The sequence below is a fragment of the Sinocyclocheilus grahami genome, unplaced genomic scaffold (genome assembly GCF_001515645.1).
Source record: "Sinocyclocheilus grahami isolate Dianchi unplaced genomic scaffold, SAMN03320097.WGS_v1.1 scaffold398.1, whole genome shotgun sequence".
NCBI lineage: Eukaryota > Metazoa > Chordata > Actinopteri > Cypriniformes > Cyprinidae > Sinocyclocheilus > Sinocyclocheilus grahami.
The window spans coordinates 837,910-889,896 of NW_015505577.1; the positions used below are offsets into that span (position 1 = coordinate 837,910).

Sequence of the window (51,987 nt, forward strand, 5' to 3'; positions counted from 1 at the left end):
GAGGAGGAGGAGCAACAAAGGCGATACCCTCATGTCCTGTAGTTTTGGGATAAAATCCATCCTTCATCATTGCGGGAGAAATGGCACTGAAGCAAGACTGTCTTTTTACAAGCAGTTGAAACATGGTTTAGATTATTTTACATTTTGAACATTGCATATCCCAAGCCTGTTTCAGCTGTAATTACATTGTCTGTACTAGCTTTGTTCTGTTTGTTTGTGAATTTATATTTATCTTGTAAACTGAAACAATTGCAAGCAACCTAATGTGATAAGGAAGTGATTAATAAGACAATTTCAACCAGTTATTTAATTTAATAGATGTTTTTGCAACTTTAAATGTAATAGAAATAGTGTTTTCAAAATATTGGTATGCTGTATATTATTATTGATTTACATAGCAATACTACTACTACTACTACTAATAATAATAATACCAGGATGGTTAAAGCAAAACATTTTTTGTCCAAATAACCCAACAAATTAGTTATTTTTTAACCCAATGCATTGGGTTACTAACTTACTACCCAATCCATTGGGTTAAAATAACCCAACATTAGGTAGGTGCTATAGTAACCCACCATTGGGTTATCTGTTGGGTCATTTTTTAACCCAACTATTTCAAGGCTCTCAAAGTTGTCAATTAAATACTTTTAATGCACTTTTTAACAAACTGAATTTGTTATGGATTTATTTTGCTTTGTAAAAATAGGTTGAGGGCCATGAGATTATGAATTTTATTGGCAACCATAAAAATCTGCCTGCATGTCTATCTCCCCTTTGTTGTAACATCAGTTTAAAAAGCTTAAGATAACATCTCTTGATAAATCTATAAATTACTATTTAAATAAATTTGAATGGAAACTTTTTCTCTTCCGGGTTTATACTAGTGAGTATTGAGCTTGAGACCAGAAGAGGGATAAATAAGAATCCAAGCCTCATGGTCTTGAGTTTTTTTTCATGGAATTTAGGAGATTGTGGATTTGGACTTGACCGCCTTCTGGTTTTGGTCTAAACTACAACACTGGCTTATACATCTATCATTAATTGTGAGAAGACAAAAATACACTATCAAATTAATACAAATGCCAGTTATTTAATTTAGCCAGAAAAACACAGTTTTATGTATTATCCCCCCTTACACAGTGAATGAATGAATGAAAGCTGTCTTTACATCTTGACAAGGGGATCATCATACTTTGAAAACCAAAAAAAAAAAAAATGTTAGCTAAAACTACATGGCCTTTATCACTTTGCCATTGTGGGGTCTTTCAAAAAGCTTCACCAGGCTGGGGAAACTCCATGTTTAAAAGGAAGAAAGAAAATATTATGACACTTCCATAGAAAAAAAATAATCATTTTAATAAAAAATACATTTATATATATTTATATATACTATAAATTGTGCATCATTATGCGTCTTACACATTTAGGATAACAAGGTTCTAATTTGCAAAGCTATCCAGAGCAAACCATTTGAGCACATGGGTAGACTAGACAGACAAAAGAATAGGAACACATTGTTATTGGGCAACTCAATTCAGTTTTCCTAAAATTACAACAGCATAAAAGGTAAGACTAGGACTAGCTTCCACTCTGGACTGAATCTTCAGATTGCTAGCATTGCAGGATGGTGTTTGCCATTGTAACAAATACTATAACTCCCATTCTCAGACTGCTAGGATGCAGGAGAAGGACAGTGGACAGTGTTCCATCATGAACACAGAAGCAGCATCTATGTGATATCCACACATACGACACTGAGCAAAGCAAGGGTGCTAAGTGTCAAAACACAGCACTGTTACACTGCTATTCAGTTGTACAGGGAACAAAATGTCTTTCTTTTAACATCGCTGTGGGTTCATTTGCATGAATTAGACTGACAGTCAGAATTGTGTTATTCGTTGGTCACTTTTCAAGCAGATCCATTTATATAGACAGGCAGGTTAAAAGAAAAAGAAAAAAACCTTACTGCGGAGCGTTTTGATGCCAACAATGCCACATGGTCACTGTACAACTTTATAGAAGCCTTTGATACTGGTGCTGTTCCAGAAAACCGTGAAACTAACATGTTAGAAGTTGCCCAATTTAAAATAAGATGAGGGCAAGAAGAAAAGGTTCACTTATTTGTGCTTTGAAGGTTTTCTCTTTACTTTCAGATTTGAAGCCGCATTGTGCAAATCATCATAAAACCTGTTTGTGACCACTGATGTCACCAGCAAAGTCAGTTGGCTTAAAAGGAGTGATTCATAGTGATTCATGAGCAAAGCACAAAAATAATAACAAGAAAAGGCAGAGAAAGGGTCTTAAGTATATGTCAACATGGGTGACAAAGAATGATAGTTCAACATGAAAGTTTTTAACATATACATAAATTCAACATATACAACATTTGAACTAGGTCAAGAGTTCAAGAATTCTTACTGTTACAGGTGACCCACACAAAACAGATTAAATTAAAAAAGCAAATGTAAAACTGACAAATATGTGATGAAGATCAACTCAAATCAGATGCATATGTATAACCAAAACATCTAGGGATATAAATCTAGGGATATAAATATGATCAAAGTCTGTGAAAATAAATCTGCATTGTTAATCATTTTGATCTTTTATTTAAAAAAAAAAATCACAAATATCTAACCTTTCATTGAACTAAAACAATTGAAAATGGCGGAAAATCTCATTATGAAATAAATGTTTTTCTCAAATACACATTGGACAATTATTGGCACCCCTAGAAATTCAGAGTAAAATTACAGAGTAAAATATCTGTGAAGTATATTCCCATTCATATTTACAATTTTGAGCATACCAGGGTGATTATGAACATGAAATTATCCAGCCATGGCTTCCTGTTTCACAGGAATATAAATAGGAGGGAAAACAAAGGCCAAATTCCCTTCATCATCCATCACAATGAGAAAAACCCAAGAATATATTTATGATGTGCAGCAAAAGATCATTGAGCTTCACAAATTAGACGGTGACATTAAGAAAAGAGCTAGAGCAGTGAAAATTCACATTTCCACCATCAGGGCAATAATTAAGAATTTCCAATCAACAGAAAATGTTACAAATCTGCCTGGAAGAGGACGTGTGTCTATATCGTCCTAATGCACGGTGAGGAGGAGAGTTTGAGTGGCTAAAGACTCTCCAAGGACCACATGCAGCTGGAGAATTGCAGAAAATAGTTCAGTCTCAGGGTCAGAAAACATGAAAAAAAATCAAACAGCACCTACACACCACATGTTGTTTGGGAGGGTTTCAAGAAAAAAAAAATCAAGAAAAGAAAATGCTCTCTTAAGGGGGTCTGAATACTTTCCGTACCCACTGTATATATATATATATATATATATATATACTTAGAGGCTTTCATAAGCCTGTTTATTCACCTCTTGTTTATAAAATTACAATGAAAAATGACAAGCAGCACCTTGGTTTCCATCTGTTGCGATCAACTGGAAAACAAAAAGCAGGTTGACCTGTGAACTCTGTATTGCACCCTAGAGAAAGATTTCAGGAAGAGCACAGTCACTGCCTCATGTATGCACACTCTCTCTCTCTCTCTCTCTCTCACACACACAAAAGTCAGATCTGGAGGTAAAATGTGCTGGGATAGAGTTCTGGTTGGCCCTCAGTGCCGTTGGTGCTCTCAAAATTATTTTAGGGCATGGGGCTTTTCCAATGCATTATTGTCTGCAAAAAAAAAAGAAAAAGATTTGATACATAAAATTCACACAGCACTTGACAATGGGTAGCAAAACTAATACATACTATATAAGTTTTCTTACAGAAGTGTCTACAACAGATGGCAATTGAGCACATAAACTAAAATGGATTAAAACTAGGACGAGCATGCCCTGATGCATAATCGCTATGTTTAAGGTTATTTAATTAATTTAGGGTTAATGCAACAACAACATTTCTTTTTCATAACAGTGTACACAGCACAAACCAAGTGGAACATGATTTTTCAATATACTGGAATTCATGTGACATACATCACATGATTCCATCACAATTCTGCGCTGTTGGAAGTATGGTGTCAATTTGATGCCAAATGTATTGCGATTACAGAATTAAAGATATAACATGAATCATAAAACTGAAGACGCATAAAGAAAAAAAAAAGAATCTCTGTACAGGTATCAAAACCTCAAAAAAAATCTCAAAAACTGAGGATTAGGAAAACTTCCCGCAATCTTAATTCCTCACTTATACTGGTTCAAGGGGTTGATTTCACCTTAGTTAGATTACAATACATTTAAACTAATGGCACATTAATTCAATTAAAATTTTAAAGCAGCATGTGACAAAGTTGGAAAGCATCACAAACTGAATCATAGTATTGGAAGATTTGGGAACTGTGTACTAAGAACATAAGTTTTCTGGAAAATGATAGGCTCATTCTACAGATCAGCCATTTATAAGGAATACTACATAAAAATATCAAAATAATTGAGAGAGGTTAAATTACCAGTAGGGGGAAGCATAGAACAACAAGAGAGGCTATTTTCAGACTGGAGGCAATAGTGGCCCATCCAATTGTTTTGCTAATACATGACTTAGATCTGTTTTTTCTTTTTCATAACAGTGTACACAGCACAAACCAAGTGGAACATGATTTTTCAATATACTGGAATTCATGTGACATACATCACATGATTCCATCACAATTCTGCGCTGTTGGAAGTATGGTGTCAATTTGATGCCAAATGTATTGCGATTACAGAATTAAAGATATAACATGAATCATAAAACTGAAGACGCATAAAGAAAAAAAAAAGAAAAGCAAAATTGTCAGAATTACGAGCAAAACGACGTTTTATTTTTCTCCAGTAATCTGCTTTTGATCTCAGTTCTTTGCTTGTAATTCCAAATGTTGCGCTTTGAGTTTCATGCAGAATAGGGTGGGTTTAACGTCTCTATTGGTCCCCTAGACTGATTTCTAGACTGACGGTTCTTCCTAGCCAATAAATCAGTGTCGGGGAGTGATGTCAGTCCTAGGCGACTTTGACTTCCCTAATATGTGCATTTGTCTACACAGATTAATTTGAGCTGAAACTTTCACCTTTTCTGATTTGTATAACTGGCATCCGTGAAGCTGAAGAGCCTCAAATTGCATGTACAAGCTCAAAGACATAGTTTGCCTTTATCACCTAAATTCATCTACAAATATTCAGTCATACTTCAGTGCTAACGTATGTTAGTGTAACACAATTTTTTTCTAAAGCAATCTATGATATCTTTCCACTGAATACAAATATAATAATATATAACAGACTGTCGTTTGATATATAACAGACTGTCATTTCTGTCCCCAGGCAACTTTTTTTAGTCCTATGTTTGAGATTGTACTGAAAATGTAAGACAATTAATTTCATAGGAGATCATTTAATCTATTGCTGCTTTCAATTTTGGTGCAAGTAGGATCCAACATTATAAAATAATCATAATAATAATAATATACTTATCATGAAATTGTCATTGGTTATATGTTGTTCTAGTTCTAGTAAAATCTGGGATTCCCAAATATGCCACAATGATGAAAGTCAACCACAAGAATTAATTTATGGCTCTTTGCTTAATCTGCTACTAAGAAATTATTCTAATTAATTTTAAAGGGGTCATATGATGCGATTTAAATTTTTTAAGTCTTTTGAGTGTTACAAGCTCTTGGTGCATAAACAAGCTCTTTAAAGTTGCAAAGACTAAAGTCTCAAATCCAAAGAGATATTCTTTATAAAAGTTAAGAGTCAGCCACGCCTACCTAAAACGGCTCGTTCTAACACGCCCCCACATGTCTACGTCACGATGTGGGAAGATTTGCATAACGCGCCGGGACACAGGGCATCACAGTATGGTAGGGGCGTAACATTTCCATCACACGCTTGAGGTATTTGGCCAATCACAACGCACTGGATAGCTGGATAATCAGAGCACACCTCACTTTTCAGAACGATGAGCTTTGTAAAAACTGACGTGTTTCAGAAAGGCGGGGCATAGAGGAGCAACAATAATGTACATTATGTGGAAAATAATGTGTTTTTAACCTTAAACCGCATAAACACATTGCATTACACCAAATACACAACATAATGTTCTTTTTAGCAACGTCATATGACCCGTTTAATAATCATCTCATTACGTCATGCTATGTTTTCCACTAATATTATAAGTTATTCAGGAACAGTCTTATATTATGTCTGAGAAAATATAAAATGACATTTTCTAGATATGTTGATTACCTATAATTACACGGCGATCCAAAGTCTGCCAGCTAGCCACATTCATCTATTCAGTTCATGTGATCACAAGGAAGTCCAAGTCATGCAGTAGTGATGTCACTCCCCACACCAATTTACTGGCTAGGAAGAACTGTCAATTAGGGATGTGCGATTCATCAAAATCATGATGTGAGCATGCACAATTTTTGACCACCGAAAGCACGATTTCACCACCACCAATGTCCACTGATGCAGTGAGTGAATGGAGCAGAGCGAGCATTTGCAATTCTTTCCTATGGTAGTTGAGCTTCATGCCTGCACGGCAAAAGAGTTGAGAGTGGCCAAAAGGTCGGAGATGCTCGACTTGTAAACATCAAGCAAAAAACACCATGCAGCAGCCAATCTTTGTGAGAAGCAGGTAGTGACATCTGTCACCAGGGTTTAAAATATGCTGATTGTAGTCACTTCTGTGCTGAATTAAGTGCTTAAATCATTGTTCACACATTGGATGCATTAAAGTTGTTGTATGTTTACAATTGCAGTTTGGATGTGTATTTCATTGTGAATTGGCTGGCTTTGTTTAAATGTTTTTTAAAAGGACACTCTGTTTTTACTGTGCATTCAAAAAAAAAGTTTGCATCTTTGTAACTGCATTTTCATGTATGTACACTGCAAAAAATGACTTTTCTTAGTATTTTTGTCTTGTTTCTAGTCAAAATATCTAAAAAAAATTATTAAATCAAGATGAATGAATGATGCCTTTATATAGTGCTTTATTGTGTATTGTTGTAATCATGTGGGGGGGGGTGCTGCATCCACTTTGATGATGCAACGGCAGCCACAGTACAACGGCGCCAGTGCACTCGCCACACACCAGCTACAGGTGGAGAGGAGAGAGAGTCATAGAGCCAATCAAGTGGTTGGGGATTATTAGGAGGCCATGATTGACAAGGGCCAGGGGGGCAATCTTGGCCAGGACACCGGGGTTACACCCCTACTCTTTACGAGAAGTGCCATGGGAGAGTCAGGACCTCGGTTTAACGTCTCATCCGAAAGACGGTGCTTTTTGACAGTATAGTGTCCCCATCACTATGCTGGGGCGTTAGGACCAACACAGACTACAGGGTGAGCACCCCCTGCTGGCCTCACTAACACCTCTTCCAACAGCAACCTAGTTTTCCCAGGAGGTCTCCCATCCAGGTAATGACCAGGCTCAGCCCTGCTTAGCTTCAGTGGGCAACCAGTCTTGGGCTGCAGGGTGATAGATATTAGATACTAGATAAGTAGATATTAGATAACATGGGCATCGCTAGGCCATTTTTAGGGGGGCTATAGCCCTATTTTGCAATTAGTTCTATAAACTACACAAATTCGTTATCGCCTCAGTCCCCTTTAAATTTCGTATGAAAACGGAGGCAGACTTCGATCGACTCCTCCCCGTCTTTCAGCGGCGCGCTGCAGAGCGAGAAACAGAGGACAAGGTGTGTGTTTATCGATAGATTGTTATATCTGCATCTGTGCAGTTCTTTGTCATAAATCCAGTTTACAAAATATCACGGGGGAGCAATAATCGGTTCCCCATCTGAAGTTTTCACTGCGTTCACCCCTCATCACACCACAGCTGTTTCCTCCAGCGAAAATGAAGCACATATGAACGCATACTTTATAAAACGATCCTATTGTCATTTTCATTTGAAAATTTTACTTTCAATATAATACATATTCCAGTGCATGTGGCAAAGAGGTTTGCATACTTGAGCTAAGGAAAGAGGGTTGTACTAGAAATGCAAACAGTAAAATTATGTGTTTGTACAGTAAACAGGTGTGCGTGTGAGATCATGAAGACTTGAATTTGGCTTAATCAGTACTCAAATGTCATACCTATCTATGCAATACAGTGGAATACTGCAATAAGTTTGGTATACGACCAAACTATTAATCGAAAAAAAAGTATTTTATATATATATATATATATATATTTTTTTATTAGGCTAGTATTATTATTATACCCTCACTGGGGGCTGAGCCTCCCTAAAATGAAAATCCTAGAATCACCCGTTAGGTAAGTAGATATTAGATACCAGATAAGCAAAATAACTTAAGATATTTAGTCTTGTTTCCAGGGGGAAAAACTAAATTAAGTGCATTTTGCTTAAAACAAGCAAAATTATCTGCCAGTGGGGTAAGTAAAATATTCTTAAAACAAGAGTATTTTACTTACCCCACTGGCAGATAATGTTACTTGTTTTAAGCAAAATGCACTTAATTTAGTCCCCCCCCCCCCCCCCCCCACCCCTAACAACAATCATATTGCCTCTAGACTGCTGCCTTGCACCTTCCATTACCATTTTTACCCCCCAACAAGACTAAATAAGTTATTTTGCTTATCTAGTAAAGTTTCTTGATTTAAGAATTTTTTTATATTTTGACTAGAAACAAGACAAAAATACTAAGTAAGATAAGCCATTTTTTTCAATTAAAAAGATAAGCCTTACGACAGAAAAAAAGTACAGAAACCTTCCTGTCACTGTTCTAGTTTCTGTTATTTGAGAGACTTCGGTCTATGTTGTTTTGATGTTTACTCATATTTGTATTGTTTTGTCTGTTTTGATAAAGCTCTAATAGGTTTCCTTTTGAAATGTTTCAAAATCTAATTCATAAACACAGAAATTCATTTCTGAATGTAAATTGTATAAGGAAATGTTACTGAAATTTAAGTATTTATAAAAAAATCATGAAATTATTTTTTGTCCAAATCGCACAGCACTACTATCAAGCTAGCAATAGGGGACCAAAGTAGATCTTAAACTCACTCTGTTCTGCAAGAAACTAGAATTGTAACATTTGGGATCAAAAGCGAAGAATAGAGAAATGAGAGCAAAGAAAAACAAAGCTTGAGTAGGGAGAAAATCAAAGTGCAAACAACAATTCTAATAATTTTGCATTTATTTATTTTGACTTTTACAAAAAAAAATAAAAATTCTCTTCAGTTTTATCATTCACAGCTTAAACGAAAGCATAAACGCTGTTTTTAGTTCCCTCCATGTTTTCAGAATTGAACACAAGGCCTGCAGTGTAAACCTAGCCAAAGACCGTCCTACCTCAGATTCACTGGGCCATAAGAGTCCAACAGTTGTGTGCTGGCTAACTCCAGATTCCAGTCACACAATTCTAGAATCTTATGACACTCCACCCTTGTCTTCAGGCCCAGACAGAAGAGCTGCTCCACCTGGGCACCAAAAGATGTGAAAAAATGGATAAAAGTAACTTAACTCATTAGGTCCTACATGAACATTATGGATATACTTCCAGTGCCAAAGGAAGAGGAGGAAGGAGATTTCCTTCCTGTGTCTGATTACTTATAGATTTAATTACAATTAGATTACCACTAACCAGCCAGTGAATCATGATAGCTGTGATGACTGTTACCTTCAAGTAGTGTACAGCCTTCTGTACATTCCAGCTGTGATTCTGTAAAGCCGTCTGACATTCTTCAATTGTTACTCCATGGACAGCCTCCTGCACCTAAACAGGGCAAATTCAATAACTATAAATCCATAGACGGTCTGTAAAGGAGTGGCTTTGGAATAATCACAGATAGTAAAGTGAGCCTAATTCTACATAGTATAGTTGTTTAAAAGACAGATCCTTTTCAAACCCTAGTGAGCTGCATTTCTGCACTACAGCCTACTGTGCTGCACTACAGCACTCACTGAGGCCATTATGGAACTGAATCAGTGACTGATGTGGAACACCATTAAAACAAACTCTGACTCCCTTGCACAGGAGACTCTAGGTCAGTGTTTCCCAACCGGGGTGCCGTCTGTTGAGAGCAGGGGTGCAGTGTAAAAAATTTTTTTTATATATTTTTAAATTGCTAAAATATTCAAAAAAGCATCTATTATATAATATCCATTTCTGATGTCGCCAATAAATAGAAATGTACCGAAATTTCAGCTGCCGAAAATTTGTTCACCGCTCCGGTTTCAGTTTTACGTGGTGCATATTATCTGCTCTATGCGTGTGCGCTCCGCTCAGTCGCTCCACTCGTATACAGTTCATGCGAATCGGAACCGCAAAGTCCACTCAAAAATTGAGCCGACAGGAAACATCGATGTAGTACAGTATTGTTTCTGTTTGCAATAGCCTTATTGTGCTGTAACATGGTGTGGTATATGGGCAACTCTGGTAACGCTGCCCTCTCATTCATTGATCTGCTAACCCAGGGGTGCCCAAACTCGGTCCTGGAGGGCTGGTGTCCTGCAGAGTTTAGCTCCAACTTGCCTCAACACACCTGCTGGTAAGTTTCTAGTATGCCTATAAGAGCTTGATTAGCTGGTTCAGGTGTGTTTAATTGGGGTTGGAGCTAAAACTCTACAGGACACCGGCCCTCCAGGACCATGTTTGGGCACCCCTGTGCTAACCGTTATGTTATGCTCACGTGTTCTGATAATAACAGCTTTCTAGGACTAAACATTATTTGGATAATTGGTAAAAAAAAAAAAAAAAAAGATAAATATCTTAACCCTACTGTTAGACCTACCTGAAAAACTGAAAAGCTATTTATTTAATTCGAAGGCCTGTCGTTATTTTTTATTGGTGATATCATTATTAATTTCTTTATTTGTTCTTATTTTATTACTGACTGCTTACTTGTCATTTTTTATTCAATTCAAAGTTTGAAATCAAGCGTCAATCTCGTGCTACTGCACCAAAATTACCCCACTGTAAAATGAAAAAAACACTATTAGTTATAGAGATAGCTATAATGGTAATTAAATAATGTTTACATATGTATAAAAGCCTACATTAAAATCTGTCATATAAATTGGTCTCTTCATTAGAAATTAGCCTACTGATTGCCACCATTGATGGACAACATTTTAAAATTTCCAAAGGGTGCCGCGACTAAAAAAAGGTTGGGAAACACTGCTCTAGATAACTGACCAGAAAAAAAAGTGTGACATTAGCATGCATGGCTAAGCTAATGATGCAAAACAATGCATAGCTTCCTGAGAAAATAATAGACTATATGCTATATATGCAGATCTGAACTCGATTTGGTTGCATTAAAAGCTAAATACACTGTCTTTACTTTCCACTCCACTCTACCGGTGGTCAAATTGATTCCTGTTGTTATTTTGTCTGTCCCAATCAGCGGTTGCATTAAAAGCTAAATACACTCTTTACTTTCCACTCCACTCTACCGGTGGTCAAATTGATTCCTGTTGTTATTTTGTCTGTCCCAATCAGACAATGGTGGGTGGAGTTAGTGTAAATAGCCTTTGCCAACAAGGCGGGCTATACTGCACTTAGTGTAAACACTGTGCAGTCTGCAGTGCAAAACGACAGTGTATTTAGCTTTTAATGTGACTGAATCAAGTTCAAATCTGTATATGTCTGCAAATGCAATAACATTATTTTCACTGAGTGCATATAGCCTCTTCCTAAATATAATTGCCATTTTTTTCTACCATATTTTTTATTGGATGCATTTTCTCATGGAGCTCACTGCTCTACATTCTGGGATCATCTTTACCCAAATTGCTAATTTAGGTTTTGGCCTAATCAAGCAATGAAGGCTTCATGATGGACAGTTTTTGCCTTAATGGAGTTATCCAAGCAGAAAATGTAGGTTTTGGAAAAATATGATCAGAACTATGGTCTGTCTGCTTGCCACAATATAAATAAATGATCATTACTCTGGTCAAAAACAAAGTTCCTACAATTAAGACACCACACAGCCAGCCCAAGTCACTCAAGAATCATTCTGCCATAAAAAGAACACGACAGCTTATATTGGATGCATACAAAAGTTTCAAGAAAACAAAAAATAATAACATGAATCTGTTTAATATAAATCTTCAAATCTCTCACCAGTTTGACTTTGTCATTGTTGCTGGTGCTGTCAGACCGGTTAAATGAGTCATCAGAACTTACTCGGCACAGGCTGAGAGAGTTCTTCAGCCCCCCTCTATATCCAGAGCCCGTCAGACTGCTGGTGTTATTGGAGGAGAAATTGGACTTGAGCTCCCCTTGTTGATGAATCATGGGCTTGACAGTGGCTGTGTTTACCTGCTTCTTTTCCTCACCACTCTCCGCCTCTTTGAAGAACTTATTGTAGCGGTCCAGATACGGAGGCCTCTCAGGCAGGAGGTAGTAGTGCGTGTTGCTGACCTTCTTGCCATCACGTACGATAGGCAGAATGCAGGGCCCTTTGGCTGGCTCCTTATCTTTGCCCTGTGCCTGGATGACCTTGGGAGCAGCATATTTGGGATCGGAGGCGAAGCTCTGAGTGGTTTGCATTAGTTTAGCAGGTGAGGTGGAGAGGTAGGATGGGCCATAGTTGGAGGAAGCTGAGCAGAGGCTGCTGCAAGTCTGAGGGGAGCCCACATGTGGACTTGGCGTGCGAGAGCCCGGCTGAGAGAGAGGATCTCTTGGGGGAATCTGGGGTGGACACTCCTTATGATCCTCATTTCCAGAGATTGGAGACAGCTCACCAGACCAGCGAGCATAATCGCCACCTGCACGTTTAACTGGACGGGGTGGTATGGGGATACGTGGTGGTATCTGGGGTTTGTCCTCAGAAAAAGTAAGGACTATCTGGCGGTGTGGCTCCAGACCAGGGCTGGTAGAGGTCACAGGTACATTGAGGTGCCTCATACACTCCTGCTGCAGCTCTTGGAAGATCTCAGCAGACTGTGAAAAGGTGCTAGCATTGCTCTGCCAGCAGGGCAAAAATAAATTGTCTTGTACATGAGATTTACACTCTCCAGTGGGAGTGCAGGATGTACGTGGAGAGCATGGTTCATCAGCTCCACATTCTGCACTGTTGATGGAGCTTACTTCAAAGTCATCCTCATCTTGTGCTACATCGTCATAGGCTGGGGGTGGAGGGAGGGGCCGGGCATCCCAGTCCACCACTGGGGTAGGGTGAAGGGGGCGGGGTAGAGAGCGTGAGGGGCTCTGAGGAGGAGTTCTGTCTAAAATGTTCTCTGCTTCAAGTGCCAGTTTAGCCAGGGTTGGGATCTGAAGCTCCACCACAGGAGAGGGTGAAGGTGTGGCCGATGGAAACTCTTCTCCAAAGTCAATGAGAGAGAATTCTGTGGGAGTGCTGCCCCCTGGAGTCCGCACACTGTATGTGGAACGATCACCTAATTTGGTAGCACAGACCCAGGCAGCTGGTTTGAGCTTAAGTCCCTTCTTCTTCAAAGAGAGCCGCTGAAGGCCTGCTGAAGTTTGGTCCTCGTCCACAGAAACAGCATCGTAGGAGGGTTCTAGTCACATGACAAAAACAAATGTAAAAAATGTTGTTGAGCTTGAAATGTAATTTAATGACAGGAACTGTAAAACAGAAGAAATATTTTTCAGGGTTAAAATATGAGCACATATTAGAACAGTCATGAAGGTACAGTATATCTAACATTCCTCCAGAGAAACTAATGTACACTAACATACTGTCTCATACTGTGTCTTCACGAATACTTGGATGGGTGCCAGCACTAAGCGATTCTACCAAAGGTCTAGGTTATGCAGATTAACATGGTCTCATCATGCCAGGTAAGCAACTGCCACTGACATGAACGGAAATGCTAACAGATAGAAATCTTTGGTTTCTACATACAAAAATGGTGGTTCAGTCTTCAACTACAAGGGTTTGTGACAATATTGCCGGTATCTACAAATTATTGTTTGATCTCAAACTAATTTTTTGGTGAAAAAATTTTATAAATAAAAAAGGAAAAACATGTTAAATGAAAATACAATTTTAACTTAACTAATCCTAAAGTTAAAAAAATACAAATAAGTTTCATTGACCCACCCACATTCAAAGTAAAATGAAAATGTAACATACACAAGTCTATGTCTCTACTAATAAAGAATGTAACAGCATTGTAATATGAGCAAAATATGTAAATACATTAATATGGTACTATTTGTATGTTAGTATAGGCCACCATGTTTGACAGAGTACAACATGTTATGTCATAGTTATTAACATAACATAGTTATGTCATCATTCAACTTTCAAGTCAGTGAAATGCAGGCCAGTTCTTAGAGAGATTTGCAGATCCCTTGCCATACCAGCTCTGTAACCAGCATCATTGGGGTGAAAAATTGGCACTATGGGATCAACTGTTTACCAAACATCATGTCAATGCATGAGACCACAGTAAACACACGACAAACAGATAACTTCAAAACTAGAGCAACTGAAGAGAGAAATAGAGGGAGTGAAAGAGCAAACACAAATGCATACAATACAGATGTGCTGTACCTTTGAGTAGGGGTGCTAGCAGTGAACAGAGGGGGCATGAGCAGTGCTTAAACTGAACTGAGGGTCCACACTTACTCTTAACCAGCAAAGATGGCTGAGGGAGCCGAGGGGGAGGCTCCTCTGCAGAGCAAGCAAGCAAGTTAAAGATAGCATATGCAAAAAAGCAGGTCGGAAAAGGAAAAACAACAACATAACAATAAGAACAAAAAGCACAAAGCATGAGGACCTGTATTAAAGAAGTAGTGAACTGGAAATGGCAAAAATATTTTTTTTTTAATTTGAGAGGTTGGAGTTATTTTTGGAGTCAATAAACTGCGTTTACACTTGGCATTAACATGTGACCTGTATCCGGATGTTGTGCACATACACATTGAAAAGACCAGTGTAAACGTGCTTCTGATCGGAATGTTATCCGATCAGCGTGTCCTGGACCAGAGGTAGTCGAGGACGCATTGTGATCGGATCTCAGTGTAATGTAAATGCAATCCAGCCATTGTGTCTGCATTCGCAGGTGGACGTCACGCAAAACCCTGCCCCCTCTCTCGCGAACTGTCAGAAGGAATATGTTTCTTTTTACCGTTTCCACAACGGAATCTATCCACCTTATTAATAACTGCAGCCTCCTCATTCTCCTAATTTTTCGGGATTTGTAAAATGTCCCGCGACTGAAAATGGTTTTCAAAAGAAAACCCACCACGTCGACTTTGCACCGGGGCCATCCTCTGCAGACTTATTTAAATATTGCGCGGGAAAGACAGATCCGATCGGTTATCTAGATAGAGAAGTCAGTTGATGTTGCCAAGTGTAAACGCGCCATGTCCTGATTGACTGATAATCCGATCTGCTTGATCTGTAGTTTATTTGCTTTGTTCTAAACAGGGAAAAAATCGTTCAAGTATTTCTTCTCTTTGGTGAACTGCCTCCTCATTGGTCACAATGTCTATTAAAACAGGAAAATCAAAGTTGGCACACCACAGCTCCAAAAGTAGAAAAATATTTAATTATGTTCTCACCACAGGTGATGTTTCGAGTCTAAAAGCTCTTCATCAGACGTCATCACAATATCTATTAACCATTTCTGTTCTAGGTTTTAGCTCATAGCGGCATTTACAAATTTGAGTGAGAAAAAATATTTCTTATCAGTAAAACAGTTGTGCTGCCTAGTATTTTTGTTTAAACCGTGATAAAAAAAGTTTTACATTACATGATTTATTCAGGCCTGAAAACAATTTTAAAATGCCTTGACATTTCTAGTTTTTCTATGGCCATGGAAAGCCTGTTTATTAATGTTTGCACATTACTAACTGAAAGGCATTTGCTCACTCTTAGTGTGTCCAGGGAGTTGAGTTGGTCTGGCAGAGTTCAGCTCCAGCCGCAGCACATCTGGAGGATCCATAGGATTCCCAAGATAAAGACTGCAATAGAAACAGAATGACAGAAGCATTTAGCAGTCCATCAGTGTATATAGGAGATAATTTCTTAGACCTAAGTTTACAAGAAAAACAGGCTCTGGAACTCTGCCAAACAAATTTTTAATGACACTGTATAACCAAAGTAGTAAAAAGACATTTCAGATTTTAACAGCAGCCCTTTTATTTCACTGGATGTTTTATGGAGGTATTTACAGCTGTGATATCAGTTGATGCAGCCAAGTTTATAGTAAACACAGAGTGTACTGTGTTCTACTGCCACCTTGTGCTGATGAAGCAAAGTGCTTATATGCTGTCCTCGTGTGCAAATACTTCCATGATAATGAAAGTGGCACTTTACTTACTGGCCACGACAGAAGTATCAGTCAATTCAGTGTGTGACCCGCAAGGTTTCATCTCACTCAGTGAAGACATTATACAACTGCTGCTGCAGGCCCTCTAGTCTATATAGTTACACTTTGCAGGCTAGTGCTCACTACAAATGAACAAGTTAGGTATTATTTCCTCTTTCATCTCAGGGAGCCCTACTCTGATCTATATTAATGTGGCATTTATTAAAATGTGCTGTAGTTTTGTGAACAGCTTATTAAAAGAGAGGTGTGGTTCTGTGGGAGGTTAGCAGAACATGATTTGTGAGAACACTGGTTACATAACACACAAAACCAATAATGTCACTGTGATACAGACATATGTTTAAACCAGCGATAGAATGATACATTGGTCAGCCAGTGATGCAATTAATCAGCCAAAGTTAAGCCGATAACCGTGACTGTGTGGCCAATTAATACGTAAGCTCTCAAAAAAGAACATACACAAGAATAGAGCCACTCTATTCCTTAAAAACTGCCACTAGCAATTGAAAAAACACTGGATAATCACCAATTAAAACTAATTATTTCAGAGAATGCAATAACAACTACAGAAAATACAGAATGTACATGTGAGATTACGTTTAAGAGACTCACTCATCAATCCTGTCAGGAAAGCCCCAGCAGCGGTGAGGGTTAGTGTCTCCATGGCCCGTGTGAATGAAACTGTTCTTCAGTGGACGGCTTATGTCATGGGCAGAAAGACCTGCCACTGACGTGACTGTGTTCCTGGGAAACTGACCAACCTTTAGGGTACGCTTGTTCTGACCTCTCCACCAGTAGTTCTCTGCCCTGCAGGACACACAAAGACAGTTTGAAGACAAAAACTTAGCATCTCATTTGGCTGCTTCATTAAAGAGGGCTGGGAACTAAGAACCAATTCTTATTTAAGTTTTTTTTTTTTATTATTATAATTTTGACAGTTCTTGAACTGTTTATGCAATCAGTATTGTGTGATTCCCGAAAGAGTGAATCATATGAGCAGATTCTTCAGTCAGAGCAATTATTGAATAAGAATTCAATTGATTACAATTCCCATCTCTAGGTCTAGACAAGACTTCCAAGAGGGCCTCAAGATTACTTTTATTTAATTCTATTTTTGTCTTATTTTAAATAATATTAAGACTAGATTTTTAAGCAGTTAAATAAAACATTTAAAAATCAAGATATTTCTTATTTTAATTCACCCCCTCAACAACTGTTTCCTTTGAAGATCCAGGATTCTCACAATCTTGGAACACCTGATTATATGAGAAAACTATTTTAGAAGTGTTATTTCTAGACCTGGAAAAGGCATGCAAATGAATCACATGTTTAAAGGGATAGTTCACCCAAAAATTTTAATTCTGTCATTATTTACTCACCCTCATGTTGTTGCAAACCTGAATTCTTTTGAGCACAAAAGAATATATTTTGAAGAATGTTGGTAAACAAACAGTTGATGGTAGCCACTGAGTTAAATTGTTTTTTTGTTTTTTTTTCATATTATGTCGATGGCTACCGTGAGCTGTTTGGAAAGAAACTAATACAGGTTTGGATACTTGAGGGTGAGTAAATGACGACAGATTTTATTTTATTTTTTTGGGTGTACTATCCTTTAATTTCCATGGGCATTTTTATAATGAACATACATTTTTCTAGTTATGCCAAACTAAATATTTTTCGGATAATCGTAAAAATTTAAAAATTCTTATTCATTATTATTATCTAGTAAATCATGAATGTCTGGAAAAATTATGTAAACGCCAGGAACCACTGGGGTAGACTTGTTTTCATATTTTTCTGCCCTAAAATCATTCACTATAATATGAATGTCATAATCATAAATCCATAAGCCCCATCACATTCTATGGTATAAGAGCTCACCTGCCCTCTATGATGGTAATGACATCATTCATCTGGATTTGAAGCTTGTCAGGTTCATTAAAGTCTTGCAGGGCCCTCATGTCTGTAGGCATGGTCTCCACTAGAAATTCCCTTAGAGCCACAAAGGTGGGCCTGTCATCTGGTTTCTGGGCCCAACACTGCATCATGACATTATAGATGTCCTGAGGACAGTCCTCAGGCTTATGCAGTCTTTCACCCACCTTATCTATTTTGTGGAGGATCTGTCACAAACACATATTTTATTTTTTCTCATGATTGTCTAACTCAGTAAATAAATGCAATAATGATCACTATTGAGAAGCAAATCCAATATTAGGCTCTAAGTGTCTGATTTATGGGATTACTGTCAAATATCAAAGCTGGTCTTTTATTAGGCAGATGTTTATAATTGGAAAATTCAGAGTGTATGAGGAGGGGTACCTGACTACCATTTAGACCCAGCCACGGCTCCTGACCATAGGTAAACATTTCCCAAAGTGTCACACCAAACATCCATGTGTCTGTGGCGTGAGAAAACGTGCGTGTCTTCAAGCTTTCTGGAGCACACCTATGTAAGGAAAAAAAACACCATTTAGAAATTAGGTCAGTAGAATAAAATGCCCGTAAATAAACAACTCAACAAGGGGGAAAATGACATGAGGATCATGCACAGTTCATTTAATCAAATCAAGGGCCACAAACAATGACCTAATTCAAACTCAATCTCAATCCTGAGCTCTGGCCTGTCACTGCGTACAAACAAAATCACCAAATCATTTAAAGCTCTTCATATCCCTTCTCGAAAGATTCAAACCACATGCAAACAAACACTTAAATTGTAAATATATATCCATTCTCTCCAACCCTCTCCCTTACCAGGCAAATGGGACTTTGCGATGCTCTTGCATGACGTAATGGTCATCATTCTTAGGCAGTGCCCTCATCAGTCCGAAGTCACCAATTTTGACATGCTCATTGGAAGCCAGGAGGATGTTTCTGGCGGCCAGGTCTCGGTGGATGAAGCGTTTGGACTCTAGGTAGGCCATGCCATTGGATATCTGGATGGTGTAATTACTCAAAGTGGAAATGAGGAAATGGCCCAGGGTCTTTCGCAAGCGATCCAGCATGGAGCCGAGAGGCGCAAGCTCAGTCACCTTAGATAAAGTAGGGTAATAAAGAGGGTCATTCATGGAAGAGAAGCAGGGGGAGAAGAGGGTCACAATATTAAGTTTCATTTCATAACAACTGAAAAAGTGCTCTGACAAGAAGCATCTTGCCATTGGAGACAATGAACACTGCCAATCAGGAATAACTCCAGAAGTCAGTGTCAGCAAATAATGAGTCTAAGAGAGCATGCAAATGTCAGGCCTTATTTTAGCTCACCCCTCCCTTCTCAAGACCTTGATACTTTAGCACCCTGTCTTTGCCACCAATTTGATTTAGATGTGAACACGCACACTCACTCACCATCTTCATGGGGTGTGTGAGGACGACTCCGTAGAGACGGATGAGGTTCTGGTGGTCAAGAGAGTGCATGGCATTGACCTCACAGATGAAGTCGTCCAGAGCATCTGGTTGGTTGAGCACGTCTGTCTTCAGACACTTCACTGCCACATTGAGCTGAGGAGGACATGTTGAAAGAACAACTCACAACACAAATCAACAGAAATTCATCATAAGTCCCCGTGTGTGACTTTGAGGGCCAACTCATCAGCCTTTGCTGGAGAGAGCTCCCAGCAGCTGGACTAACCTGTATACATCACAATCCCAGACACACTAATGACCTCCTCTGAGACCTGTGTCTACACTGTTGCTGGTTATCACTGAAGTTCAGAGCATAATCACAGAGCAACATTATTCCCTGTGCGCCAGCTTGGACTGTGGCTGAAGTTCCACCTTTTGGAAAGTAATCATGTAACGTCTGGCATTATTCTGCCTAAATTATGGCCAGACCCATCTGCATTACTTCATGAGTTTAAATAGATTTTAACTGTTAAATAGATTTTTACATATTTAGAAAGAACTGTAAATAGCGCAAATAAATTGCATCTTTCTGTATGCCATTCTTCTGTAAGTTCAAAGTAGGTGTCAATCAAAAACAGCAAATCTAATCACCGCACAGGCAAGTTAGATACAAAAGATTTTGAACTTCAAGAACGAACAAAGTTCTTTTGTAGAGTTTACGTGTTTGTGAGGAAAAAAGTGATATGACTGCATAAAAAAAGTCTCATTTCAGTTTGTGCAGCAATTTCCTTTATAGGATAGAGACTTGCATCAAACCACAAAATGACAAATGAACACTTGAAAACTGCCTATAGACAACGTATCTTCTAGTCAATGCTAAGTGTGTCCCTGAATAATGATTTTTGAAGGTTTGGTTTTGGGAAACTATGCATTTAAGGGCAGTGCAAAAGAATTTTGATCAGCCCCCAACACTGTATCTGGTAGAGTGTCGGTACTGTGCATACATTGTTAGAATGAATTTGACACTTTATGTTGTCCACCTGTTGCTTCAGTTGTGTAGGACATTTTCTTCATCTGCTTAATTGCCTTGCATATGAAAACTGTTTGATTAAGTCCAATCAAGTCAGAAAAGTAATAGCATAATAAGCATGTACAGAGTAGAACATAAACAATGCAGGACAAGTATCGCACAGAGTCAGGGGTTTGTTCAAATTTAATCTCCATGTTTGAAAAACAGTAATAGTGATGCTTGCCTAAAAGGCTATAATCATTAAGTTGGATGAGGGTGTCTGAATGTTACATGTATGAAAAGAGCAGTTGACAAATCTCAGCTCGGTCCTGACATTTTTCTCTATAGCGCAATGAAGCAGTGTTTGATCTGCACAGATGGCCACAGGAAAGATGTTCCCACTCAAGTCCCATGTGGAAAGAGCCCTTTGGTGTGCAACACACACTATCACTACAGCCTCCGGCTCAGTTCACACGACATCTGACCCCTCATCAGGTCATTAGAGGCCCGTCTCTCCCACAAACCTCCTCTGGAGAGCACAGCTGCTACAATGACACATAGAGATCAGCCCTGAAACAGGATGTTCACATGGAGCCATGGAACACTTTAAGGGAAAGGTGGGACCACAGATACAAAGTGTCTGAGAGCCATTCTTTGTTGATCTGAGTTTCTGAATGCAAAAAACAACTTTCCAGCCAAAAAATGTGCAATAGTCATACATTTCTGATGGTGTCACTTGATAGATTTCAAGTGATGGAGATTAAAAAAAAAAGAGATAAACATATCACTCAAATATAAATGGTACAATCTGAATCCTCATCTTGAGTACATCGCAATGAATGACTGAGTCCGCATCTGCAAAGCTGATGTTTTTAAACAAAGCTCCCTCTGTATTTCCAAACACTTTCATCCTTTCACCTCTCCCCAAAATCACCACTAGAACTCTAAATGATTCTGAATAAATTCACGAATGCAGATTCGTGCTGCAACGCATTCTTTGCAGCACGAACGCAGATTTGAATGTTTCACAGTGCACAAGCATCAGCGTAGCCTGAGCAGCGCGTTATGTTGCTGCCCATATTAATGAATGATGGTGCGTGTTTTTTTCTTTCCAATGCGAGTAGACATTGCTGAATCGTTGTAATTTAGGAATAAGATCGTGTGAGTGTGTAAATCGAGATTGTAAACTTTTACCAATTAATCGTGCAGCTCTACTCACCCCTTTTCCATTTGGTGTGAACCACTCTCCGCGCTTGACCACACCGAAGGAGCCATCGCCCAGTTTCTCAAAAAGGGCCAGGTCTTTCTCACTTATGAGACAGGTGAGGACCTGCTGCTGGCCATCCACTGGAGGTGGTGTGGCAGTGAGTTTTCGGAATGTACTGGCCGGCTGGGGATTGAAGTCTCCTTCTGGTCTCTTGCCACTGAACACCTGAGGGATAAACAACAACAAAGTCAACATTTATAAGTGACAAATAAAAGCCCTTAGCAACCTATGTGCACAAACCATGTTTTAATTGTGTGCAGCCAGAACTGCATCAAATGTGTACCAGAAACTTGAGGACTCCCTGGCCAGTCTCTATCCCATTGCTGTAATATGTACTAACAGGGAACATTCCAAAACCAAAAATAAGGACAGCAGCAGAAATCACGATAAAAGAGAGCGCATTATGTGAAAAAGAGAGATTCCACGAAGGACTGCTCTTTCTAACTGATTATCGGCTCTTGAGGCACTTTGTATTAGGAGCCTGTGGGTTGGCCAAGGAGAGCTGAGCTATCAAAACCAAAGTGTGGGCTGAGGGAAGCCAGGGGCTACAAACTCAAGGGACAAGGAGGATGGACAGGAATGGAAGGTGGAGGAGTGAGAGGTGACTCTGACTTTAACCCATTAAAAAAAAGACAGAAAGATCAGAATAGAGGGAGAGGTGACCCTACAAAAAAGGAGAAAACATAAATAGAGAAGGTCAGAAAGCAATGTCTGTAGCCCTGAGAGTGAGAGCCTGGATTTGACAGACAGGCTGAAAATAGAAGAACTGAACTGGGAGCAGAGTGAATATAGAGGATCTAGACAGAGCCTTGAACCCTAGACTACTGTCTGATAACCATACACATAGCAAACATATATTACACACTGACAAATGCCTCAATGAGTAATAAATCCAAATGCATCTTTCCATCACGGTTCATCACTGTCCATTGACTTTTGTATACTGAGCCAATGATATTTTCGTTTCCTGACCCTTTTTTGTATTTTTACATCTTTATTAAGATATTAATTAGTATGTTTGTTATGCTGTTTAAAAGTGGGAATTGTTGGCTATTCTCCACTATATTGATGATTCAGGTTTTACTGTCCATGTAGTAATTGCCACCAAAACTGTCACAAAACACAAACATATATAGGCATCCACACATATTTGCACGAGAGCAACATTTGAATCAGGAGAACACTTACTAAGGGTAAGTGTCAGCTAAAGCATGCCCACACACACTAACAGTGGAGTGAGGAGGCAGATTACTCAGTCTGTTCTTGGTGCCAGGAACGGAAACAAACAGGTGTAATTTTAGAAAGCTCTCATCCTCTCAGGCCACTTCCTGTATACCCAGGCCACTGTTGCAACTAAAGCCATCACACAAGGGAGAAAATAAGTCTGTGTATGTGTGTTTGTTTGTTTCATTATTTGACATGTATGAAAGAGCTGAGTGGAGGCTAAGTGGACGTATTGAACATCCATATCAACCTGTGTGCATGTACTACTTTATATCCGACTTTGTAAAAGTAGTAAACAATCATGTACACTTTCAGATGTTCAATGTTGTACCTTTAGGGGTACAAAAGCTTGATGCTGGGGCAGTACCATCAAAGGGACAACTCTATACGTTATCTACACCTAAAAGGTTCAGAGTAGTACCTTAAGGTAATAGTACTACTAACATGTGCCTTTTAGGGTTAAATAAGGTACACAGCTGTCCCTTTAAGGGTACTGCACCAATGGCAAGCTACTGTACCCAAAAAGGTAAAATCTTTGCAAATTGTTCCTGACAATGTATGGGAGTAGAGTATATCTCTGTGTATGTGTGTCTGTGTGTGTGTGCACGCTTCATTTAACACAAGTGTGCCGTTTCTGGTGCCAAAGGTCAAGATGTCCTCTCATCCCACAGACAGAAGAATTTGCCCTACAAGCTGATGGTTTAGACAAGAGCAATAATTTGTCAATCCTGTGTGCATTTCACTCCCACATACACACTTCCTCTCAACACACACTGTAAATGAGCACACACAGTCTATAACATAAATACATGTGACAGTAGGAGATTAATGACATGGCAAATCAGATGGAGCTGGAAGAGACTGATTCATTGTGTGGTCTCTCTAATTCTAGCCTTGGGTCTTTGTACACTGTTAGAAATTGAGATACCAGTGAGGCACAAACATACACTTAACACACATTTAAGAGACAAACACAGACACAAAACACTGCAGTGGTATTTTAAATATTAAAAACCGAGCAGGGCACATCAACATAAATACACAGAAATTAATAAATGTGTCTGTCATAACTGCAAATGCACTAACTGCTGTTGCTGTTTACTCCAGTTAAAACTGACTCTGGCTCTAGTGAGGCCTTTAGTCAGCACCACCCAGACATCCAGCCCTATAAAAACAACTCTCATACCGAGGACAAACTATAACCAGCCATACAGAAACAGCTCAAAGCAAAGTATGCATTTATTCAGGTCAGTTTATTGTATGTAATAAAAAATATTCTGGGCAAAACAAGCTGCTCCTTTTACACAGTCTGATATAGCTCCTAGCTTATTTTTACTCCAAACCAACAGTCATGACAAAAATGACAATTTTCTTTATGTGAAATGACTTTAGAAAGATGCCAGCCTCATCATGTTATTTTTTTCACAGAGACCGGTGGGTCTATTAGTAAAATCTATTGAATTTAGTGATCTTTGTTGCAGTATATGCCAGTGTTGAAAGTCCAAAAATGGGACAAAAAGCAATTCTTGTGTTAACTATTAAGGATGGATATCTTAATATCCTTTTAGATTTTCGTTTTTAACACACTTTATGGTATTTTACCTATTTTTAAGGCCCTATAAGGTTGGGATTTATTTTAATATGGCTCCATGAGATAATTTGATAAAAGGTTAAATTGTAAAAAAAAAATTATAATAATGAGACACTTTGCATACAGCTGATACTGCATTTAAAGAAGAATGTATGATGAACAAATAATTTTACAACAAAAATTGTAGCTTGTTTCCAAATTGCATACAACAAAGGGATTTTAATGTGGCTCCATAAGATAAATTGATAAACGGTTATGTGTACAAAAATCAAATGTGAAACACTTTGCATACAGCTGATACTTATTGAATTTAAAGAATAGTGTATGAAGAACAAATAATTTTACAACAAAAAAATGTTTCCCTTTATCAAAGCAATTGCATACAACATACCTCTCTGGGTGCCAAACATTTTGTTTTAGAAAGTTTTCATGCCTGAAACTCAAAGTATTAAATATATCTTAATATAATTTTAGGTTCTGGTTCCTAAGAAAGTTTTCTTTTGGAATCTTCATATTTCATGCCCTATATGGTTTAATTCCAGAGTTACTGTGTTCTCAATGCAGTTGCATGTAGTTACAATATTTGAACTCTTGTTAGGTTCAGAAGCTGTTAAAATGAGCAAAATCCCTTCTTCCAAATATCCCAGAAACTGACTCAAATATAGAATCTTAAGAACAGACTACTGTGAGCTTGTTATAGTGAATTATATGAACAATTTCAGAGTATTTTTAGCACTCAGACAGCTATGTTCAATGCAGCTGTTTTGATAGAGGGGAAAAAGCTACATTTCTAGTTTCAACATTATTTATTCTTCAGACAATTCAATTTAAATACGTATCAGCTGTATACAGCATTGAAAATTACATGAAATTTTACATTTTACTAGACATGAAGTCAAACTATATTAATAATTTCAATAAAATCAATATATCTAATACTTTTTGAGTTACAGACATGCAAACATTGAGGGAAAAAAATTAAAAGTGCTTTTTCCCATTTTTGAACTGTCATGATTTACATATAATGCAACAAAGATTGCTAAAGTCAACAGACTTTACTAATAGACCTAAAAGTAAGATTAATTTGTTTTGTTTTTTACAAACTTTCTTTTTTTTTGTAATTTGGCTCCAAATTTCCAGGTGAAAATTGGCATTTTTGACCCCCCTCTACAAAATAGTGGAATACTGAGTAAATATTCATCAGTGACACTTAATATTTTGGCTTTCATTACCATTTATGTTTGTCTTTTCATCAAAAATATTTTTTTTAAAAATCACAAATTTGAGCAGGGGACGTTTCTGAAATTTGGTTGATTTGACACGGAATTACCTATCTGGTAACATGGAGAGTACATGATGATAGAAGGATACAACAAGAAAGAAAAGAAAGTAAAATGACTAAATTTTACTACAAATTATAATTTTTTAATTGATGAAACAAAGAAGTGATTCCCCAAATCAAACTTTTTCATGTTTATCAGACCAAATACAAATTCTTATATCAGTGCAATATGTATGATATTGGTACACTTTATATCATCACCAAATACTGTAAAAAGTCAATGTATCATCCAATATGCTGTAAATTTTATTTTGGTAGAATGCTGTAAACTGATCTACAGAATCAACTATAAATTTAAAGGTGCAGTAGGAGATCTTGGAAAATGCTAACTTTAGCCTGATAGCACTGAAAACGTACGTCCCACCCTCCCTGTAATCGCCGTCCAAAGCTACGCCCCCTGAATGCATATACGCTCACAGACCAGAATACCAGAGACAACATTACTACAGGCTACATCAGCGGTTCCCAATTCCAGTCCTCGCACCCCCCCTGCACGTTTCATATGTATCTCTTATTCATATGTTTTTTTTATTCGACCGTAAGTGCCCTGCGAAGTGGACATCACCGGATATTCCGTCATGACTCCAGTTCGAAGCGAGGGTATATGTTCCATACGAAGGGCATTAAAGTGTGCAAGATGTAAATTTAAATAGTATTTATTAACAGAGGTATATTTTGTCACACTTCTCTAGTAAGTTTTGTCTGTGTGTGAAGACGCTGCGCAGCTCGGACCGAGCGTTTTGATTGGACGAACATTTCTTGGTCCTACGCCTTCTACAGAATATATAAATACAGATAAATACATTTAGACCACCTAACTTAATGATTGCTATCGGGATGTGAAGAGACTTTCAACCAGCATAACAAAAAATGTTTCTGAAGACAATCACCTATTGCACATTTAATTTCCTCTGCATTCCAAATCTATCGTCAAACACATGCACACACAAACCCTAGAGAATGGCCCACATTGTGCCGATTTATTGCTTGTGACTGAGGCCAATTTGAGGCTCTTCCTGCAGCATTTGATGGACCATTAACCTGGTTAATGCTTTAGGGAGTGAGCAGCAGGCCTGGGTCGACACTTTCTGCTTCAGCACTCAGAGTAGACATTTCAGCATTATGTATAAAAGAGAGAAAATAAGTTTAAGTACATTTCAGAGGTGTGAAGCAACAGGCCTCTCTGAAATTTACTGTCAATGACAAAATATGTTTCCTTACTCTAACTTTAAAGAAACTCAATTCCTGAACTTCTCAGCTCCATGAACAGCGAGTTTCAACCTCAGCTTGAAAAAAGCGATCATTTAGGCTGTTGTCCAAAAGATGAAAGGCTGTGAAAATCATCTAGGTCAAGTGCTTTAAATGTTACTTCTTGATTTATTCTTTTTAGGTTCAATAAGACACTTTGTAAGTTAGAGACTCTAAAGTGCTTGAGGGAACATGTGAGTTGAATGACCAATGAATAAAGCGAAGCCCTTATCCAGCTGCATGTGTGTAGATGTGTGTGGGACCTGACCCTGGACTGGAAGCCTGTCACTGTGTTTAAGGAAGGCTGATGACATACCTTGCTCATCCAAGACTTGCGCTTGCACATGGTTTTTCTCCTCTTCACTGCCTCCCACAGCCGTCTTTGCCCTGTCAAAAAAAGCAAATGAGAGAATTATTATTATTTAATGAATTTTGCTGGTTAAAAACAAGCTCAGCTTTATCAAAAGTGGCATCTGGAGCAAATTAATGTACCTGAATAAAAATAAAAATTAACACTGTTAAGTACTTTAAGCAATAAAATGCTTACTACCTGTGTAAAAAAAAAAAAAGTTGCTAAGTTGTTCAACCTTGTAATTGTCACTTGATATGTGCAAGGACACCAGAAAAGTATTCTCTTTTCATAGAGAAAAATCCACCCTTAGGAAGTAAATCATAAATATTTTTTTGATTTAGACATTTTTAAATTACAGTCATCTAACCAATATGTTTCATCACTCAATGCATTTGTGTTTTACAATTTATAATTATGTGTTGATTCATATTTATATTGTTAGAAAGATACATGGAAAAATGTAAAAGCGCGCACAACTATAGATAGTGATATGGGGTGATTTTGTTGTTCAATTTCAAATTCTGAATTGAATTTATTTTAAATGAAAAAAAGACAAGTAAACAGTCAGTAAGAAAATAAGAACAAATAAATAAATAAATGACAAGCAATAGCGCAAATAAATACAATAACAAGACACAAATTAAATTAACAGTGCTTTAAGTTTTTCAGGAAGGTCTAACAGTAATATTCAGGTATAGAAATACTACAGCCATTGAATAATCTATTCAACTGTAAAATGACACTAGATAGTCTTCACTGTATAAACAGTAATGACACAGACAGCAGCAGCATCCATATAGAACAGTAGTATTAAGAATAATTTAGACAACTTTACAGTTCAAATAACACATGTACCACAAGCGTGATTTTGCTTGTTTTTAAAAATTTAAGGATGAGTCAAATTATCCTCTGTAATCAATAGTATGCCACAGATGCTGTCAATACAGCTTAACCCTGAACACCCAATTAAACACTTCTGTCTTGTAAATTATCCATTTCTGCAAACAGAGTTCCTGTTTATATAAAAAGACCAATCAGGAAGAAACAAATGGAGAGAATGAAAACTACTGAGGGAAAGAGAGAAGAGAGGATAAAATAGGACACATATGCCAAAAAAGAGAGAAAAGTGAGAGTGATAGGAGAGCCATAAGGAGCTTGAGTTTGGCAATAATCAGGCCGGCTTAAGGGAAATTACATTAGCACAACTTACACTTCAGGCATCACACAAAGGCTTAATACTGAGCATGGAATGACACACTGATTAGATTTGGAAGACAATCAAAGCTTGTGCTGGGTTTACAAGTGGGAAAAAAAATCCCCGCTTTTTAAATAGTAGTTTCAGCAGTCTATACTGATTGCCTTCTGTTGTATTAAAAAGACGCAAATGTTACTTTATCAGATGCATCTTTGTCACCTTTCTCCATTTCTTGGTGAGAAAAGAAAAAGACTGATTATATATAAGAATTATATTATAAGAAAATACCGTATTGACCCGAATATAAGACAATGTTTTTTTCTTGGAAATACATCTGAAAAAACGCGGTCGTCTTATATTCAGGGTCTAGACCAGGGATGGCGAACGTCAGTCCTGGAGAGCCGCAGCCCTGCAGAGTTTTGCTTCAACCCTAATCAAACACACCTGAACAAGCTAATCAAGGTCTGAACGGTTACTAGGACGCTACAGGCAGGTGAGTTTTAATTAGGGTTAGAGCTGCGGCTCTCCAGGACTCGAGTTCGCCACCCCTGGTCTAGACTTTGACATGTCAATAATACACCCACAACAATAGGTGGCGCCAAATACGCATAAAACGAGTGTGCCATGAAATACGTAATGTAATGCGTGTTGTAAAGATTGTGAGTAAAAACAAAAGAAGCAGAAAACCTTACAGCTGCATGAGTCGTGACTGTCACGTTAGCCTGATGGGACCAAACTCCCTTGAGACAGTACCCAGATTTGAAGACTACAGTAAGATTTAACTTCCACTGTTAATAAGATTTTGGTAGGCTACTATTAGATGGATAGCCTAAATGTCCTAATTCAGATGGGCTACCCGTTTTTTTTTTTTTTTAATGGTATATCAAAAAGTGTATATTTTTGTGATTGTTGGTACATTTTACCAGTTTTTACCATACTTTCAAAACAAAAATTAAACTAGGAGAAATATGCAATATGAAAATAATTGAAGACAAAATGTGTTTTACTGAGAAAAAAAGTACATCTGGAAAAAGGGGGGGGGGTCTTCTTATATTCGGGCCAATACGGTATTCAGTCTTTGGTTGAACCAATTTAGATCTGGTGACCTTTGGATTAAGAAGGTGACATTGATAGACACAAACAGAAATGCTATGTCATTCCTTCATGAATCTTCACAAACCTGCCTTTTGAAGAACAATGACCTGTCACTTGTGTTAACAGCAACATCGACAAACAATCATCGACAAAGCACTGACTGGAGTGGGCAATGACTTTCTCTCTATGCTCAAGAATTGAAGAATGCACTGCAACAAGCTCTGTGAAAATCTATGAGTCATGAGATATATATATATACTAATGTAACTAATGCATATTTTATACGTAATTAGTGTTGTCATGCTTACAAAATCTCAGTAGACAGTATCAATACCAGTCAAATTAAAAACAAATTCTCGGTAGTAATTTTGATACTATTGCAAAAACTATTGGAAGTTATCTATTTAACTATTTTAGGTATTTGCAAATAAAAAATATAAAATAAATATGGCTCTCAAGCTATTAAAGTTTTTACAGATTAGAGATGATATTAATTAGAACTGAATAAATAATGGTATGAGATTAATACTGTAGGTTTTAAATTGGCATTAATGGAAAATTTTAAATATCAATTTGTATTTATTTATTTTTTAATTAAATGATACTCTAAATATGAAACTAAAACCAGCCGTAGGTGAGTCCTACCAGTCACTGCCTTATTAAAGCTACTAAACATATTCAGACATCACTGATTTGTTTTCTTTGTCTTCTCAATGTTGCTGTGGCAGATAACACTTTGCATTTACACTGACTTAATGCCTAGAGTTAATACAAAATATGTTTTATTTTGTAAAAAAAAATTTTTTTTTTTTGTCTTGATCATTGCTATGGTTATCACTAAATAAATCACCACAATTTAAATCAGGAACATTTGTTTTGTATCTCTGCATAAGTGTCAATGCTATTCTTTGAGTACACTGCCTTTTGGAAAGCATTATTTGTAATGAACCTACAAGCAAAACACCTTGGTTGGACTCACCGGGCCGGCCCATACCGATCTTCTCCAGGTCCTCATTCTTCACATAGTCAAAGTGTGAGAGACGTGTAACGTTGAGCTCATCACGGATGCGCAGGAAGTACTGCTGCAGTTGCACTTCCATCAGCAGCTCCAGCAGCCACTCAGTGCCCTCTTCACACTGCATACTGCTGCCCAACTTCTGCACAGACAGAGACACACCAATGAACTCCACAGAGCTACTCCCATAATGACTCTCCCAAAACCCCAGAAGCAAGCATGTTCATGCTATTCCCAGCAAAATAAACTAACAACAAATAGTAGTGTCCAACTAGACAACAACAAGTGACCAAGTCCTAAAGTGTGATTGAACTGAATCACGTTTGATAGCATGCTAAATGTTTAGAGTGTGCGGCAAAGAAAAAAAGAAGAACAACAACAACAAAAAACTATAGTTGGCTTTCACTGTTTAACTCTGGCACATCTGGCGAGCACACACACAAACCCAAAAACAAACATGCACACCTGAAATTCATAAAACACAGATGGCATTGGCCCTGCCAGGCCACATGTGTTAAGCTGCTCTCTAAAGCTATTTGATTACTCCCAAAAGGAGCATCTCCAAACCTAACCAGATAACACAGACCTTACCTTTTCACAGAAACTGCTGCATCTCTAATTCCATTTCGGACCCGATTAAAAACAACGTCTTCACATCTCCATAAAAATCTAAATCCTCAAGTCCCAAAGTCCTTATCACGTTTCAAATGAACATTGACGGTCCCTTTAAGCTTCTGTTTTGCAACAAGGGGAACAGATTAGTGGTGCAGCAAATGGATGGAAGAGCACTGACATCGGTGCTTGGAAGCTCTGGGACAAATAAAAGTGTGCTACTGTTTTCCATGGTCTGCATTTGTGCTTGTTCGTTTTTCTGTTGGAACAAATTGGACATCAGCTGCTTTCAATTTTCAATCTCTCCCTCCCCCTGCACTCCTTCACACTGGTGATCTTTCTCTGACACTTCTTAACAACATTAGGGCAAAACCCGGGAGGGTGGGGGGTGGAAGGGGGAGAGCATATCTTGCGATCAGAGAGATTGAGTGTCAACTCACCCTTTTGAATGGCATTGTGTGCATGTACGCATCTGTGTGACTGTGTAACTTTTAAGCTTTTGTTCTTTTGTTCTTGACACTTCCTTACACAATGCATATGATGTGTGCCACTATAACAGGCTGCTAAGTGTGCAAACAGCAATACAACTGCTGATATATGTTTGCGCTTTGAGTGTAATGCTAAATTCCATGGGGGAAAACTGTGCTTCAAACTCAGTCAGTTCACTCAGACTCAATTAGTCAGTCTGCACATCACTCAAAGTGATGAACAAGCAGCTGTGAGGGATTATAGGGTAAAAATGTATCTTGATGTGTTGAAATTATGGCTGTCAATCAATTACAGACAGTACACAAATTATTATTTTAATAATTTAACAGTATTCAAATTACGATTTGAAGCGTATCAGTCACAGGATTAGTTTTTAATATGTGAATTTAAATAAATTTTTACTTCAAATGTTATCTGCAATGGGTTTTTTTTTTTTTAGCAGGATAAGCAATATATTGATATCAGAAATGGTATTAGTAACAGAAACTGATTAAAATATACAACAAATAATATAATACAAGCTTGTTACTATATTGCTTTAAGTCAGAGATGCCCAAACTAGTGGTGACCTTTAATTTGGCCCGCCATGCTATATATGAAAAGAGGGGAAAAAATGCCATTACCCAGGTTGACACGTTGATTGTCGACTGAGCCTTATAAAGTGGCGCTCAAAGTTAAATTAATTTCAACACCTTGTTTCATTCATGAATGAATCATCTTTTTAACATGAACATTGAATGAACAGACTGGTTTAATGATGACTAGTCTATATCTTTGCAGAAAAGATGCATGAACTACAACTACTTATACCTATCTTGTACAAACTTGTCTTATAGCCTACATGTTATATGTTCAGAAATAATAGGCTATAATGAAAATGCTTCAAAAAATTCATAACAGTCAATGTAATTCAAATTCAAAATGACTGCTTTTATACATAGAATCTGAAAATTGTACATTTCTGAACTGCGCACTTGTAAATACATCTGTACATTAATTTAAACAGTTAAATTTCTATATATTTCTACTTCTGTATATAGTGCATTATTTAATTTTCAGTTTTTCTTATATTAGTGTTATACTCCATCTCTACTGTGTAATTCCTATGTCTGCTGCACTAGTTTGCACTATGTCCATACTTTCTTCTGCACTGGAAGCTCCTGTCACTAAGTCAAATTCCTTGTCTGTGTAAACATACTTGGTAATAAAGCTCTTTCTGACTTCTGAAGGAATAATATCAGTAGACTATTAACAATAAATGTTCTGTGAAAACAATGAACAGCAGCTTTCAGCCTGTCACCATGATGCAAACATGAAATATTAGACATACAGTAGTAGTTCTTTACAGGTTTTTTTATTCGATTGCGCTGCTTTTCCATTGATTTTTCTATGTAAACATGGACACGTTTGACTGTTGCACTAGCGTCTCTTGCAGCATCTCACGAATGAAATTACATTATAAAAATGCAGTGCTCAAATTAAAAGAAGTTCACTCACATCTTCTTGCATGTTTTTTCTATTCCACTGTCCATGTTGCATCTTTGTCAACACAAAAGCGCATTCTGTGTGAATGGTGCCTCACGATATGAGCATGTCACACGTGAGCGGTTAATCACATTATAGCTCATATCGCATTATAGTTCTTCACGTCCGCTACAATCTCAAAACTCTGGCCATTTGATAATACCTAGAATATCAAAATCAACTGCGGGCGGTAGATCCTTTTCCTATTTAGCGCCCAAACTCTGGAACAATCAACCTAGCGTTGTTTGGGAGGCAGACATACTCTGTCACTTTAAATCTAGGTTAAAGATCCATCTCTTTAACTTGGCATACACATAATACACTATCGCATTTCTATAATTCAAATCCATTAAAGGATTGTTAGGCTGCATTAATTAGGTCAACCGGAACCGGGAACACTTCCCATAACACCCGATGTACTCGCTAATATTGGTCTCTTTCATTCTTATTTCGAGGTCACCGTAGCCACCCAGATCCAGTCCATATCCAGACCAGATGGTGGATGAGCACCTAAAGACAACCTCTACAGCCCTGAATGTCAGCAGAGACCATGTCAACGAGATGCGCCCCAGAGACAGATCCCCTGCGAAGACCTCATCACCTCAACGACCATTGGAACAAGACCACAGGAACCAGACAAGACCTCTGCACCTGTGTTGCAGCCTGGAATTAAACCACGCCATGCTGGTTTCATCCATTCCAGCTGCAGTGTTGAACTGATTCCCCATTAGGAGTCTCTGCATTATCCTGTCTTATCGTGCATTTGTCTTACATGGACAACCAGCCTTTTGGGGGACTTAGTGTCAGTGTAAAGCTGCAATATTCAAGAAATTACAGATTTGGAATGACCAACTTCTCTTGCATTGGCTGAAAGGGTCAACCCTTTGGCCTTCATCTGGGCAACCGCCTGTCGCAGAGTTTCAGTCACCTTAGAGCGGCTCAGCATCTTGCAAACTCAGTGAAAATTGGAGGAATGCGGCCAGTTAAATAGGGGTTGTCATATAATTAAGGAAATTAGCACCAGGTGCCAGATTAACACCAATTATTACTCAGCATCTTTGTTTGTGATTGAAATGCAGTGGTTGCCTCTAATTTTGAATGGAAAGAGCACAGGTAGCCTTTGTTTATATGAAGAGATTTTTTTTCTTATTTATTTGATTAGATTTAGGGTTTGTTTTAAAGGGGTCATATGATGTTGCTAAAAAGAACATTATTTTGTGCATTTGGTGTTTAAGGTTAAAAAACACATTATTTTCGACATACTGTACATTATTGTTTCTCCTCTATGCCCCGCCTTTCTGAAACGCGTCGATTTTTACAAAGCTCATCGGTCTGAAAAGCGAGGTATGTTCTGATTGGCCAGCTATCCAGTGCGTTGTGATTTGCCGAATACCTCAACCGTGTGATGGAAATGTTACGCCCCTTGCCACATGCGACGAGACAAAAACATTAAAACTCATTATAAACGAGGCATTTGTTGCATCCAGTGGGGACATAATTAAGGATCATAATGACTTGTACTGTCTTTTTACGCGTAAACATAAAACCATGTCTGCATTTGTGATCGGAGAAATTACAAACAACAAGCGCTACTCTACACTGCTCAAAAGTTGCGTTTGAATCGTCGATTGCAAATTCTTTAAATATGAAAACGTACTTACAGTCTGTGAGTCAGAACAGATGGCATTGTAGTCTACTCTCCCAGGAAACAGTCCTCCATAAAATGCGCTGTACACATCTGAATATTTGGGTTGAACTGTTGTGGAACAGTGTTGTAAATACAACATTTGGGCGGCGTTATGCAAATCTTCCCACACAGTGACGTAGACATGTGGGGGCGTGTTTGAACGAGGCGTTTTAGGAGGGCGTGGATCAGTCTTAACTTTTATAAAGAATATCTCTTTGGGTTTGAGACTTTAGTCTTTGCAACTTTAGGGATCTTATCTATTCACGAGCTGCTTGTAACACTCCAAAGAGAAAGGAAAACTTAAAAATCGCATCATATGACCCCTTTAAAATTTCTATTTAGTTTTGTTATTTGACATATTTCTGTTTCACAAAGAAATGTGCAGCATTTTGTCCAAGCAATAATAAAAGGACACCTTTTCCTTTATAATTTGTCTTAAATCTAATTTTTTTTTTAGAAAAAATCATGAGAAAATCGAATCGTGATATCAGTATTGTGAATCGAATCATGAGTTGAGTGAATTATTACATCCCTACTAAGCAGTGACCTTGAAATTTAGGAAATTATAGGTTGTTCTCAAATTTTGATCTCTACTGTACATACAAATTCCTGCTTCTAGCTGCCTTTTCAGGGCATCCCGTAAAGGGAATCAGCACGCAATCTATATGGCTGGCCCATGATAATTATGATGTGCTGGTTACTGATCTTTCATAAAAGTGCTTGAATATTATATTTATTTTTGCAATAAGTTTAGCAAATAATGTGTAGACAATAATATTTTTAATTTTATAATTTTTTGTATGCAATATTCAAAGCAGATGTAACCTCACCCACCACCTTCCCGCCCTGTCCACACCACTTTTTAAGACAAACTTACGTCACTGCAAATACCTGCTAAAGCTGATATATCGGTCGACCACTACAGATAATCATATATCAACATTTGCTGAAACTAAGATAATTAATATAAAGGCATTACATTACTGTGGAAGAAACACCCATCCAAGAAACAAAAATTTTTTTGAAGTGAATATATTGTGTTCTGTCAGAGCTCTTTTTTTAAACAGTTAGTCTCTGTGCAGACAGACATCTTCAGATGCTGCGGTATTGTAAAAGTGGCGGAAACTTGCCGAGATATTCATGTAAAACAAGGGGTTACAAAGTCAACAGGTTTCTTGAATAAGTGTCAGAAAAGAGAGAGAGCACAAGCAGCCTTTTGTGCCCAAAGTGCTTCCTCTGTTGACACATGAAAAGTCATGGGTCGTAAGGATCAGTGCCTTTTTGACTTTAATTTAAATATCAATATCATTAAGAGCATAGTCACACACTGCAATTTCTGTGTTCTCTCTCTCTTTGTTTTGTTAACTTCAAGTATGAGCAATAGTAATAGTAGTGCTCTATGACTTCCATGATGCGGAAATTGCAAAATCTGTCATAAAAAAAAATTCCTGTTCATCGCTGAATGCCACAAAATTTTGAATGAATGTATTCAAGTATTTATTTATATTTATTTAAATGTAAAACCTACATATATCAGACTGAATGAGTCGTGCAGGTGATAATTGATCATATTTGATTTGTATTCAATCATAAAATACAGACCTGTATTATAGAATTATTTCAATGACATTCAATTGTTAAAGTTTTATAAATTCAATTGATTAGATGCTTTTTGATTATTAAAATTTAATTACACCATTCAAATAGAATCCAAAAAAATTAACTAAAAACACAATTTAGAAAAAATAAAATTCCATGAAGCCCTATACCAGCAATGCTTGCATTAGCAAGTGTCACTGAAAAACTGCTTTTATATCGTTTTATATTTAAAATTTCAGTTTATATTGACAAAATAGTCATCTACATCTTCAAACAGCCATATCCCTCCCCCACATTGAACTTCCCAGCAACCTTTCACACTTAAACTGGGAACAGATCCAAATGCCCAAATATATCTCAATATTTCCTGTCTACCCTGCTGGCTTGCAAACTTAGGAGGCAAAGTTTAAATATACCTCTCAACATACAGGAAACATCTCTCCTGTGCAAAAGAGTAAGGGGAATGTGTGAAAGAGAGAAAGAGGAATCCAGGCCTCTGCAGAGGAGGAAAAACACTTGTCCTGTGGGTGAAGATGGTCTAAAGCAAAACAGCTGTGAAAAATCTAAAACTCTTTTAGAGCTCCTTGTATTTAAGTTTTCATAATCCATTTGAAAAAATTTATTACATATTAATGAATAAATCTGTATGTGTCAAAAGTGTCATGTTTGTGATTTTTAATCATGTAAGCTATAGCTTCTGACCTCTAAATCAGAACAGACTTTTATGACATCAATTACTGCTTTATTTATTCAGAAACACAAGTATCTTAATGTTATTTGTGTATTTTACTTTCATTTTATTACAAGTAGGCCTACAGCAGCCTAAGTAAATAAAACGCCATAGACAATGGGCATTAGGACCCGGGGGAGGCTGTTGTTGCTGTTGCCACTGATGCTCGTGTTAGTGACTGTTGAATCTATTGAACACAGGACCCATCATTCTGTACTTGCATTCTCAAATTGAATGTGGCGATCCAAAACAGTGAATCTAATCCTCATCAAGGCAAAAGGTTTGCTTGAAGAATGGCCACACTGCTGACGTGATCTTATCACTATCACACCCTGAGCACATATGAGTTATTTGTCTTATCAGCAAGGTATATCGGCATTTTTTTTTTTTTTTTAAATCGGCCAATGTGATGTTTACATTTTAGGCTTAAAGATTCTGATAACGTTCCAGTAATATCGTGCATCCCTACGAAAATTTGTTTGTAATTGTTGCTATATTGTAAAATGGTTTGGTTAAATCTGTTAATTTCGGGTCATTTTCACAGCCAACTGAAGGAAGCACCACCAAAACTTTGATATTTTGGCATTATGTTGGCAGTTATGTCTGCAATAAAAGAAATAATACAATATAGGACAGCATCTTTCAAATGAAAGATTATCCTGGTACAAGTATGTTAGTGTGCTTATTTTCCTTGCAAAACTCGACTTGCAGCAAGTCAAGAAGTTATATTTGGTTTCTATCATGAGTTTAAGAGCAGTTCACTAGTATTTGTAAGCATTCCAAACGAACCAAGACCCCTCTATAATATCTAATCAAATTTGGTACTCTGCATTATGGTATTATCATTTGGAAAATATGGTGGTAACACTAACATTTCGAAACTTGGATATTCCAGTATTACCAAAATGCAGGTATACTGAGCAATGCTAGTGGCAACGAGTGAAGCTTGTGCAATTTGAAGTAATGAATATGGTTTTAGAGGGCTGTAGCCTTTAAGCCCAAAGGAACCATTGCCATGACCCTTGGACAGAGGCCATGAGTTACAACCAAGAGTTGTTACACCCTTCACACAAATTTAAGAAAGAACATTACAAATAAATTGCCATGTTGAGGCACAATAAATCGGCTACAAAGACTGGCAAAATTACGATGATGCAATTAAAGTCAACAAGAACGGATTAATGGACGCACACTTAATACTAAATAAATGGCAAACAAATAAAAAAAAACCACCTGATTTCTGACAGTGTGTGAGAAAAACTGTTAGACATAATGCTCGTAAGTAATGCATTGTGAAGGTTTCATGTAATGTTAGGGTCAGGCTCTGATATGGTCTGATGATATCCATGAACAAAGCTAAGCTCTGACACATGTAAAAGCATGATTCGGTTTCACACCAACATAGATGCTGACATGAACCAGCACACACATGTATGCTCAAGCACGGGTCAGTCTTGAAATTCCCAGCTCTATTCCTCACACTGAAACCTAGCATATGCTGCACAAGAAAATGAAAAACAGACTTACTCTGTACACATGAAAATGAGCAAGAAACGGAAATGATTTTTTGAGCTTGTCAAAACGACGCATATTGAGTTCTAAGAGAAAATCCACAAAACGTCAAGTTCAGCCTAATCGTCTGAGACTCTTTTGCTGGAGAACAGGGTTCGAAATAGAGAGACAGCTCCAAAACTCGGAAGGTCTCCTCAGTTGGAAAGTCTCCTGAACTTGTACAGCCGTCATACTATATTCCATCGTGGGGCAATCCACATTAAGCTCCTTTAACCGAAGCTCAGCGCTAGCATGGAGAACTTGTAAGTGGGGGACTTTGTGGGGCAAGGCAAGAAAACACTAGAGAGAGAGGTCTACCAAAGGGAAATGTTCACTTGGCAGCCTAGTTAGAACATCCCAAAATAAAGCGTGCTCTGAAGCAAGTCACAAGAAGTGTGAGGTGATGTCCTCCTTGTTGTATGTCTGAAAAAGATTTTGCAGAATGTATTCGAGTCATTTTCCTCAGTTGTCCATTCCTCTATCCATCCGCTCAGTCCACCAGCCAGCTATTAATAGAACAGTTTCTTCTATTCCCGATTCCCTCACTCAGATGACAGCCACAGTGGAAGTGATAAGAGAATCAGAAGAGCTGCAATGCCCAGACAAAGTTGTCCCTTAGTACTTCTGCTGAGTACTAAGTTACTGCTGAGTTAGAAAAGGTACCGTTTTTTTTTTTGTTTTGTTGTGTTTTGGTCAGTGCGTGCATGTTTGTGTCAGAGGGAACGTGTTGTTCTGGAGCAGGAGGGGCGTCTAGGACTCTCTCTCCCCCTATTGCGTGACTGTGTAATTCCTGAAACTCACAAACAGACACTGGGGAAGTGCCCCTTTTCTTTCTTTCCCTCCCTCCCTCTGTCAGCCTGTGCCCGGGACAGAGACTCTATGGTATTCGGATGGAGGAGCATTTGATCATGAGCCAAAAGGTCAGATTTAACTGCAGGATGGAGAGCTCATTTCCTGTGTTCCTCCCCTATGTTGGGCTCTTAACAAATCCCCCTCCAGAACACCACCATATCCCCTCCTATCTCTGGCTCTCTCCACATCTTTATTTTATATTCACTCTCTCTCTCCCACTCTGCTCTAAACTCCCACATAACCTGACTTTTCTTCTTTATTTGGTTTGCAGCATTCTCCTTCCTCAATCCCTCTAAAAATGTTATCTCAACCCATTGTAAACAAACGCATTCAAAATGGGTCCCCTCCCTTATCCTCTTTCTCTTCTGAACGAAAAGGAGACATTTTGGCTTCATCACCCCTAGCAGAATAAATCATGTTTTATTTATGTCCCTTCACCCTCCCTCATTCCCCACTGATTCATAAAGCCTACAGACTAAACCAGACCCAGACGTGCAGCATTTTAGAGCGATAAACAAAATGTACAATATTGGGTGAGCCATTTTTTTCCCCAGAGTAAGAGGGAAGATGAGGTGAGCACGGACAGAGGCAGTAAAGCAGGGCCCTGCATCCCTTACCAAAAAGTAGTGTACTTCAAGTTTATTTTAGTAAGTATACTTAAGTAAAGTTCAAGTATATTTTTAAGTATACTTTATGTAGTAAGTATACAAATATCAGTGTACTAGTAGTATACTTGTAAGTGTAGTGACATTTTTTCTGTCAATATGGGGTGCTGTGTGTACATTAATGAGGAAAAAAAATTAACTTAAATGATTTAAGCAAATGGCTGCAATATAACAAAGAGTGAAAAATTTAAGGGGGTCTGAATACTTTCCGTACCCACTGTAGGTGTTAATCTGTATATATTTTGTTACATGAATATCTGAACATACAAAACATCAAAAGAACAGGGTATCTGCTTGTAAACAAAAACATTTTATTCTAGTTTCATGCATTCTTTTTTTAAACACTTGAATGTGGATAAGTTTCATAAATAAAAAATAAAGAAATAAACAACATTTTGAACAAAAAGATGAAAAAAGCCTATGAATTGGATTCAGAATGATAATTCTGTAAGGGGTGTCATGAACAGTCTGCCTTCAAGTACTGCCCTGATACAAAGAATTTCCAATGTTGCTTCAGATCAAGCAGTCAATGCAGCAGGAATGTTCCTGTGACTTATCGAAAAAGCTTTATTTAAGAGAATTTAAAAAATCTGGTAATGCTAGCACAGCTGTGAATAAGGGGAGAATATGAGTCCCTGTGACCAAGCTCAGATATTTGTCTGAACACTTAAACCAGGTGTGCAGTGTAGACACTTTTAGGTGTTGTAAGTGTCTGGTTAACTCATCTTAGGAGTTCTTTCCTTAGCACAGTTACCTTTGGCTTGCTCATCTGTTTTATGTAAAACAGATATGAAATGGCATGGATTGTGAACAGTGCCTTACAAACTGACATGACCTGAATTTATCATATACTGCACACGGATAAAAAAGGACCGGATTTAAAGGGATAGTTCATCCAAAATGAAAAATTCTGTTATGAAATATGTTAAACAGATGCTCAAAAGTGCTTGCTTGACACAAGAACAAACCTTATTGGGTCTCAAGCATCAAGCAATAACATTTCAGCTTTCATTTGCTGAATTTGATATGCATTGTGTATTGATCGAAGTTTATTTTTGAATAAAAGAATATAATTAAATCTGTTCACTATGATTCTATTAGTCTCTTTAATATGAGTCTATTAAAGAGACTTGGATTAAACTGCTTCATTCATATGGATTACTTTTACAATGTTTTTTATGAAATTATGAAAGCTTGAAATGAATGAATGGACAAAAAAGGTGACACATTATTACAAATATCTTAATTTGTGTTCTGAATATAAACAATGTCTTATGGGTTTGGAACAACATGAGGGTGAGTTAATGATTTAATGATTAAATGATTTTAACTGTAAGAAAGTGATGGTTGTGTCATCAAGGAACACTTCTTTCTATGCGTGTTTGTGCAGTGACCTGCAGTTACCACTAACAGCTTTGCACATTCAGACCAGATAAGCCAAGCTCACACTACACCTCCATATGTAGCACCTCACGGAGAAGACAAATCCACCCTCACTCTCATGTCTGCCTGCAGGATTCAATGATGGTGCATGTCAAAAAGCACAAGTAGTCAAACCTGATTAATGCTATCGGAGACAGCCCCACTCTGTTAAACCCATAAGACATTAGAACTCTATTGCTAGTTCTTCTTAAATATACGTTTTACAATTTTTTTTTTGTAGGGGTCAGATGGATCCATTTTCTTTCCAGGCTGCAGTGCTCTAACAAACCACCAGAGGGAAGCAGTCACACAAAAGTGCTTGAATGACCAGTGGCATTTAAATGACACTCAGTATGGTCCTCACTTCAAACCTAGAAGATTCTTCACATTTACTCATGAAACAAAAAAAAAATTCAACATGACAAATATAATAACAACATCAGGACAAGGAAGTGTAAAGCCCTGCAGATGAAAAAGCCATAATCAAGTCTTCTATCAAGCTCAGTAAGGGATTCACAACACCTTTACTGAAGGACAACAGCAGTAACAGTAACTGGCTCTAGTGTTAAAGCTCATCTGGAAATGTCATACAGACAAAAGACATGCTTGAACATGGCTTAAAAGACAACACATGCTTCTTTTTAATAACAAATCACATGGTCCTATACAATTCAGCTTTGTAAGTGATACTGAATATGCAGCTCAATTCTCCAGCACTCAGCTTTAAAGATGTGAAAAGACATTCGTGAAACACATTTGTCTCATAACTTCCGTCCAGTATTCAGTATTTCAAAGAAAAACTGAATATTCTGAGGGAAATAATATAGAGCACTAGGCCTACTTGATTTTATCCACTAGGCTTTGTTCGGACTGAGCAAGACAGTACTAAAAGTACTGAATCTATAGTGGCATGGTAAAAGAAATGAGTTTGCTTTCAAAGTATTTTGGCATTCCATAATTTTGTTCAATCAAACTGTGAGTGCTTCATGGTGTTTTGTGCTTTCATTCACGATCCTGGACAGTCCCATACAAACTGACATCTAATGTACTCATCAAGAAGCCCTGCTCTTTCGTTTTTGTGTTATCCTCCCATAAACAACTACACTGCATGCAGTACTACTACTATATTTGGCTGGTTCATTTCATCATCCGAATGGATGGTTAGTAATTCCCAGGTCGTATTTGTTCCTTTTGCGTCTTTCTCCTTCTTTCCTCTTTTAAGTCATCACATATAACTAAGATTATCACTACGAAACGCATCTTACATAGAATAAAGCTCCTTTTCTGTTTACACAGATTTTTTCAGAATTTCAACTTGCATTCACACAGAATATATTCAATACTCCGATAATCCAGGGTGATAACTTAAAGAGAAATAGCCACAGACCGGTAAGCGAGTTAAAAAGGAAAGACAGAGAAAAAGGGAAACTGACAGAACTGTGAAGTCAGTTTCGTTTCTGCAGGACTGAATCATTATCTTGATTTCTCAAGGGGTGATTGAGGTTGTGCTAAATGTGAGAAAGTGAAATGCCACCAAACAAAGAGAAATAGTGTTCACACACACACACACACACACACACACACAAACACACACATTTACCTAGCCTAAACAAGTATTAACATATACCCTAAATGCAGAGCTGAGATGATTCACAGAACCCCAGGCTGTCATGAAATGATCTACAGACAGCTCTAAAAACATTCATTAAGTATATTTACATTCAATTTAACAAAGATAGATTGCAATCAAACTAAAATAATAATTTGTCTTTTTAAAATGTTGTGTAAACACTTTAGTCTAACTGAAATCATACCAGTGTGTGATAAAACGATCTTTTTATTGTTGACTATTTTTGTGGAGTTGTTAAGACAAGGTTCCTACATAAGAGTTGTTTGGGAACGACTGTGACATGATCCTTCAGAAATCATTCTAAGATGCTGATTTTGGTGCTCAAGATAAATTCCTTATTATTTTAAAGGGTTAGTTCACCCCAAAATGAAAATTCTGTTATGAATTACTCAACCTCATGTCGTTCAAAACCCGTAAGACCTTTGTTCATCTTCGGAACACAAATTAAGATATTTTTGATGGAATCTGAGAGCTCTCTGACCATCCATAGACAGCAACGCAACTGAAATGTTCCCAGACAGAAACGTAGCAAGGACATCGGTAAAACAGTCCATGTTTTTTTTTTGCGAAGCTAAGAGAATACTTTTTGTGCGCAAATAAAACAAAAATAACAATTTATTTAACAATTCGTCTCCCCCGAGTTACGTCTTCTGCCATTCTGGAGAGTACCCAAGAACGTAATCAGCGTTGTTTACGTTAGGGGGAAAGCGCGCGTAAGAACGTAATCGCGTAATCAGCATTGTTTACACTTAGGAGAAAGCGTGAGTATGCGTTGTGATACTCTCCAAAAGGCGGAAGACAGTAACTCAGGGAAGAAGAATTGTTGAATAAAGTTTTTTCTTTGCGCACAAAACGTATTCTCGTAACTTCGCAAAATTGAAGTTGACCCACATGGACTGTTTTACCAATGTCCTTGCTACTTTTCTGTCTGGGAACATTTCAGTTGCGTTGCTGTCTATGGAGGGTCAGAGAGCTCTCAGACTCCATAAAAAATATCTTAATTTGTGTTCCGAAGATGAACGGAGGTCTTACGGGTTTGTTACGACATGAGGGCGAGAAATTAATGACATAATTTTCATTTTGGGGTGAACTAACCCTTTAAGTTGTGTGGCCTAATATATTATTGGAAACCATGATACATTTTTTCAAGATACTTTGATTAACAAAAAATAGCTCAATTCATTTGAAATCTGCTTGTGATCTTGTGAAAAAGTCATACATTTGTGTCATTTCTGAACAAAAGTAATTAAAAAATAAAAAATAACTAAATAAATAAAAACCCACTGACCGCAAATTTCTGAACAGTAGTTTACACACATCACATGTCATAGCAAACATAGTTGAGCACGACCCAGAGCAAACAGTACCATGTAAACACATATGCTGCCAATCAGACTAATGAATGACAATAACAGTGGAGTACAGCCTGGTTAATGTGTGCAAAGTGAGGAAATTTAGTGCACCCACCACCATGCTAATCAGAGTACCGCACATCACGTGATGATTCATCCACATGTAGGTTATTATACCATCTTACAGACACACTGACACACTTACAGACTCACATTTCTGGTGCGGTTACCCACCTCTGAACATGTCGTTCTTATGGTTCTGACTGAATAAGCTGAGACGTGTAATGGACATTAAAATAAATGTCCACAATACTCATGATAAACATTTAAAATAAGTAACACTACAACAAAACTGCTATAATTGACCTGTATAGCCTGTAATACCTCATCATCATCGCAATCACTGGGCAGACGCTGGTATTCTGCTGTGTCCCCCATGTTAAGGTCAAACGAAGTGTCCAGCTCCGTTGCTCGTCCGCTATCCAGTTCAAACAGACATGGATGTGGCCTGTTCTTCTGCACACAGGTGACACCACTGATGTTTGCTCCTCATAACAGGCTGCTGCTTCTGGTTCTCTGATGGCTGGTCAGTGTGTATTTTTGTGTGATGCCACACCATCAGTTAGACAAGTTCATCACATCTATACGCATTTCCTAATTCTATTGTGCACCAAGCAGATCGCAAATCCTCTCTCGCTGAGCTATTTTTCAATCGGGCTCCTTCATCTGAGACGCTCCATCCCTCCCTCTCTCCCTTTCACAAACATCTGTGTGCAGTGGGTTTTGTTTTGTTTATATATATATGGAGTCCTGATGGCTTGGCCGATGCCATAGGCTAATCCCTTGTTATTGTTGTCATGTTTTCCCTTCTAATTTCTCCCTCTTTTATTTTCTCTTGTTTTTTTAAGCCCAGGCTGCTGGTCTCTGCTGCTGCGGTGAGTGGTTGCCCCCGACAACGCAGGGGATACCTCGTCAAGTGCACTCACCAGTGAGCAGTGGGCTTGAGCCTCTCAGCCAATCAGAACGCTCACCGGCTCTGCTTGACGAAGCGGCTTTAATCCGGCAGGCGAGTGCATTAAAGAGAGAGAGAGAAAGAAATAGACAGAGGGAGAGGCAAAAACCAGGGCCATCTGGGAGCCCATAGTCCATGCATTTGGATAGATGAATGCAGAGGGAGGTCAAGGGCAGTCTGTTTGCTTCTTCCTGTCTCCTGATCTCTCCATATTCTCTCTGAGCAGGCTTAATGTGTGGCCAATCTGCTGTTTTTCAGCCCACCCAACCAGCGGTCTTCGCTCTTCTGAGCTTGTGAGGCAAAGTCTTAACTAGGATACAAAAACAGCTGGCTCGATAGAAGAATTTTGGCTTCAGTATGACACCAGAGTTTAATACCTCGGTACCAATACTAAAACTATTATTGAATTATACAAAAAGTGCAATCTTCCAATGAAAGTGGCAAATCTATTAGTTTGCATTTACCCTCCAAGACTTAACGCACAGATCTATTTTTACATACAGTATCAGTGTTTTTTTGTCCTGCCTGTTGCTATGGTTATCACAATTCATAAACTTTGCAATATGCAGTTAACAGCATTACAAATGTATATTATACAAAAAGCCAGCAAAGAACACATTATATCACTGAAGCTCAGTGCCACCACCTTACTGGCTGAGCTAAAACTCCCATTATAATCAATGAAGCTGACAAAGTTCGGCTTAAAGTTCTCCGGCACCGTGCCGGATCTCCGGCGTGCGGCGTTTGACTGCGGGAAAAATAAGTCGGCCTACATTTAAAAACACTTGATATCATGTTCGAGTTCATGAGTTCGCCTACCAATGTATGAGAGGAACACAGCTTTCACTCTCAACCAAACTAACATTACTAGCCAATCAGAAGTTTTTGCTCTTATAAACACGAGACGCACATTAGCTGATGAATGGAAAGGAAGCCTGGGTCTCGAGCGCGACACACTGAAAAAACTGCGAGCCGCAATGGTCAAAGATTTCCATCTAGCGTCATATTTACACAGAAAAGCTATTTAAAAAAGCAAAGTAATCACGTCATCTCCATAAGAACGATATGATTGCCAGAACAAATTTACCAGGATTTTTGAAAAGGTCATGTTCACACATGATCTCTTAATGGTAATTTAGGCTACCAGTAAAGACTGAATGTGTGAAAGGGGCTAAACGCTTCCTCTGCATATGCGGTGAGTTTGGGTTGCTTAACGTTCATCTGGGAAAACACTTGATTTGTAATGTAAATCATTTAAACCTATACCAAAACAGGAGAATACATCAACATATTTCTAAATATGCAATTTATTGTACATCACTATTTCAAAATAAAAGTTTCTGACTTTGCATGTGGCCAAATATTTAAATTAAAAGGATTTAAACATCGTTGAATCACATGAAACATCACCAGGCCGTTGGCGCCCTTTGCAGGTATTTGTTGTAATATAGGCATATTATATTATGTTTTTAACAGTGTTGTTCAATAAAACCATGTACTTGGTTTTGATACTTTATTTGAAGCCATTTATTATTGCCTCATCGTTACTTTATATATAAATATAGTAATATTAAAGCCTGTTTTTCCACTTAGTTCTATTTGTATTACTAAAAAATATCAGATTACTCACTTTTCAAAATAATCAGAATACCTGATTAGCAAAATAATCATTAGTTAAGCGCTAGATTAGTTAAAACATTTCAAAATACAACTGTATTGTTTTACTTTTTGTGATTAAAAGACAAATATTTTGACATTTGAAAATTTCTTAAAGTATTAAATCATTGTCTCGTTCTAGTGAACCAAGTATCTGCATTTTGTCTCACCTTGTGAGCCAAGTGTATTGACACCCCTAGTGTCTATGAGCGTAATAAAGCTCATAATTTTCCAAGTGTATGACATAGCTTTCATTCTTCGGGTCAATCATATATTCATGAAAAAAAAATCAGTTTGAATAAGGAAAGCGATAACTTTGCCATATTATCCTTTCAAATGTTATAGTGCCACAGTCATTGCATTCTTTGCATGTGCTGCACTTTATTTGTACCATTTTGTTTTATTAGTTTATTTATTAGAATTTGAAAGATAATAACAATATTGATTAATAAGTGAGATCTGATTTTAGTCCTTGAAAACCACAAAAGTAGTGCAAGTCCATGAAAGTCCTGGAATTTTATTTTGCAGTATCTGTACAAACCCTGCTTAAGTTACCAGTTCTTGGACCATTTTAATGTTTTTGTTGTTGTTATTTGAACTGAACTGTAGTTTTCTGTAGTGAACTGTCTTTGTATATTTCCTATTTTATATTAATTTCCTAGTATTTAATTTACCATTATTTCTTTTGAACAAAACAATTTCAGAAATGTCATGTTTTAGATTGTAGGTCATCTTGTTATAATTGGAATCTTTTCTGAAAGCGTCCTAGGCTTTTTCGCGCTGATGGCCTGCAGCCCAGCAGAGTCGAAGCGGAACTCCTGTCGGACAACATCTCCAGGACGCTGCACTCCATATGACTAGTAAGCCAATTCTGAAATAACTGCTATGATGGCTTTTGTTCTACCTGCTTAAATGATAGAAGTACTTGCAACAACTGATGGAGTGCTGAATGCTGCACGCACGCGCAGCGTTGTCAAGGTAACATTTGGTCAGTCATTCCCTTCGCCAAGAGAGTTCCAAACGCTTATACGAGACCGTAATACCCTGCACCCTTCAAAGAACACGCTTGAAGGACTCTGCCCTTCAAAGGGAGTAGGGCATAGGGATGCTCACTTCTGTTTGGAATTTGCCCCATGTCTCTTGTATCACCGCGGAGGCGCAGACTCTCTCGTTTCATTCAAATGCAGCTTGCCATCTTGCATCTCAGTTTTTAATTGTATTGAAAATGAAATCAGAGGAATTTAGTATTAATACTACTATAATTTTGCTGTAGTGATCATATTGTCCTGACGATTGTTTTGTACACTGTTCATAATGGATTTATAAAGAGGTAAGATTTCAAAACATTAATCTCAATTCAATATTTCATATCCCCGTATTTATATATTATTTTAGGTAAACAAAATTCAGAGTAATAAGTTAACTATGAATATACACTACATTATCCCTTATGTCAACCTGATAGTTTGAACGTTCGTTCGTCTTGGCTCAAAGCCACTTGCTGTGAACTTCTCTTCGCAGAAGCTTTGCGTTAAACAAGTGAGATAACGAAATATTTCATCTCTAATCAATATTTTTTGTCCAATTATTTGCCCAGTTAGTTTTGGTATTGAGGTAAAAGTTACCTTGCATTCGCAGTGGGTGGTGGTCACGAAGATGACTGAGCAAATTTGACGTGTTTCCCCCTTTTGCAGTGACTTTCTTCTTGCAAGATCAGCAGACAGGGTGACCGTCCTCAATTAAATTGCCTTCAGGACTCTTGTAAAAGCCAAAATACGACCAGACCACCGATTTGGTCCTCTTAGATGGCTGAAAAATCTTCAGAACGCTGTCACTGCCTTCCGCCATTTCCTCTCGTGCAAAAAAAAACATCAACAACATTGCATGCTGCTTCTGCGTCAGACTGATGCTGGCTGGACAGGATTTACCGCGAGTTTTCAAAATCGCGATAATCAAATACGGTTTTGATGATAATTAAATTTTAAACAGTAATACTAACCGTCAGGGCATTTTATCGTGACTTATCGTGAAACCGGTAATCGTTCCATCCCTACAGGTTACTGACCATTTCCTTGTATCGTGCATGCTACGTATTACTGATATTAACTATATGGCTCCGCGTTATTGTCCGGGCAGAACTATTGTTCCAGCCACCAAAGACAGATTCACAAATGATTTATATCAACTGCTTTCTGTACCCATAAATACACATGAACTAGACGAAATGACTAGCAACATGGGCACTATCTTCTCTAATACATTAGAAGCTGTTGTCCCCAACAAATTGAAAAAGGTTAAAGAAAAACGTACTGTGCCATGGTACAATAGTAATACCCATTCTCTCAAGAAAGAAACTCGTAGACTTGAGCGCAAATGGAGAAAAACTAACTTGGAAGTTTTTAGAATTGCGTGGAAAAACAGTATGTCCAGCTATAGACAGACTCTAAAAGTTGCCAGGGCCGAGCATACCCACAAACTCATAGAAAATAACCAAAACAATCCAAGGTTTTTATTTAGCACAGTGGCTAGATTAACAAATAACCAGATGCCACCCAATCTAAATATTCCCTTACAGTTTAATAGTAATGACTTTATGAATTTCTTCACTGATAAAATAGATAACATCAGAAATACAATAGCAAATGTAAATTCTACAGCGTCTAATACTTCAGCTACATTCATCGCACCCAAAGATAATCTGCAGTGCTTTACAACTATAGGACAGGAAGAGCTAAATAAACTTATCACTGCATCTAAACCAACAACATGCCTGTTAGATCCTGTACCCACTAAATTACTGAAAGAGTTGTTACCTGTAGCGGAAGAACAATATTATTAACATATAATACTAATGATGGCGGCGCGTGCACACGCTGCGGCTTCTCTCTCTCCCGTCAGAATGGTGTTTTCATGTGTTTTGTCTTGTGAGTCGCAGTGTTTTTGTATGTCTTCATCGCATCTACCTGTCTTTAAGCGTGCATACAGTCGTGAGTTTCTGGTCGATGTCGGCAGAACCCCATTTTTACAGTTAAACTCCGCGCACGCCGAAGAGCTGCAGGATCTCGGTCTGCTCCAGAGGCCTACACCATCACCGACCCCCACTACAGCATCTCACCCACAGCGGAGGCGCCACAAGTGGCGCAAGAGGAAGCAGAAGAGGGGTAAGTGTGGAGGTATCCGGGCTAGGCTAATGGCTAATCCACACAAGCCAGTTATCCCGACCATCGTACTGGCTAACGTATGCTCTTGGGACAATAAGCTGGACTACATCCGACTACTACGCTCAACTCAAAGGACTGTAAGAGACTGTTGTGTTTTTGTGTTCACGGAAACATGGCTCAGCAACAGCGTTCCGGACTGGGCTATTCATCTCGATCAGCTGACATGCTATCAAGTGGACAGAGTTCTCGTCGAGGGAGGTAAGACCCGCGGCGGCGGACTTTGTGTTTATATCAATGATGTGTGGTGCCGCGATGCTGTTGTGGTCTGCAAACACTGCTCACCCCTGGTGGAGTTTATGATTATTAAGTGCCGGCCGTTCTATCTACCGAGGGAATATACAGCCATACTGCTCGTTGCTGTATACATCCCTCCCAGCTCCAACAACAGCAACAGGAGCGAGGCACTAAATTAACTGTACCAGCACATCAGTGAGCTGCAGACAGCCCATCCAGATGCTTTTCTCATCTTAGCTGGGGATTTCAACCACGCAGACTTAAAGAGTGTGTTCCCAAAAATACACCAACATATAGACTTTCCAACACGGGGAAACAACACTCTGGACTTTGTTTACACCACCCAGAGAGGAGCTTATATGACAGGGGAGGTCTACAGACTAAGAGACAGTACTCCAGGAGGATAGTACATCGTTTCAGCGACAGCAGAGACACTCAGAGCCTGTGGCAGGGGATACGGACCATTACGGACTACAAGCCCCCACCGCGGACCTGTGACAGCATCATCTCCCTGCTGAATGAGCTGAACGCCTTTTTCGCTTGCTTTGAGGCACAAAACAGCACCACTGCACAGAAGACGACCAGGTGATGATGCTGTCCCCGGACAGCGTGAGAAGATCCCTCAGCAGGATCAACGCATGCAAAGCTCTGGGTCCTGACAACATTCCTGGGTGTGTACTGAGGGACTGTGCAGTGGAACTCACTGATGTCTTCACAAACATTTTTAACATCTCACTAAGTCAGGCTGTTGTCCCCACATGCTTCAAAGCTACCACCATC

At 38.1% G+C, this 51,987-nt stretch overlaps 1 protein-coding gene across 3 annotated transcripts; it reads right to left on the bottom strand.

Moving 5' to 3' along the window:
* Positions 1-3,410: 3,410 nt before the first annotated feature.
* LOC107550440 (activated CDC42 kinase 1-like) lies at positions 3,411-45,828 on the bottom strand. Of its 3 annotated transcripts, none has more exons than XM_016231717.1 (14): positions 45,451-45,828; positions 30,951-31,113; positions 27,631-27,701; positions 21,862-22,074; positions 19,637-19,789; positions 19,046-19,323; positions 18,611-18,737; positions 18,170-18,411; positions 16,901-17,095; positions 15,829-15,920; positions 12,105-13,504; positions 9,657-9,752; positions 9,329-9,456; positions 3,411-3,696 (listed from the first exon to the last, which is right to left on the bottom strand). In XM_016231717.1, the coding sequence occupies exons 1-14, from the start codon at positions 45,520-45,522 to the stop codon at positions 3,690-3,692; spliced, it is 3,237 nt and encodes a 1,078-aa protein (XP_016087203.1). In that variant the 5' UTR covers positions 45,523-45,828; the 3' UTR covers positions 3,411-3,689. The 3 variants fall into 3 exon arrangements, with proteins under 3 accessions (XP_016087203.1, XP_016087201.1, XP_016087202.1); XM_016231715.1 differs by having other exon boundaries at positions 30,936-31,113; XM_016231716.1 differs by lacking the exon at positions 45,451-45,828 and adding an exon at positions 39,140-39,864 and having other exon boundaries at positions 30,936-31,113.
* Positions 45,829-51,987: the final 6,159 nt, after the last annotated feature.

Bases quoted from the DNA above. Each gene is read 5' to 3' on its own strand.
- LOC107550440 (XM_016231715.1), bottom strand. From the start codon at position 45,522: ATGGGGGACACAGCAGAATACCAGCGTCTGCCCAGTGATTGCGATGAT. The intron at 19,324-19,636 runs GTGAGTGAGTGT...ACTTTATCTAAG, and splicing joins TCACACACCCCATGAAGATG to GTGACTGAGCTTGCGCCTCT. The intron at 18,738-19,045 runs GTAAGGGAGAGG...TTCCTTACATAG, and splicing joins CGCAAAGTCCCATTTGCCTG to GTGTGCTCCAGAAAGCTTGA.